Source organism: Rhinolophus sinicus, linkage group LG06 (assembly GCF_036562045.2).
Source record: "Rhinolophus sinicus isolate RSC01 linkage group LG06, ASM3656204v1, whole genome shotgun sequence".
Taxonomy (NCBI): Eukaryota; Metazoa; Chordata; class Mammalia; order Chiroptera; family Rhinolophidae; genus Rhinolophus; species Rhinolophus sinicus.
This window is the reverse complement of record NC_133756.1, coordinates 18430708-18502371: the sequence shown is the minus strand read 5'-3', so window position 1 is coordinate 18502371 and position 71664 is coordinate 18430708. Positions and strand designations below refer to the sequence as shown.

At 48.2% G+C, this 71664-nt stretch overlaps 1 protein-coding gene and 1 long non-coding RNA gene across 3 annotated transcripts in view; one reads left to right on the top strand and one right to left on the bottom strand.

Annotated features, from left to right (window-relative positions):
• The window catches only part of TRABD2B (TraB domain containing 2B), a 227567-nt gene extending 217951 nt beyond the window's left edge, over positions 1-9616 (top strand). Inside the window, exon 7 of one of the 2 annotated variants that reach the window (XM_074334689.1) lies at positions 8995-9616. In XM_074334689.1, the coding sequence (XP_074190790.1) occupies positions 8995-9001 (7 nt within the window). In that variant the 3' untranslated portion in view covers positions 9002-9616. Of the gene's footprint in view, positions 1-3049; positions 3557-8994 lie in introns of those variants that run through there. The other variant, XM_074334688.1, reaches the window with a different exon arrangement.
• A 39575-nt stretch (positions 9617-49191) lies between these two features.
• Positions 49192-59354, bottom strand: LOC141572367 (uncharacterized). The gene is made up of 2 exons (XR_012497725.1): positions 58921-59354; positions 49192-49568 (listed from the first exon to the last, which is right to left on the bottom strand). It is a non-coding gene; the product is annotated as an uncharacterized LOC141572367 (long non-coding RNA).
• Positions 59355-71664: the final 12310 nt, after the last annotated feature.

Sequence of the window (71664 nt, the reverse complement as noted above, 5' to 3'; positions counted from 1 at the left end):
TACAGATAGTAGTCATTTTCCTGGCTGCCATGAGAGCCATTTTCCTGGCTGCCTGGCTGCCTTGCTCCATTTGCTCTGCCAATTGCCAGTAAATCTCCACTGCTTGTGAAGATTTGGGACAGGGGACAACCATGGAAGAAGCTGATTTACACGGGCAAATTGACATGGGGTGAAGCAGAGGTGTCGAGTTCAATGACAGGGAGCTGGATGCCAAGAAGATCACAGCAGTGTAAGTCCCGGGGGATCACGAACTCTCGGAGGGCTTGGACCCCAGCCACAGAGCTGGGTGTCCAGGATGCTCTTTATCAGATATGTTGGATCAGGAATGCCCTGGCCGCACCTGAGTTGCCAGTGGACAGAGATAACAAGCTTGGACCTGCCAGCCTTGGGCTTCCATGAGCTAAGGGCTGCAGGAGCTCCAGAGCTCACTGAGTCTGCAGGAAGCCCTCCCACCTCAGCACTACCTTCTAGGGCGGCCACAGCAGAGAAAACACCCTGGCCTCGCTGAGGGAGCGGCGGATTCAGGCTGGGCCAGGCTGGGTGGGGCAAGGGTGGGGGGCCTCCAGTTGCTGCTCACCCCAGCCAACAAGTCAGCCAGACTAGGCTGGCCACTGTTACAGCATCATAAAAAGAAATTATTTTCAGAAAATATTCATAAAACCCTGTTTTATGTCAGTTCTGGGCTTGCAAAATAGTTCCTGTGTTTTCTTTTTTAGTATTTTCCATTTCTTCCTCCCTAATCAGTCACAAAAAGGGAATGATAAAATTTCCAACCTGAAGACACAAGCCCCTAGGCAAGGATTGGAAACTCCCAGGCTCCCCAGAAGGTGGCTTCCTAATTCTCACCACCTCCTTTTCCCTGAGACTCTGGAAGGGTGGGAGGGGCTGAGCAGGACCTTAACACATGGGCTGAGGAGAGGAATGCAGGAGGAGGTAGGTGGAAGAGAAAGAAAACACACAGAAAGATGGAGTGGAGATCCAGAGAAGGGGAGAGGGATCAACAGAGAGACAAAGACAAAGGAGGGAAAGATACCGTGTTTCCCTGAAAATAAGACCTATCTGGACAGTCAGCTCTAATGCGTCTTTTGGAGCAAAAATTAATATGAGACCCGGTCTTATTTTACTATAATGTAAGACTAGGTCTTAATGTAATATAATAATATAATATATAATATAATATAATAATATAATATATAATACCAGGTCTCATTAATTTTTGCTCCAAAACATGCATTAGAGCTGATTGTCCGTCTAGGTCTTATTTTCGAGGAAACATGGTAGATAGTACTGGAGAGAGATAAAAAGGAGAATAAAAAAGACTAGTTGGAAGACACTTGGGTGGAGAGAAAGTAAAGCACAGATGAGAAGGGTCAAGATGGAGGGACAGGACCAAGTGGAACTGGATCACAGCAGCGACTGTCGAGAGCCAGAAGTCCCCGGTGTGGGTTCACAGAGCAGGCTGGGGCCTGGGACTAGGGACCAAGACATGAGCCTCTACGGACAGCTTCTGGGAGCAAGCAGTCTCCTCCTTCCAATGAAACTTGAAAACACAAATTGTTTCCAAGACCTGCCTGGCTCCTGAAATTCACAGCAGCCCTTCACCCTTCACCCTTCACCCCACCCCCCACAAAGGGTCTCCAGACTCAACCAAGGTCATAGGCTGGTGGTCAGGGGGCCTGGGAGCTGGCCCTAGTCTTGTCCCCAAGTAGTCCCTTCCCCCTCTCAGCCTCATTTTCCTCATCTCTATAATGGGAATAATAAAAATACTTCTGGTACAGGTTGCAATAAGGTTTTAATGAGATAGTGATGAAGATGGTGAAGGGGGAGGGATTTCCTGAGCCCCGCCTCCCTGCACCTGATGCCATGCCTGGTCCCAGCAACGCAATGAAGTCACATGGTCCCAGGGATTTTCCTCTTTTGATGGTTGAGAGTGGGAGGGCATGGGCAGCACGACTGGGAATGCCTTGAAAACTGCCTGCAAAGTCCTCCTGCCTCACTCCCCCTGGAGCCCTACCTGAGCCAGACTCAAAGGCACAGACACAGGAAGCCTCCTTCCACCACCTCAGCAGGAGGGTGCCATCTGCCAGCTGCCACCAGGGGGCAGTGCTGCTTGGGCTGTGACCTAGAGCTCCAAACAGGTGACATGAAGGAGAAAAGACTTGAATGTGGGAGCTGGAGGGGACCTGACTTGCCTTTGGGCTCAGCCGCTCATGGAACAGATAGGGTGCCCCCAAGGGTAAACTGGCCCAAGGCATCTTGGCACGTGCAGGGCAGAGGCAGAGCCCAGGTTTCTCGACTCGCAGGGGCCTCTTCTGTCCTCAGTGCCCTGTGGCTCATCTGAATACAGGGCATTGGGCCAAAGAGTCCAGTTCACCTCAGCTTCCCAAACCTTCCCCTCCCCAAATGTGAGCTTGCGGGGCCAGGCCGTATGCTCAGAACTGGGCATGTGTCTATTTATTTTTAAAAATTCATTCATTCAACAAAGAATTACTGTGCCCTGCGCTTAGAACTGTGTCCTCCCTGCTCTCCCAGAACCTGCAGCAGGGGAGGCTGGACCAAGCAGCAGCAACACAATATGTGACAGTTCCCAGAGGGGCCGAGTGCCTTCCTCAAGGAATTAGAATTTGATATGGAATACACATTTGCTTCCTCCCTCCCTCCCTTCTTTCCTTCCTTTCCCATTAATCCTATTGCCCTGGTTCTCTGCAGTTTGCCCAGCCAATCTCCCAGCCATGAGTCCCCTTCAATTCCCCCAAACCCATGCTCCAGCCACAAAGAACTACTCAGGTTTCCTAAACAGACCCCACCCCCACCAATTTACTTACTCCAGCTATCAGCCTCCACTGTGCCCTCCACAGTTGATCGCCCATTCTCCCTATTTTGAAAATTGTCTTCCAGTTCTCGGATGCCTAGTTTTAATTCTTCCTCCTTGTAGAAGTCGCCCTGGTCCCCCAGCCTCACACTTTACACCTCTTCTGAAGTCCCAGGCCATGCTTCATATGTATACAACCTTACAGTATAGTTTCCTTATGTCTTGTGTGTGTTACAGGCCATTGAGCCAGCTTCGACTCCTGGCGACCCTATGAATGAGTGACGTCCACAGTGTCCTGTCCTCAACAGCCCTGCTCAGTTCCTGGAGACTCACGGTTGTGGCTTCTTGATGGAGTCCACCCATCTCATATTTGGTCTTCCTCTTTCCCTGCTGCCTTCTGTTTTTTCCAGCATTATTGTCTTTTCCAAAGAACCCTGCCTTCTCACAATGTGCCCAAAATAGGACATCTTCAGTTTTGTCATTTTTGCCTTCAGTGATGCTTCAGGTTTAATTTGCTCTAGAATACACTGATTCATGTTTCTGGGGGTCCAGGGTATCTGCAGAGCTCTCCTCCAACTCCATATTTCAAGTAAATCCACTTTTTTTTCCCTATCAGCCTTCTTTACTGTCCAACTTTCAAATTCATACACAGTAATTAGAAATATAAGGGGGTATGTCTTATCATCCTTAAAAATAAAAAAAAGCAAAGCCTGTGTATGCAGAGACCAGGTCTTACTCAACTTTGCATCTCCTCAGTGAACAGAGACTTTAAAATAAAGGATGATGTGACTAATATCTAATTCATTAACTTTATGTCTGAGGAATAAGCACTGTCCAAGATTAGTATTACATTTTGTTTATCAAAAGCAAAACTAGAAGAAATGCAAACCTCTGGGTACAACACAGGTCTGAGTCTTCTATCTTGTATGCATGGTTTCTAAGAGAAAATCTCTAATACCTCCCTGGTGGTGAAGTGGTTAGCACTTGCTCTCACTGCTGTGACCCAGTCTAAGAGAAGACCTCTGAATCCATGTTTTTCAACAAGGATAGTATCATCACCCACGTGGTGTTTTGGAAATCTGGGGTGAGAGAGGGAGTTAGCTTTCACACATTTGTTGGGAGGGGGTTGTGATCGTGGGTCAGGGATATAGAGTCCCACACAAAGAATTATACCCCCATCCTGCACAATTTTTGCACGTCTTGCCAGATATTCATCAGGGGAGAAAAAAACACTTGTAGTTATCTGAGCCTAGAACCATTTTATGTAAACACAAAGATTTTTTCGTTTTGCTTTGTTGTTGTTGTTGTGGGGAGTTTTTGTTTGCTGTTTGTTTGTTTTTGCAAAGTTTCAACGCATCTTACAGGAATGCATTGATAGAAGAATGTGCTTTGTTCTATGTTGAACTTTACCAGTGTTGAACTTTACCAAGAGTTGTTCACCACTTCTGAAATAGCCAACACTGCTTATACATTTAAGGCATCGGAGGAAAACACCTGTTGTACCCTCTGTATTTTCACTATTACATTCGCTTTTGACTACTGCATTATTGTTATGCCCAAGCATTGACATACTAAACTATATAGTTTTTTGTCTGTTTTTTTATTGGGGAATATTGGGGAACAGTGTGTTTCTCCAGAACCCACCAGCTCCAAGTTGTTGCCCTTCAATCTAGTTGTGGAGGGCGCAGCTCAGTTCCAAGTCCAGTCACCATTTTCAATCTTAGTTGCAGGGGGCACAGCCAACAATCCTACGTGGGAATTGAACTGGCAACCTTGTTGTTCAGAGACCGCGCTCTAACCAACTTAACCAACTTAACCAACTGAGCCATCCGGCTGCCCCTCTGGAAGCTCAGCAGCAGCTCATTGTCTTCAATCTAGTTGTGGAGGACGCTGCTCAACGACCAGAGTGGGAATCGAACCAGCAATCCTGTTGTTCAGAGCTCATGCTCTAACGAACTGAGCCATCTGGCCACCCCCATATTGTTTTATCATCAACTCTTTTCCTTGATTTCTTTTTTCTTATAGTTAGAGCATAAAATTAATTTTTTCAATTATATGTATAAGTGTGTTATACTGCCCAGAAATTTAATTTCAGTGTAGAAAGTGGCATTATAAAATATGTGTAATAAAATGGGACGTTGGACCTGAAAGGGTTGAAAGCCTCTGCTCTACATGTTTCTCTCAACTACATATGAGAAAGGAAAAGTCCTTAGGCTCTGGAGAGAAAATCCTTTTGTCCTATTTTCTATCCCAGCCTTTTCTGCGTGGTTTCCTGAAAGAGAGGACTAGCAGCTTTTGAGGGCTAGGGAGGTCATGTGACACTTGCAGAGCTACAGGACTGGGCCCAGTACGTACTGCTTCTCTTTCCTTGGGCATGCCCCTTCCCCCTCAGTCTTATCTGCCTCATCTAGGAAATGGAGATAAGGATAACTTTCTTTGTGGGGTGTCGTGGTAGTTGACTGAGACAACTGATCAGAAGTGCTTCATATCTGTAAAGGCTACATCAGTGCCATTATTATGGTTGTTGGAAGAGAAAGAAGCATGTGCCTTGAGTTTTCGCAATCCCTCAACTTTCACTCAGGGACACCAAGTGGTGTAAGTGGCTAATTCAAGCCCCAAACTGGGTTCCAGTCCTGCTTTGCCACTGACTTCATGACTAACACTAGGCCAATGACAGCTCCTTTCTGAGGGTCAGTTTCCCCAGTTGAAAAAACAAACGTGGAAATTAGAGCAGATGAGCTTTAAAGAGTGTTCTAGCATTGACAGGCTGGAATATCAAGATCTTTCTCTACCCTCCACCCTCTTAACTCAGCTCCCAAGCTTTGCAAATACCTCCTCTAAAAAGTGAGCTCACATTAAATGCTAAAGCTCACTAAATTGCTGCTACATTGAGCCCAGCAGCTTGACTGTCTTTTAAAGGGGCCACTTGACTTCTCCAGCACATGGGGAGAAGCTCCAGCTCCATGTTAGAAGTGTTCCAAACACATTCAAGCAGAGCCTATCTTTAAACAAAGGCCCAAAGGTACATGTATGGTTGTGGACAACAGGCTCAGGGGGTGGTTTGGAATGGGAGACAGGGAGAACCATCACGGGAGTGTGGGATGTAGACAGGATGGGAGCCACCAGGAAGAGTTCCCCAAAAAGGTGGGTATGCACCTCCAGTGGCAATGTAAATGTCAGGGAAGGAGGGCACAGAAAGACGTGCTAGAGGAGGCATGTGGGGCCAGGCAAAGGACATTAGTTAGAAAGTGGTCTTAGGGGACATGGGGCTGAGGGAAGAAAGTAGTCTGGAGCAGGACTTGGAAATCCAGACTGTGGATTTTGGAATTGATCAATGACTGTCACTAAAAGTCTTTTATTCAAGAAGATGGAAAAAATCTTGTCTCTCTGGGACACTGAGGCTCCTAAGGAATGCAGGGGGTGGTAGCTGAGCCAGGGAACTCAGGAGGCATGGAGGGCTGAGCCAACTCTCACAGCGGGCCTGGGCGCGTCTGCCAGAGCAGGAAAGAGCAACAAACACAGGCGGGACAGGTCCGGATCGGGCACGAAGCCCTGGCTGAAGGACCCCTAAATCTCCACACTGGACCTCAGCACCCTTGTGGGCCACCTGCTGGTTGCCAGCTCAGACCCGTGTTAGAATTTCCTCCAGGGAACTAATCATTCACCATCCCTTGAAGCATTCCTGGTCCCATGCTTCACAGGGACTCTGGCCAATGAGAAGAGGTGCTTGCCTGCTGTGGTTTATGCTCCACGAGGCTGCTCCCTCCTTCTCGGAGACAGCTGCCCAGCCTGCTGCTCTGGCTCCAATATAGCATTTCCCTTTCAGCTTTTGAATTTCAAAGCAAACCTGAGGCTGACTGCAAACAGATGGATGGGGTCATAAAAATCCCCCAAGGGGGGAGCAAAGAGACTCAAGGTTGTAAAAGAGAGGCTCTTTGGAAGAACACATTCCTGCACCCATGCTGGGTCCCTGCCTCTCTGGGCACCTGCTCGCTCTTTGCTGAAAACACACCAAACGTTGTCTTCTTCACCGTCACCTATCCCGATTCTACCTTGCTGTCAAGTCTCAGCACCAGCCCTAGATTTTCCAGGCAGCCTTCTGTTACTGCCTCTCCCAGGCTTTACACCTCCTAGCCACCACATTGCTTTTGCATCTGAGATCCTGGGGTACGAACTCCCAGTGTCCCTTCACCAGTGGCTACCACATCCGAGTACAATTGGCATTGCTGGCAACTTCTACATATCTTACTTCTCGATATAGATTTGAGGCTTCAGATCAGAAAACACCTTCCCCCTCAGGACTAGCCCAGTGTTGGACACCAGGTAGATGCTGAAAAAATGCTAACTGGATGCTTTTCATGAAAATGCAACTTTATACGGCTTAAATGATAGTAGACAGAAAGTGGATGGAGTCCATATTACCTCGAAACAGCTGCCATGGGGTTTGGTTATTACGCAACACAGGAAGGGTTATTCTGCTGAGCAGTGGGGGATCCATTTCCAGGGTTCCCACCAAACAGGAAGTGACTTCACTCAAAGGGTTGCTCTATTATGCCCATAGAGGGCAGAGGAACTCTTGGCAGTGGGAACAAAGAGACAGGACAAAGAGCAGGTTAGGAGAGTAAAATGAGTGGTAGAACTTGTGCAGGGGTTGGAATCAGATAGACTGGGGGTCAAATCCAAGTTCTGCTATTTACAAGCCATTTGACCCTGTGCAAAGGACTCAACCTCTCTGAGTCCCAGTTTTGTTATCTGTAAATGGGAATGATAATAATACCTATCCTGCAGGATTGTTGTGAGGTGTGAATAAGATAAGTGATGCTCAAGCTATGCTAAGAATTATTATGAAAGAAAGCCCTGTAGGCCAGACAAGTGTCAGGAGGAAGCCACACCTGGATTAGCGAGAAGAACAGATATCCAGTTTGGGTTGGAGGAAGTGCAGTCTCCTTATGAACGCACATATAATTGCTCCCATTTATTGAGAACTTGCTGTATGCCATCAGGCATATAAAGAACAACTCAATCTTTACAACATCCTTGCGCGTAAAGACCATTGTCCCTGCTTTACGTTGAGGAAACTGAGATTCCGAGAGGTTAGAAGATTTGCCCATGGTCACCAGCCAATGTTCAACTCCAGAACCTGCACACTTAACCACTTTTCTATACTTAAGATAAAAGCTAAACATTTGAGACAAAGAAACTAAAGTATAACACTATGTTACTTGGAACTTTTCCTGGTGTCTGCAAGTCATAGCTGAGGCTCCAAAGCTAAAAACAACGTGTCCTAATTCAGAAGGAAGCCAGACCACCCCTGCAGGACTTGCTGAGGGATAGCAAAACTGGCTCAGCACCCCATATACAGCCCCCCCCCCAACCAACAAACCTGTGGGGAAGACTGAGGTCAGAGGATCCTCAGGGGGGTGGAGGGAGGCAATGAGGAGTGGACAAGCAGAGCAGGAGCTGTGAGGGAGTTAGAAGATTCTAGCTGCGTTTTCTAGATGGCTTTGCCACATCAGGGAGGAACTTGGTGGCTCTGGGGGGGGAAAAACCCACATAAGTTCCTAACCGGAGAAAGAGCCAGCATTTGGACACCTGCCACACTGAACGCACTGATGTCCTATTTTCCTTCATCTCACCTCCCCATCCAGCCTCGCAGGAGCCAGTAGCAGCCTCCAGCAAAGGGAAGAGGTTCTAGGGCTTACCCTGAGCGGGGAAGGGGAAACAAACACTTTGAATTTGATGAGAAATTTAGATTGATTTTGATCATATGAGAGATTTTAATACAGGAAAAGGAGATTCTTTGACTCCCTGATAGTGACAGGGAAAGCCATTGGATCTACATAAGCTGTCATCCAGGGATGGAGAGGCACCATAGCGAGTGGAAGGTAGGGGTTGGGGGAAAAAAAGGAAAGTTCTGTCTTCTTTGTCCCCCACTGAATCCAAGCAGATTAATCAGAAACCAGGCCCGTGTGATGGTCACACAAGCAGCATCAGGCAGGACAAGGTGAAAAAGAATCCAAATCAGAGCACCCGGGGTGTTCTGCCCTCAATAGTTCTTACCAGTTCATTTGTGAGGAGCATGGGGGGCCCATCTCAGAAGTCACTGATATGGCACTTCAGCACCATTCAGTACAATTATGATTGCACTAACTGTATAGTAAACTGTGTCATTTTCATTCTAGGTTATGACTCAAACACTCCCAAACTGAAAGTCCAAGGCATATATATGAGTACGCCTGCAGACTTTGTGTGGCTATGACTGAATGACTGAATACACCATCAGCAGCATCCATATTCCGGAGTCCAGAGAAAACCAAGTCATCCCATGGTAAAGTCCAGTATCAACCGTTCATCGACACCTACTCTCTCAGCACCCTCATTTTCCTGGTGTTCCCAGGCTGCACGTAATTCTCTCACACACTCCGCAATAGCCCTGAGAAGTCAGTGTTACTGGCCCTGTTTTATAGACCCAGACACTAAGGTTTGGAAAGATGAGGAACACTTTTCCCTGGACCTCACAGCTAGGAAGTGAATGCAAGAATCAGAAGTAAGGCCCACGTGACTCCAACTCTCTTTTTCAGCTACTCTAAGCCAGAGCCCCAGCGCCTGTCTTTTAGAGCCTAGAACTCTGCCCTCTACTGATCTAGTCACTCCCAGCGCCCAGCCAAACTCCATATTTCAGAGAAGCCTCTGGGATTCCCCAGCAGAATCCTGCTTCTCCTGAGACCCCCATCACACTACACTACCTGCCCTCATCCAGCTCCTGCCAGTCTGACTTATATAATCACATTTAGAGGGAGCCAGATTCTTTTTATTATTATTGGGAAGTATTGGAGAACAGTGTGTTTTTTTTCCAGGGTGCATCAGCTCCAAGTCATTGTCCTTCAACCTAGTTGTGGAGGGTGCAGCTCACTGGCCCATGTGGGAATCAAACCGGCAACCCTGTTGTTCAGAGCTCGTGCTCTAACCAACTGAGCCATCCGGCCGCCCCAGATTCTGTTTTTTCAAATGGCTCTCTCAGTCCTCTTCTTCATCCTCACCCCCTTGGTGACCTCAGCTGGTGGCATAATTTTAAATACTCTGTGATGAGTCCCAAAGCTACACCCCAGCCCAGCTTCTGCTCTGACATCCAGCCACCACCAGGACCTTTCACTTGTCTGTCAGAAAGCATTTCCAAGTTTCCATATTCAAAACCTGGTCCCTCAGAGCAGACACTGTGAAGTCAGTCTTGATTGTTCTCCTCATCTCCTACATCCTTTCTATCCTGTTACTTCTACCATCAGGGCATATACAGAAATGGACCACTCTCACCTCCACTGCCACTACCCCGGGCTGAACCACCTTCATCTCTCCAGCCTCCCAACTGGTTTCCCTATCGCTACCACCCCCAGCCCGTAATCCATAACATCATGTGGTCCTTTTTAATGTAGATCAGATGGTGGCAGGCCCCTGCTCAGAACCCCTAGTGCTTTCCCATCAGACTTAGAAGGAAATCACCAATGCTGACCATGGCCCATCAGGCCCTCTCTGATCCCAGGGCCGCTCTGACACCATTACCTCTTCTCCTTGCTTACTCTATGCCACTCATTTTGCTCTGCTTATCATTCCTTGGATAACCCTAGCATCTTTAAGTGTTAGGACTTCGCACATTCTGTTCCTTCTTCCCAGAATGCTCTTCCCCTAGATTTGGCTGACTTCCTCTCACCTTCACACCTCTCCTTAAATGTCACCTTCTTAGAGGTCTTCCCTGGCCATCCTGTATAAAATATTGCCCCATGACTCCTGTATCCCTTAACTTATATTAGTGTTCTTCATATCACGATTTACTACCTGATATTATGTGCCTGTGGACCAATCGCCAACTCCACTAGACCTGGAACCTAAGCTCCTTGTGGCTCATGCCTTCTCTGCACATTCACTGACTGCTCCATCTCCACTGTCTGGCTCAGGAACTATTTGTGGCGTGAATGTTGAAAAGTTCTGTTTGCAGTGATATTACGGTTACATATTTTAACGAGATTGTATGATTATAGGTAATTTGGAGGCCTGGTCCCCAGGCCTTAACTCAGGGATTGACCCATTGGGCAGATCTCAGAGTCATGCTGTGTCAGTCCCTGGCTGGACCCACGGATAGGTAACACATGCTCCTCAGGATATGACTGGAATCTGAAGTAAAGAACTTTCTTTCTGGCCCTGTGTGAAGCCCTCACATGAGAGCTCCCTCAACTTCCAGCTACCATACTTACATACCCCCGTACCCCCATCCTATCCTTATTCCCACTTGCTTCACTTGAGGCTCTGCCTTGCCCCCCATCCAAGCCGCTCTTGCACCTGAATTTCAGAGCCTCTCCCCTCCCACCTTCACAGAAATTCACATTTCTTTTCTCTCAATAGTTCCCTCTCATGAGCACCAATATTTAAGTATGTTTAAATCTTTTGCATCTTAAAAATAAAATCCTCTCATTGGCACAACATCCCCTTTCAGCTGCCAGCTGATTTCCCTTCTCCCCTTCTGTTGTCATCAGATTTCTTAGCTATAAGTAACAGAAACCAGCTATTGCTGATTTTCTTAGAAAATGGGACTGATAAAATGGACATTGAAACATGTGTCCACAAAAAGACTTGTACACAACTGTTCGTAGTAGCCTTATTCACAGTCGCCCCAAACTGAACACAACTTGAATATTCAGAATCAGGTGAGTAGATGGATACGTCGTGGTATATCAAGTAGAGTAGAGCACTATTCAGCAGCAACAAGGCATGAACTACTGACAAATACTCTGAATATGAAAAATATTAAGTGGAAGAAAAGAAGCCAGACACAAAAATATTGATGGAATTTATATACAATTCAAGAAGAGGTAAAATTAATCTATAGACATAAAAGCAAGTGGTTCCTTGGGACCAGAGGTGGTGGGGCAACTGACCACAAAGAACACAAGGAAAAGGAGGGGGGGGATGATTAACGTGTGTTACATCGTGATTAGAATAGTGGTTACATGTGCATATACATTTTTCAAAACTCATTGAACTATACCACCAGTTCATTTTGAGTACCTAAACTATACCTAAGTTGATTTTTAAAGTTACACATATGTAGATGAATAGAAAGAGAGAGAGAGAGAGAGAGAGAGAGAGAGAGAGAGAGAGAAATATTTGGTTGGCTTACAAAATTGCCAGTAAGATGGAGAGACTAGTTTCCGTCTGCTTCTATAACCACCACCACTGCTCTTTCTTTTGGTGCCGTGGTGCGCCCCACCTACACACCCATCCCTAGCCTGCTGGCCCTGCTGGCCCGAACACTCTTCCTTTTACAAGCGCCATTGCTCTCAGGAAACATCCCTCCAAGTCCTTCCTCAGTGCTTCACTAACTCCTGATTCAAGTGATGCTTCTGATTGACAAGCCCTGTCCTGTGCTCATCCCAGCTCAAGGCCACCTGGGAAGACAAGTATCTGGCACCTTCCTCGTCCCAGTGGGAGGTAACCTCTGCTTCTTAGCAATATTCATAGGTAGGGAGTTCCCCAAACATAGGGAGGTAAAGCAGTTACTGGGCAACCAAAAGGAATGACAGGTGTCTACGCCTATACCTCCCACAAACTTCTCAAAAGAGTTATCTATACCAGCTACCTCTGTTCCACCTCCCACTCTCTCTTCCTCCACTGCCATCTGGCTTATACAGCCCCCATCACTCTCCCAAACATGGTTTGCTAAGGTCACCAATGGCCTCCCTTTGCTAAAAATAACAGGTATGCATTCCCTCCTTCTTGAAACACTATCTTCTACAAGCTTCGGGGCTACACCTTCCCCCGACTTTCCTCCAATTCTTCCTGTTTTGTCTGCTTTGCAAAATCATCCTCTTTTTCAGCCTTTAAATGTTGGAGTTCCTCAAGGCTCAGACAAAAGGCCTCTTCTCTGCTCCATTCTGATCTCTTGGCTCACATTTATCTCCCTGGCCCAGACATCTTCTCCAAGGTTCAGATCTATTAGATGTCTCTAAGGCAACAAGTCAAGTCACTTTCTTCCATTCTGAACCAACCGAAAGAAAGACCTGTGAATCATATAGGTGCAAATAAAAACAGCAACTTCAGCACTGGTGAATCTGGATTGGAAATTCTGCTGGGACATGTAGCCACAATCCTTCCTGAAACTTATCCCAACTCAAGTCCTCAGGGTGAGCCACCCAGGGGAGAATTTGGGTCAGCTGAGCAAATACAATGCTGTAGAATCACATCTTTACACCCACTGAGCCACAACAGTGGAAGCAAAGAAGGTCTGGCCTCCAGACACCCTCTAGAAGCAGGTGGGCCCTGCCCCATGCGCTTTCCACATGAAAGGGGAAGCAGAGCGGAACACACCATGCCTGTAGACGGGTAGAGTCCAACGAGAAAGAAAAGGCGGCAGGGTCACACCTGGTAACTGCAATCTCAGTCACAAATAAATCACTTTCCATCCTTACAAGGGAGGAAGCAAAGAAGGCAGAAGCTTCTCTTCCTGACTCTTCTGAAAGGGTGGGGGTGCCTGTTCCGAGTAAAGGTGGGAACACCAGGAAGAGAGAATGGCTGTCTCTACAAAAGTGTCCAAAATGAAACACATGATTTCTTCCCCCAAACTTCGTAATCTTCCAAGATTCACAGTCTCGGAGATAGCACCAATATCCCTCCAGGTGCCAGTATCAGGAGTCTAACAATAAGGGTCATCTTACTCACTGACCATGTTTTGTCAACTTTATCCCTCGATATTTTGGACTCATCCATCCCCCTCCATTTGGACTCACCCATCCCTCTCCATTTGGACTCATCCATCCCCCTCCATTTCTACAGTCACTACCTAGCTGAAGCAACTCAATTCGTTACTGTGTAGCCTCTCAACCAGTCTCCCTGTATCTATTTAATCCCTCAACCCATTTTTACACTTGAACCAGAGTAATCTCCAAAAGCAACTCTGAGCATGTCACTTACCTTACATTATACCCTTCAGCCCCTTTCCATGCTCTTGGGATAAAAACCAAAATCTCTGGTGTGAATAAGGTGCTGTACAGACAGGACCTATCCCCTCTCTAGCTTCATCTCCCACCCTCTGTCTCCCTCTCTGGTTTGCCCTTGAGTCTCCTTTCAGTTCCTTAAATATGTCTTATCTTCTCTTGCCACAGGCCTCTGCACCTGTTCTCTCTGCCCAGAATGCCCCCTCTACCTCCTCTCTCCCTTGTTCACTCTTGGCTACCTTCAAATCTCACCTCAAGTACCTTCCACAGGGCAATCACCTCTAACAATTCTCCCCTCCCTCCAAAACCAGGTCACCTCCTTAATCGTGGCCTTCATCGGTCCTCATTCCTTTCTTCAGGGCCCATCTCAACTGTGCCACTATTTATTCATGTGTGGGTTAATCAATGTTGGTCATTCTCACTTTTCATATGCAACATGGTCTCTCCCCTTTCTCTCTGTGTTATTGGTTCCCTCGTCTTCCCTCCCCTCCTGTCCTCCCCTCTCCTTCTCTCCAGTCCACTAGTCCTTTATTTTTTTATTTATTTTTTTTTTTGCTTTTCTCCCTTCCTTTTTCCCTCCCACAGTCCTGACAGCTTTGCCAAAATTCCTCAGCCCCAAACTTTTGCAGCCACAGTGCCACCTAGAGTCCATTAGTGACATGGGCCAACGCAACCCTAGAGCAGTTGACCGCTGTCCAACCCAACCTAACTCGGCCTTGGCCAACTCTGCCGCGTGTTCTGGGCACATCTTTGCATCCTCACATCTCATTCTCCTAGCTTTGAGGCATCACCATTTTCCCAACCCCCTAAGTGCCTAGTGGAGACCTTAAGATAGAAAACTACAGCATGCAGGTCTATGGATGTTATTCAAAGTGGTCGCTTTCTCTAACGTTTGTTTTCACTGTCTTTCCCTTCCTCTCTCCAGCTCTGTTTCTCTCTACTCAATGCTAGCTATAATTTCACTTGATATTACAACACTGCAAAGAGTTCACGAACAACAGCCACATTTAAGGGCCCACGCAGAGCTCTTCTACCAGGGGAACTTGTGGCACCACTGAGGGGACAGTGTGAATGGAAGCAAGTCTTTCACTTATTCTCAACTACCATTTCTCCTTCTTCTCTGAAAATACAGCCTTCAGTCTGGAAGTTTGGACCAGGTCCCTTAAAATTTGTTCCAGTAATTTCACCATGTGTACAGAGCCTTATGTTCAAGGATTCTCGGTGCATCATTGTATATAATGACCAATATGTAGAAACAACCTACTTGCCTGACAATGGAAGGCTGGCTGAGTAAATTGTGGCACATCACCTGGTCTGAACAGAACACAGCCCTAAAAGTAATGCACATCAATACTTATCATGATGTGAACACATACTAATAAGCTATTTGTAGGTTACAGTTTGTATAGGATGTATCACCTCAACTATGTACAATAAAGATACATGTGAGGAAAGATGATGAAAGAACACTCTCAAATATTCTTAGTGGTTGTTCTGGGAGATGTTTTTCCTTTTCTCTGTTTCTTAAATCTTTGCATAAAGCTTGGTTTTTTATTTATCCTGAGGTACTAGCATAAATCCCCAAATTATCAGAATAACATGAAACAAAAGAAAAATGAAAAAAAAGAGTAAATCTGAATAAAAATGTTTCTCTGAATAGTCTATAAAATACCTCATTGAGACTGGGGAGTGTCTGGACTGTTTCTTCTCCACAGAGCAGTCCTCTGGGGTCCTCTGAGAGCCACTGGGTTTGAGGTTGAACAACAAAAACAAGTCTGCCCATTGCCATGGGCTCAGCCAGCATCTCCTGGGTGCTTAGCAACAGGAAACATATCCTGGGTGGTTGGATCTTAGTGTCAGGGAACATATCTCAGCCACCGGGCCTGCCATCGAGCCCCACACCCTATTGGGAAGAACAAAGCAGACACAGGAGACAATAGGGTGGAAGCTGTGACCCCGAGATAAACTCCCAATGGGTCAAAGATCTGAATGTAAAAACTGCAAGTATTATAAGAAGCATAGAAGGAGAATGATTTTATAATCTCAGAATTGGAATGTCCTTGCTAAGTATGATAAAACTGAGAAGCCATAAACGAAGGAAATTGATGAATTAGACGATACAAAAATATAAATTTTATTCATGGCAAAAATACTCAATAGAAGTATCAATAGGATTTTTTGGAACAGCACACACTCCAAAGTGCATATGGAAAAGTAAGATGCAAAAATATTCATAACACAATACTGAAAGGCAAATAATGAACTGGGAAAAATACTTTCAACTCATATCACAGGCAAAAGTAAATATCCTTTAAAATATAAGCTCGGCAAATCAATTACAGAGATCAGCACTTCATCTCACCCTCCAAAATGAGCAAAGGATATAAAACAAATAATTCCCCCAAAAAGGATATACATAGATAGCTCTTAAACATATGAAAAGATACTCACAATTATAGTTAAAGAAATGCAAATTAAGACTTCCCTAAGATCTTTTCTTCATCTACCAGACTGGTCATGATCAAAAAGTTTGATAATGTACTCTGTTGCCAAAGATACAGGGAAGGCAACAGCCCACAGTGCTGGGGTGGGGAGGGGTGGATGTAAACTGGTTGAACTCCCTTAGATGGCCGTTTGGCAACATCAAAGTCCATCTGCGCTTACCCTGTGTCCCAGCAACTCCACCTCTAGGAGTTTATTCTGCAGATGCAATTATACACATGCATGCATGTACAGAGAATCATTGTAGCATCATGTGTCATAGTAAAGATGTAGAAACAAACTAAATGTCAATCAATGGGGGATGGTTAAACATACTGAGATACCTTGATCAATGCTATTCTCTGGGATGGAAAAGAATTAAAATGTTCTTATAAGACACTATGGAATGATCTGCAAGATATATTGTTAAGCAGAAAAGGCGGAGTACAGAACAGTATACAGTGTGCTCTCAACCATGTTTTTAAAAGGAGTGGGGGAAGACCATGTATGCACATTCATTTGCAAATCGTAAAATATCTCGGGAAATAGGCATAAGAAACTGGTGACACTGGATCCTCTGGGCTGGATGGCTGGGTGGCTGGAGACGGGTGGGAAGAAGACTTTTCACTGTATATCCTTTTGTAACTCCTGCAGATGGGAATGCATCATGTTTTTTAAATCTACATATGAGTCTCCCTTTGGGGGAGTATATCCATTTGTTTTGAGAAAACACAAGAACTGGCCATTTAATAACATCTTATACAGCAAGTACCCCCCAGATCGTTTTGGAGGAACGTCTAAGTAGCTTAGAGTAGATATTTGGTCATGTAAATTGTCACATGTTGTGGTGAGTGCAGTGTTTCTATAGATTTTAAAAACAAAAGGAAAAAAGTGATAAATGTTTACTTGCTTTGTATGAGTTACACTTCACTGTGCTTGTGTGTGGGCATATTCTTCTTTAATAATAATTCACTAGGTAGTCTAAGCTAAGAACCTAGAAAGATGTCCAGGCATGATACTTGCAGGACCAGTGGTAACAGTTAACTGGACTGGGTTGGATGGAGCTCACACTGGACCCAGTTATGGATGTCCTTATAGGCTATAAAGGTAAGTGACCCGGACTCTGGCAAATGTGCTGATTGCTGTTCAGCTGTTGCTTTCTGATGTGATGGCCATTGGAGCTCTTAGAACTAGGCTTCATCCTTGAGAGTGAGGATAGGGAAATGGCCATTCCTATTGTCCACCATCCAGGCAGCTGTCGATCCTGATACTGGTAAGAGTGGCCACTATACTGGGAATGAGAGGAAACTCCTTCTCATCAGGCTGTCTGGTGGCTGGTCCAAAATTCTAACACAGATATCCTCACTGGATTCCTGTCCAAGGGCAGGGATGGGTGGGTGTGATCTAGCCTCTCCCTTGCAAAGACAGAGGTCGTCATGGAATGCTTTGAAAGTGATCTGAGAATGAACTAAGACTTTAGGGCTTTAAGAGAAGCCACAAATAGTAGATTGTTATGCTCTAATGAATGCCTCCTCCATTGTTCCTGAAACTTCCCATCAAAAGTTATAGACAACCTCCACTTTGCTTGAGAAATTAAGGGAAGGGTAGGACAGTACGATGGAGGGGAGAGCAGTGTCCAACAGCACATCCTAGTAAAGCCCTGGGGGTCCAAAGCATGACCCCCTCTGGTCCCCATGTGGCCGTATCACATGAGACCCAAACACAAGAGCTGGAGTCACAGCACCAGGGCTAATCTGCCCACTTAGTGCCCTCATCCTGGTCTCTAATACTATTCTCTACTCGAAAGAATCAGTACGTTCTGGAAGACAGGTGATTCTATGCCCTGGAGAGAAAAGGAAGAGTACGGATGGATATGGCGCATGCTGTTCTTGCCAGAAAATGAGATTTCCTTAGAGGATATTAGTGTAGTATTAAAGAGACAAGGGGGCAGCTTGAAGTGCCTTCCACTTTAAGGCAAAGCCGTGATCACTTGAACATCAAAAAGAAGGAAGACAAGGAGAAGGAGAGGAAGAAATATGGTTTATTAGAACAAGGTAAGTTCATAAAGGCTGTGAATTTATGAACCTAAAAAAAGTCAATATGAAGTGTACAGAAAGGAGGTTGTAATTAAAAGGTGAATGTAATAAGAGCTATTCATTTTTATTATTTCAACAAGTTGGAGAATGCTCATGTGTGAATATTTTATTCTTTCTGATAAATTTATGTCTTTAGAAAGCATTGTCATGTATCTGTTTCTAGCTACATAAACAGGAAAGAAAATCACAGGGAACCATGAGTAAGCCAAGAAGTTATAGAAAAGGTAGGAACTGTGTTGAGAACCCAAGCGGCTGGTCTTGTTAACAAACAAGTAGAAGACAAGCCCCATGGTGAGCCAGACCACAGGCATAGTGGACCCAATAGCCAAGCAGATGGATTGGCTAAATGTCTTAGGGAGGAGAGAAAAACATGCACACACAATCCCTCATCTCCTATGAAACCTCGAGATGGCCTCACTAATTATAAGACAATAAAAGGTATCTAGAAGTCCTAAATAATGCTCGCAGATCAGATCCATATGTTACAATGACAGGACAATGGGTTACACGTATGTAACGCCGGCCGAGTAAGACCTGCAATCTATAAAATTTGGGGGAAAGACACCAGGTTGCAATAAAACTGAATACCGTGTTAAAGGCCCGGACTTATACATTTTGCTGATGTCACAAGTAAAGATTAAGCCAAAAAGGAAAAACAAGGGCCGCCCAATCTGTTGACCAGTGAAGCTCTTGCCAGAATCAACCCTGTTCCACGCCCAATCGAGAATCAAATGGTTGGGAACCCAGCTCCTAATTCGAGTCAGTATTACTTTTCTTTTCAATTTGGAAAGTTATTGCAACCCTGACTAGGTATCAAAGTAAATATCTAAGAAACTAAGAAGGTATAAAATTAAGTCTAGAAAGAATGAAGAAATAAATTAACCCATGGAACGGATGCTTTTAGGATAAGTATAAATGTCAACATAATCGTAATTTTAATAATTCTGTTTTGTATACATTTTATCTGTTTCATGAGTTTGGAGGATTCAAAAGTATATTATAAAATTTGTAATTGCACTTTAAACTATGCCAAGTAACGTGCTTAAGTTTATAATATATTTAAATATTTAAGAAAATGTTTCAACATCTTATTATCAGATGTTTAATAATATATTTTTAAATACCAATAGTAGTAGGTCTTTCTCTGCAAGCCCAGAAACCGCTTTGGTCATTGTTTCAGTTACCTAATGCTATGTACAAAATAGTCCCAAATTTAGTGGCTTAAACTAATAATCACTTTGTATCTCCCAATTTCATAACTCAGGAATTCAGGAAGGGCTTGGCAGGGCAATTCTTTTGCTACATAGAGTGTCGACTGGGCTCACACAGTAGTTATCAGCTGGTGACCGGGCTGGGATGAAGACACATTCACTCAGATGCCTAGTGTCTTGGCGGGGATGGCTGCAGAGCTGGACTCAGCTGTGCCCCGTCCATGAGGTCTCAGGGTCTCTCGGGGTGATTTCTCAGGTAGGATAGTCAGACAACACATGGCAGGTCAAGGCTTTGTGGTAACCCTATGCAGAAGGTTCTATTATTATCCCCATTATATAGATTTACAGGTTGAGTAACTCGACCAAGAAGATCCTACTGCCTTAGCACCTGAGGCTAAGGTTCTAATCCAGGGCTACACCCTGGATACAAAGGAACCAAAAGAGAGGGAAGACTAAAGAGGTCCATAGATGCAGAGGAGCCTTTAATCCCGGAAGGGGTCTGGGCAATGCCCACATTTGTGTGTGGAAGATAAAATAGAGGAGAGTCAAGGCTGGGAGACCAATGCCTGAATAGAGTTGTGGTTTTCTAGCACAGCCAACCTTTTTCCTGCCTTCCAGCCCCCACACCCACAGACCCCATTTAGCCTCAAGTCTTAAAGTGACCACTGTGGTCATTTAAGGCCTAGCTCCAAAGTAATGTAACACTGTGATTAAAAGCAAAGGCTAGGTCCAAATCATAGCTCCAGAATTTACTAGCTGTATGACTTTGGGTAAACCACTTAACCTCTCTGAGCCTCAGTTTGCCCATAAATCAACCTCATACAATTATTCTGAGGATTCTTTATGATACTGTACATCACTGTAGTACTGTATCTAGTGCATAGTAATTACTTCATAATTAGTAGGGAAAAAAGTCCCACCTCTGCTTTCACTCTTTCACAGCCCACATTGGCCTCTCCCATATCCCCCACCACATTTTGTATCTAACCATGGAATGACATACCCTGTCACATTTATGTTTCCTGGATTGTCTCAGCACCTCTGCACTCCTCCCCACAAGAGACTTAAGCAGCTCATAGTCTGGAACTGAGGTTTACGTTCCCCTGTCCTTTCTGTGGAGCACAGGCTTATACTGCTTGGGTGCCTGTAGGAGCGCTATAAAGACTGATTGGGCTAAATAGCCAATTTATGGCTTCTCTTTGAACAGGCCTTAGATGATTACCTTTTATGAGGCTTACACTTTAGACTTAAGATGTAAAACAGAAGCTCAGGTTAAGAGGCAAATAATGGGATATTTTATGTGCTGTTCTGGAGCAAAAGTCCACAGCTTTATTGCGGTAGCTATAAAAGAGCATGATTGGAAAAGCCTTGATTGAGAAACCCACAGTGGAAAGAAGGCTGGGTCAGGAGACAGGAAGCCCAGATTTCCCACCCTGCCCTCCACCATCCAGCCAGATGCCTGCCCTGTCTGACCTCATTGCAAAGTGAGGGACTCCCAAGGGCGCCCCCCCAGTCCTAACCATCCATGGCTCCTGAGTCCATAGGTCTAGATGCCCCCTTCTCAGCATTTCAGGATTCCAAAATCTTGAGAATTTCCAATTCTAAGACTCTAATACCCTACAATTTAATATACTAAAACTGAAGTTTTAGATTATACTTTGTGGGGACAGAATCCCAGAGAGCAGTTTCCAGGCTCTTGGCCTCACGTGGAAAGGTGCTGGCTTGGGTAGTAGATGGCCATCAGCTGTTACCAGTTAGCCATTAGCCGCTGATAGAACTGCCGTGGCTACATTGGTTGGTTGGTTGGTTGGTTGGTTGGTTGGTTGGTTGGTTGGTTGGTTGGTTGGTTGGCTGGCAGGCTGGCAGGCAGAGAAGCGGACGGCGAATTGCGGAGCGTGTAGCTCCTGCTTCCTGTGTCTCCAACCTAGCCACCAGGGAGAATATAGTGATATGAACCCCCTATCTATGGCTCTGTTGTTGTTCCTTTTCTGCCTCACCATGTCCTGTGTTCTTGTGCGGGGAACCGGACCAGAGACCCTACATGACAACTGTCTTAAGATTCTATAGTAAAGTATGCTGGTTAACAGCATGGGTCTTGAGTCTAGAGACCTAGGGCTCACATTTCAACCCACTGCTTACCATAGTGTGATTGTAGACAAATTGCTTCACAAGAATCTCAGTTTATTCACCTATACAATGGGATGAAACAGCCGCCATGTGCTGATACTGCAGAGAAGATTAAAGAAACAGCTCCCAAAAAGCATTCACTGTAGTTTCCTGCACAGAGAAAGCTCTCAAGAAATGTTAGCTATTATTACTCTTCTAAAGTTCCATGCATGCACACAATATCTCAAGAATCTAAAATTACCTGATCCTAAGAGCATACTATCTTGTGGTTCTAAGAGTCTGTGATTCTTCAGATGTCAAGCATGAGTCTAAATTCCCAGGAACTGGGACTCTTGGATCCCGTTCTAGGAGCAGGGCTGTCAGCATAGCCATGACCACCAGATGGCGGGCTCGGGTCACCAGTCCCTCTGTATTCCTGCTAGGCAGGAGCTCAGTCGTGGGACCAGCCCCCAACTCTTCTCTGGGGCTCTCATTTAAGATTTCCTTTCTCTGATGGGAACACAGTGAAGGAGGAGAGAGAGGAAATTACAATTACTATGTTTTTCTTATCAATCCGAAGATCAACAATGCAAGAACAAAAGGGGACCCGAGCAGGGAGGTGGTTTATTGTCCAAGGAGGTTAATATGATGCCATATCAGCACTTGATGGCTGCAGCCCAGAAAGGCGTAACTGGAGCCCGGAAGTCATACTCCAGGGCGTGCACATTCGGGACTTCTCATGAAGGTTACCCACACTGCCTGCTGTGCCATCTGAAAGCCAGTGTGATACTCAGCGCCCCCAGTTCAGACAGACACTCATTCTTCTGGGAGGGCAGGAATTACATTGCCACATTTACAGATGAGGAAGCAAAGGATCTAAGGGGTCAAGAACCTCAGATTCTTCCGTGGTGAGGTCAGGATTCAGATGGAGAACTTTCCAGAATCTGTGTTCTGTCCATGATGTGAGCAGATGCTGGCAGCAGATGGCCCAGCAGTGCTGGGAACCAGGCGAGACACACACGCGGGATAAGGGACACAGGTAGGGGAAGACACCGCCCTACCTCACGTTAGAGCAGCGGCTCGCCGAAATGCCCCTGCGTGTCAGGTGGTGCTGGGCACCTGCCCTGCACTGTTTCTACTGTGATCCTTTCAACAACCCTTTGGGGGCTGTGTTTAAAAATGCCAGCCCTGAGGGCTCAGATCTGTGAAGGAACCTGCCCAAATTTACACGGAGCCAGTAGCCAATGCGAGGTATTCCTAGGCCAGACCTCCCGTTCGCTTTTCCCACCGCCTGGAACCCTGGGAGACCTTGGGTGGCCCGCCCGGGTCCAGCCCGCTGGCTCCTCCTCGTGGTCAGGGGCAGTTGGGACACCAAGGACGAGGCCGTGACAGCCCGGATGCGGCCCTAGCAGGAGAGGCCAGCGGGGGCTTTAGATGCCCCGGGCGGGCGCCGCGGCCAATATTGACTTTGGTAAACACTATTTTGCACAGAGCGCGGGGCGAGGGCGGGGGCGCCCTGACCCGGGGGGCGGAGGCAGCGGCTCCGCATTTAGACGAGGCCATTAGCGGCGATCGATGGCTGCGCCTCGCGCTCCGGCCGCTGGGCACTCCCAAATGAAGGTTAAGTTTGCTCTGCGCCCCGGCTCGGCCGGCCATGCGCCCGCATAATGGCCCCGGCCCAGGCGGCCAGCGCACCCAGGTTAGCAAGGCCGCGGGCCCGCCCTGACGGCGGGGGAGGAGCGCGGCAGGGCCAGCAGGCTGGGAGCTGGCGGCTGTAAGGTGTGTTTGGACCCCGTGTGTAGCGCCCTTGTCGGACTCCGTGTCCCCGGGCTGGGCTCCCGTGCGCTTTTGCCTGGATTGTGTAGTGTGTGTGCTGTGCCTGGGCCTTTGCTTCCAGAGCCTCGCTTGATGCATGGTCCAGTCGCGGCGGCATGAGAGTGCCTGGATGTGCACCTACACCCCTTGTACAGCTGGGGGGCCACAGCAGGCAGCCTGGTACGCCGAAGCCAGCCAGTCTGGGAAGCGGGAGCCGGGTACAGTTCCCGTTCTGCTGTTGCCCTGTCTCCTCTCGCCAGTCCCTTCACCCCTCAGCCTCACACTCATCTCTGTACAGGTGGGACAGGAGGAGCCTGGTCCTGGACAGGCACGATGCGTTCATACTGTGTTTGCGGGTAGCCAGGCAGTGTGAGGACACATGTGGGCTGGGTGCATGGACAAGGCTGTGACTGTGCCCAAGATGTGACGACGACATGTATCCAGGTGTCCGCAGCAGCAAATCTGAGGAGTTCCTTGCTGGGAATCCCCTGGGCCTGTGGACAGCTCTTCAGCCCAAGCAGCCACCCACCTCATACCACCCCCAGAAGACCCGCCCTGCCTGGCGGTTTTCATCTGTCAACCCCATCCTTGCAAGGAAAACAGTTGTCAGGCATTCGTATTTAATGAATACCCGACACTGCAATGGGATCGCTTTCATCCTCACACCTATTCTTTTCTCTGCTTGTTACAAATGAGGAAACTGAGGCTCAGAGAGAGGAAGTGATTTGCCTCAAACCACAAATGTCAGTCAGCAAGTGGAGGAACCGAGATTCAAACCGTGCTGTCCACTGCACCCTATTGCTGCTGGTGGTGGGAACTCTGGGGACAGGTGATTTAAAATGCCAGATGTGCACTCATCTGGGGGGTTAGGTAATGTTTTCTGGTCTTTTTCAAGATCCTGTTTATTGCCCATGTTGCAGCTGGGCAAACTGAGGCTCAGGAGGGAAAGGCAGTTGCCTTAACTTGTTCAGCAAATTAGCGTCAGAGCAGGGATTAAACCCCTGATAGGCGGGCCCCTGCAGTGTGCTGCTTGCCCCGTCCTGGCTGCCTGTGGTGTGTCTGCTACAGAGGGGGCTCTGGTTGTGGATGGCAGTCATCAGCGTGAGAGAGACAGGGGCAAGGTGGGGGGAAGAGACCAGTCCATCCCCCACTGGGAAATGCATGCCTTGCTCTCCCCTTGGATAAGACCAGAGCCTTCTTGTGGCTGATCCCTAGTCAGTCCACAGAGGAAGATGGATTCATGAGCTCTGAGCAGAAGAGGAGAGGGATGGGCCAGGGGGTTTGCACACTACCTCCAGGGGCCGTTACGGATTGTGTGTGGACATTTTGTCACAATGGGCAGCCCGGGATGCCAATGTCCTGCACAAAAGAACTGTCTGCCCCAAATGCCAGGTGTGCCCAGAAGGTCCTGACCAAAGGTTCTGCAGAGCCAGGCAAGTAGGTGACCTTCAGGGGAGGGAGGGTTAGCCACCTTCCTTCCACTCCTTCTCTGAGCCCCCCAGCAGCCGATATCTGGATCAGTCCTGATTAGATAAGATTTAAGAGGCCCAGGCCTGTTTCCCTGGTGCCTCTGCCTTTGTAAATGAGTGACAAATGGGTGAGTGCAGAGGAAAGGGCCTTGGCCCTAAGCCCTGTGGGGTTATTGTAGCAAAGCTATGCTACACATAGGGCCCACCATGCCATCTTGGAGCTCTGGAAGCTGAGACCACCATCAACACTCTCACCTGCTATGTCATCTCATCCTGATCCTTCGCTCTTCTTTCATCAGGACCCAGAGAAGCGGGGAGACTTGTCCAGGTCACAGCCCTGAGTCAAAGGATCTGGAACCAGGGCTTCCTGACTCCCTACCCAGGGCTCTGTCCAGTGTACCTTCCCCTGCGCACAGCCTAACCTGGCTTACCCACCAGCATCTTCACGAGCAACAACCTCAGAGGGCTGGTTCTGGTCCCAGCTCTGCCATTCATCAACTGGCTATGTGACCACAGAGGAACAATCCCCTCTCTCTGGGCCTCAGTTTACCCAACTAAAATAAAGATGATAAGTTAGGTCCCTGAGATTAAAAAAAAAAAAAAAGGCACGTGACGCTGTAGTCACCTCTCTGGGAGGCTAAAATCTCCATCCATCACTGCCACTAAACTTTATCAACATAAGATGTGGCATTCTGTACTAACGTCACCTTGGAGATATCTGGGCTGCGCCCCCAAAGTGAATGCCAGCAGTCATGGGCAAGTGGGAGGCGAAAGGTGAGGTTTACTGGTGGTTGCCTCCCCATTTGCAACAGGAACAAGAAAAGGAGCCCCATGGACCCTGAGCCCCCAAATCTTCACAGCCTCAGAATCATTCTACTGTCTCCAGAGGTTTCTACAAATGGGCTCTCAACACCCCTAACGCCTTTTCCACCAGGACCAGAGAACTTATCAGTTTGGGATCTTAGACTGAGCCAGCTGGTCATGAGTCCAATCTCCTGAGTAATTTAAAGCCCAGAGAGGTACAGCATCTTGCCTCAAGTCACACAGTAAGCCCATGGTGAGGTCTGAGTTCATCTCCCTGAGATATAAAGGGTCAGTTCCAGACACAGTGCTGTTCTCAATGCCCTTCAGCACCTCCCCACTGATCTCAGCCTCAGCCTGCACCCACAGCCACCACCCTCAACCCCCTGTACCCACAGCCACCATCCGCCCCCCTAGGTCCTGAAAATGTGCCCTAGCAGACACTGTCTTGAGGGCCTGGGCAGGGCTGAGCACTGCAGGTGGGACAGAGAAGAGCCAGATATGGGCCCTGCCCTGGAGGAGCTCACAGCCTAATGGGTGAAAGAAATGACCAAAAAGGAACGGGACTCCATGAAAGAAATATTTATTGTTGTAGGTACCGGGGCTAGACCCAGTGGTGAGCAACATATAAGGTCTTGCCCTCATGGAGAAACAAGATTATTTTTAATCTAATGGAATTACAAATATATCCGTGCTATGAAGGAAAAGCTCAGGAGACAATGAGCTTACCAACAGGCGAGAATGATCTACTATAGGGGTTGGGAAAGCTTTCCTGAGGAAGTAACATTTGAAGTGAGATTTGACAGAAACAGAGGAATTTCCTAGGCCAGGGGCTGGCCTCTGTCGGGAGTGGCATTCTGAGCAGTGGAATCTGTGCCTTCGAAGGCTCTTGGGTGGGAGGCAGCCTGGAACACTCAAATAACTAGAAAGAGTCCACTGTGGTTGGCATGATGGTTTAGCAGGAATTATGGAGAAAGACAAACCTGGAGAAGTCAGCAGGCCTAGATCATGCAGGTCCTTTAGAGTCATGGGAAGGAACTGGAATCTTATCCGAAAAGCATTAGCAAGCCATAGATGTAAGAAGCAGAATGGATTGTGTTTTCAAAAGATCCCACTGGCAACAGTGTGGAGGATGGATTGGAGTATGAGCAAGAGTGGAAAGGGGAGCCCAGCTGAGGAGGCTGTTGGTACATTCCAGGCTGGGATGATAGCTCAGACGAGGTAGAGAGGTACAAATGGGCAATGTGATGGAGGGTGAACTGCCAGGACTTGGTGATGGCCCAGGTGGGAGTTGAAAGAGGAGGGGGTGTCTGGATGACTCTGTCATGAGGATGGGCTGCTGGCTGGCTGCTGGTGCCAGGTACAGAGACAGGAGCCCTGCAACAGGCATTCTGTTCAGGGCTCGTTTGTATTGCAAGTCCCCTTAAGACCTTGAAATAAAGAGATGGAGGATGCAGTAAAGTATGTGGTTAATAGCTGAGAGGAGAGAAACATGTCTTTGGCAGAGAGATGGTGGCTTATGGTGAGGTTGTGTAGGGAAAGAGAATTAAGTGGAGTAACAAGCAAGATAAAGGTAAAGGCCTGGAAGAAAAGACTGACAGGAAAAGACCCAAGAGAAAGCATCCAGAACAACAAAGCATGATCCAGAAGAGAGGGCAGGCTTGAATTCTCCAGGCCTTTGCACAAACTCCTCTCTCTGTCTGAAATCCCTCCTCTTTCGATCAGCCCGTGCCTCTCTATCAAAGCACAGCCCAGCTACAATCTCTAGGAAGCATTGCTGACCCATTCTCCCCAGAGCCCTATAAGGTTCTCAGGCTTCCCAGAGCCAGTGGTGGAAAGAGCAAAGCTTTGAAGCTGGACAGGCTAGGTTCTTTCATGTGACATGGGCAGACTGCCCTCAAAATACCTCAGTCTCCTCGGCTGACAAATGTTATAATAACTACTGTGCAGGGACTATATTTCTTATAAAAATCAAATGATATAATGTATATAAAACCTGTGGCTCAGAATAAACAATAAATAGAAACTACCATTATATTAGCTTTCATCATGTACTGATGTTATCTGTTCTGTTTCTCCTGCCCATCCCTGACAGGGGGTACCATCTCAGCATCACCAGTGCCTGGCATAGAACCTGATATCTAGTAAGTGTTCATTGAAATTAGAGTGAAGGGAGTGAAGAGTTTGGTGGGGGCAGGAGTGTTCAAGGTAGACTTCCTGTAGGAGGAGGGGCTGGAGCAAGGCCCAGTGGGTCCCAGTTGCCCCTCCTGTAGCAGTGTAGTGGGAGGCATTGGGGAGGGGAGAGGGGGATGAGAACATGCCAGAACTGGGGAACAGCTTGAACACATTTTTCCCAGCTGAGGGGGCTGGGAACAACTTCTTGGCTGAACTGCGACCTACAAGCCACATATCCTCTTTGAACTTCAAGCAGCCCCCAGCCCTGTCACTCCCCATCTGAGCTGGGTGAAAAGTGAAACTCAAGCCCTGCCCTAGAGCCGTCTCCAGTGAACCCCAGGCCCAGCCCTTCGCCTGGGTTTATTTGTGTGGGACCAGCCAAATCTCACAACTGGGGCCCAGGCCTGCCCTCCCTGCCCTGCGCCTGCCTAGCCCAGGCAGAGCTGATGGCCTCCTCCAAACTGAGGTCCCTTGTGGCTTTCCTTCCAGCCTGGACACAGGCCCCACACCGTGGGCAGAACTTGACCTCCAGAGCTGGGCTGGAATTCTTCTTTCATACTACATGCAATGGGGAAGTTTGGGGAACTTGGGAAGTTTCTTCACTTCTCTGGGCCTCAGTTTGTCTGCAAAATAGCAGATAGACCACCGTAAGAATTACATTCTCACATAAAGTCCATAGCTCGTAGAAGGTGTTTAACAAATGTTAGTTTTCTTCCCTTATCTCAGACTGTGGCCCAGAGAAACAAAAAGTGCACACTGGTTGCATTCCATGTACCAGATGCCAGCACCACCTTCTCCCCTTTCACACAGAGACTCAACCCTGGCACAGCAGGTGTTTTATCTGTGTTTTATCTATGAGGAAACCAGGGCTTAGCATGAAGCTGTCCGAGAACAAGCGATGCAGCTCATAAGCCCAGAGCCAAGGTTTAAATAAAGGGCCACCTGACCCTTGGGATCACAGTGCAGGTTGCAGCGGGAACATAGCATAGTTCCAGGAGATGGGAATCCCAACTTACAACCTGGCACCACCCCATCTACCAGCAAGCACAAAGCTCCTGGCCTCTGGTAGGTCACTGCCCCTCAAGCTTCCTCAGTCAACTTCCTCGCAGGACAGCCAGAGGGCTCCGTGATACACAAGCTAAACCCAGAGCCCATTCTTGAGCATCTAGCCGGGGCCTGGCACCAGAAGGTTTGTTGAATGACTAAATGAATGAATTCTCAATGTTTCCTAGAACATCTGTGAGTCTGATAGATAGTGAGTTAATAAGTAAAAGTAAATGGGAAAGACTGAGGTAAGTAAATGTGAAAGAGTCATTGTTATTAACGTACTTTACTCTATCCCCTTTTATGTATCATCCTCTGTTCTTTTCCTACACAAACATTTATTGGACACCTAGTATGGACCAAGCCCATGTGGGCTCTACAGATACAAGGATGATAATATTTAACATTTATTTGGCGCTATTATGTGACTAGCACTATCCTTAGCATTTTACATGGATTTTCTCACTTAATACACCAACTCTAAGTAGATACTGTTATTATTATTCCCATTTTACAGATCAGGAAACAAAGACAGAGAAATTAAATGCCTTGGTCAAAGTAACTTAAAAAGTGGTACAGTGCAGATGTATACCTCATTTTTTAATATTATATTCATTTATATCAAATTTCAGAGCCAAGGGGAAGATGTTTTCCACCCCAATAGCTCATTGGCTGATTGAATAAGGCGTGCACATGGTTTACATAAGACAGAGGACTGAGGGGAAGTACATAGCATGGTAATGACAGCAAAAGTTCTTTCTAAATGTGAGTATTATGAGCACTAATTTTATTATTTGAGCATTACTATGAAAACAGTAATTTTGTTATCAGTACTTCCTCTCTTTCCCTGGGTGTCTAATGTGCTCTTTTTTAAAAAGGAAAAGAAAAAGCCCTTTAGAGGGTAGCTAAGGCAGCCTGAATGTGACTAAGGAGGAAACTGAGGCCCAGAAAGGGGTAGGAATCCCATCCCAGTGGTGCACCAAAGGTAGAAGCATCAGTGTGTTGGTAAATGTTTAACATCAGCTCTCCAGATGGGATGAAGCCTGATTTGTAGCCTTTGCCAATTTCTGCGGTGTAAAGACTCACCATGGCCACCAATTTCAAGCTACCAAAGTGAGATCACGAGTCGTGCAATTGGACAGACATACTTACATCAGTCCCCTTGAGCTGGTGCAAACCAGCTCCAGCACTCCGCAGGCTGGAGCCTGGAGACCTTTACATGGTTACATGGCCCAGGGACAGTGGAGAGAGGGACTGAGGCTGTGGGCGTAGAGAGAAAGGAGGACAGACAAAATGTGGAACCCCAGAGACCTCTCAGAAATTAAACAGTGTCTTTCTTCTCCACATGCTCAGGCAATCACGGTCCTTTGAAAACAGAGTGGGGCTTTGGCGTTGGCCTGTGTATTTGTCTCTGGAGCAAAAGTTGCTCATTCTGTTCATTATCCGATGACTTCTAAAGTTTGGACTTGGTGGGGCGGGGAGGGAAATGGTTTGGTTCCTAATAACCTCCTTGAGTGTTAGCAAGACACTGCAGGGTGAGCATAGCTCTGCTCGCTTTGCAGTTCCTGCGGGAAGAAGGCAGTGGCTGGGCTCTGCTGTTCCCTTGGTCCAGACAGGGAGCCCAGGTTCCTGCATCTATTTATTTAGTTAACATTGGGTCCTTTTCACTGCTTGTTTCCTTTCTCCTGTGGCCTGCCTGGTCTCCTAACGTTTCCAGTTGACTAGATCTCTGTAGATCCCCTTCTACATCAGTGTGCCCTCAATGCTACAATTAACTGAAGTCAGTGGTCTTCTACTCAGGTTATTCCACTGTTTCTGACAGTGGTGAAAAATGACAGCTTCACTGACTCTAATATCTGTGAGTTGGTTACTTAATATGAGCTCATTGTTATCCCAAACAAAAAGTTAAGGCTCTACTCTGTGTCAGGCATGTAATATATATGTTTTATTTAATCTTACAAGCAAATTGACCAGGAAAGTTATCTTCATGTTTTACTGATGAATAAAGTTCTGCTTAGAAAAGTTACAAAACTTGGCTGAAGTCACACGGCTAGTGGGTGAGTGAGCCAGGATGGGAACCCAGGTGTAGCTGTGTCGAATATTCTAATCTCCCTATTCTACAAGAATTAATTCCTCAGCTTGACTGGGGGAAAAAAATCAAGATAATTCTGAGAGAGTAGACATAGGATGGGCATATCAGTTTTCTATTGCTATGTAACACACATTTAGGAACTTAAAGCCATCCCCATTCATTATCTCACAGTCTGCAGACCAGAAATCCAGGTGGGTGCATGTGGGTCCTCTGCTCAGGGTCTCACAAGGCCGAAATCAAGGTGTCAGCCTGCTGGGGTCTCATGGGGAGGCTCTGGAAGAATGCAGCTCCAAGTTCATTCCAGATGTTGACAAAATCCAGTTCCTTGCAGGTATGGCCCAAGGTTTCTGTCTCCTTGCTAACTGTCAGCTCCTGAAGGTCATAAGTATTCCTTTTCACATGGTCTCCCCCATTTCCTAAGCCAGCAACTGTGAAGCAAATCCTTCTCATGCTTTCAATACCTCTAACTTCCCTTCTGCTGCATTTCTCTGACTTCCCCTTCCGCCCTCAGCTAGAGAAAGTTCACTGCCTTTATGGGCTCATGCGACTACAGTGAGGTCACCCAGCTAAACCAGGATAACCTCCCTATCTTAACATCAACTGCCCCACACAACATAGTGTAATCACAGTGATGTCTCATGGTGTTCACAAATTCCAGGATTAGGGCAGGACACCATTGGGAAGCCATTTTAGAAAGTCTGCCTACTACCATGGACAGGCTTTGCAGCAGTAGAAGAAGTTCTAGGGGCGCTCTCCAGGAAGAGGGGATTAGGATGGAGACGGACTTCCTCTGGATGCCTTGAACACCAGAAGAGCACTGTGGGGGGCACTGGGTGGCCAAAGGGGACGGACAGGAACAAGGAGGCAGGGTCTGTGGGGGTGGGGGAGAGGGTGGCAGGAGAAACAGGAAAGAGGAAGACAGAAAAGAAATGCTCACAAAAGAATGCAGGCTTACATCTGTAGAGATGTTCAAGTTCAAGCCTCCCTTGTGGTGGCTCCCAAAAGATACTCAGTAAATATTTGTGGAATTGAATGGGTTGTGCTGCTCAGTTCACATGGATTGGGTTGGGGTGAAAGTCATTGGAATTAGGGCTAGAAAAGACTGAGTTGGGTGGGATCATATAGGTTGAGTTGGAAAGAGATAGGTAGCTTAGACTGAGAGAGTTGGCATAGTCTGGGTTGGGATGGGTCACATGGAGTTTGGATGGGCTGAGGTGGGAAGAGGTAGTTTGGGGGCTGGGTTCAGCTGGACTACACTGATTAGGGTTAGGCTGGATTGAACAGGCTTGGATGAGTTGGCATGGTTTGTAGACGGATGGGTTTGGGGCAGGTCAGACTGAGTTAAAGATAGGTTAGGTTGGGGATTGCTCAGTGTTTAGCTGCAGAGATGAGACAGAATCCACTCTGGATAGTTTATATAGAAATACATGTAGGAATGGGTATTTAATGGCTTACAGAAATATTTGGAAAGCTGAAGAAACAGATTGTAGGCTGCATCTTCAGGACCAATTCCCAAAGCTGTGCTGCAGAACTGGACCACCAAGGCAGCAGCTGCTCCTTTTGCAACCATCAGGGAACCAGCTGCCAAGTCAGGAAGCTGCTAGTGGAGCGTCTAGCTCCAGAAACATGTTCCTCTGTCCACACCAGCTCCACACACACCTTGGTATGAAAGCATAGACAGGCTCTGGCTTCAGAAAAAGAAAATGTGATAAGGAAATTCTTTGGGCAGATAACACAAAAGTGGAAAAATGTTAATAATTGTTGAAGCTGGGCGATGTGGACATAAGGGTACCCCATACTGTTTGTTCTCTCTACTTTTGCATATGTTTGTTTTTGCAAATAATGGCTATCTCATTCCCTGCCTTTCTGTACATTTAATTTGCTTCTGAATGAATCGCCTTGCCTGAGTGCATGGCATTTGGTGAAATCTACATCACATCCCAAACTCTAACTATAGGGCAATCTGGGAAATAGTTTTTAGCTTTTCAGCCTCTGCAGGATAAAAAGGTACATTAGAGGGAGAGAGGATTGATGCTGAATGAGCCAGTCCCAGTGTATCTCATCACTGAGCTCGGAGGGGAGGGTTGGAATGAGTTGGGATGGGCGAGGTTGGCCTGGATTGGGTAAAGAGGGGTTGGGATGGGTTGAACTGGGTTGAGTTGGAAGGTTTGAGACATGTGTGGTTGGGCTGGACTGAGCTGGCCTGAGTGGTGTTGGCAGGATTTGAACTGGGATGGGTGATTGGCGCTGGGAGCAGTTATAGGGCCAATACTTGGACACCAGGGTCAAGTTCTCTGACTCCAGTGGTGTGTGAGGGTTTTACTCAGTCCGAGCAAGGAAAAGAGGACTTGGAGGATTACAATATTGCTGAGAGTGGCACCTCTGTCACTGCTGCCTCATTGGGCTTCCTCTCCACTGCCTGGAACCAGGCCTATGTCCCCTCACCCAAGCCAGTCCTGTCTGCAGGCTTAGGGCATTTCCACTGTTCAGCTCAACCTTCTCTGCCCTCCTTAAAATGAAACCTATTAGAGCAAGAATCTTTGGAAATAAGTTCCAAGCAGAGAAACTTGCAAGATGTGTTGTCTCGGGGCAAAACCAAAGCCAAAGTCAGGATATCAGAGCCATATGGTTTCCTCCCTGCATTTCTAGTGGGAGGAGTTGTGGATTTTATGGTATTTGGGACCAGTTCCGGAGTCCCACAGGTGCTATGTTCACTGAGCCAAGGAAAACGGGTGCTGGCAAGCACACATGTTTACACACACCAGAGTAATGCACATGAGCACGAGGCTTTCCACTTTGCAATATATTTTCAGTTTATATACATTCACTCAGAATTGCACTGTGAAGCAGGAGTCATTATGTAATATCCCAAATGGAGACTCTCATGCTCAGAGAAGCTAAGATGGCTTGCCCAAAGACACACAGAAGAGTTAGGACTCATATTGGGGTTTTCTTTATTTGTTTTGGTCTTTTGGGGTGGAGGGGGTTGGGTTTTTTGTTGTTACATGAATATTATCTATCTCCTTGCCTTGGCTTGGAGAATCCAGCCTCCAGGAGGTTTGCAAATTTTGCCCATCTTGTTCATGGTTATAGACCCAGCATCTAGAACAGTCCTAGTACACAGTCGGTTTTTAAATATACATTTACTCACATAATATATATGTATGCATATATATATATATATCCATAATTTTCTAAATAAATAAGGAAAGAAACCCAAGCCTCAGAAACCCATGTTCTTTCCACAATCACACACACACACACACTCTCGGCCTTTGTGACGTGGGATCCTTGTCCCAAGTCTTTGAAGTCTTGTCCTATGTCTACTCCCTGGGGTTGCCTGGATCAGGTCATAGATTCACGTACTTTCCAACCCATTGGTTCAGTGTCAAGGGAATAGAGGCTTCTGGACTCAGCCCCCAAAACATTCCTGGCACAGTCCTGGCACCAGTAAAAGAAGTCAACCCCTTTCATCATCTGCTGGCACTTCGACTCTCTTTTGGGGTGGAGAGCTGAGGAGACACCAGGCAATTTCGTTCAGAAATCAGCTCACCCTCCCAAGAGAGGGCAGGAAGGTCCGAGACTGTGTCGGTTCAGGGCAGCCAGCTGCGAGTCTTCCTGCTCAGCCGGTGCTCACAACAGCGTTTCACTGAGTTTGCACAGACTACCTCAATGTAAGGGTCATTGTCCCCATTTTGCACATAAGAAAACTGAGACTCCTAGAAGGGAAGTAACTGAACTTCCCAAAGCCACTTAGTAGCTAGTGAGTGCAAAGCCTGGGTCAGAATCTAAGTCTGTATGACTCTAAGGTCTATGGGCATTAGTGACAGTAACCCCCAGCCCACCCCTGAGGGGGTACATCTCTCCTTCATCCCTGGGCTCTGTGAAGGGCAGGGCCATGTCCCTTCTTCCCTGCATCCTGCCTCTGCTCTCAGCCTGGGTCAGCGCGGGTGGGGTAGAGGGGGCAGGGGATACACATTTCTTGCTGCCTCCGACTGATATTGATGGATGGAGTGACTATTGTAAATGCTACGGTGTTGTGTAATCAGTAGGAAAATGTGACTCTGTCCCCAGAGATGCCAATGGCATTTTGGAGAAAATCCTATCCTTGATTTTCTGGGCCTGTTCAGTTGAAATGTCTGGGTGACAGGGACAGTCTGGGGGCTCTGATACATGGAGCCTGGGCAGGTGGATTGCTGCTCCAGCTCCTATCTAGGAGAGGAGGGGCTGGAAGAGTACGCATGGACAGTGCCCAGGCACAGGGGAGGTTGTGACTGGGTGTGAGTGCATGTGGGAGCAGGATAGCACAGGGGCCAGAGCCCTGGGGTCACACCATAGGCTCAGATCTCAACTCTCTCACTTCTTAGTCTCTTTGTCCTCATTTCCTCTGCTGTGAAATGCGGATGGGGAAAGTGCCCAACTCATTAGTCTGTCATGAGGATTAGGTTAGAAGATGTAGCAAAGCAACTAGCACCTCTCACAGAGTCTGGCCCATGGCTAATGCACAATATATATTTGTTGAATGAGTGGATGAATGAATGAACAAATGAATGCACATGAATGCATGGAAGAAGAATAGTACAGCAGAAAGAGGATAGCATTTGGAGCCAGGAGACCCAACTCAGAGCCATGCCTATCACTTACTAGCTGAGTGACCTTGGGCAAGTCACTTAACCTCTCTGAGCCTCAGTTAATAATAGCAATAATCCCTGCCTCTCTGGTTGTTGTGGGGATTAAATGAAAGTGCATGGTGGAACTGCTCTGTCAATGGCAGGGCACTGTGCAAATGTTACTTCTAATTATTCTCCACAATTATGACTACTCTGCGGAAGGCATGTCTGTAAGAGTAGGGGAAGAGCTGTGCGTGAGGCTGGGCCTGTGACCAGGCTGTGTGTACATGTGTATAGTGTGTGGATGTGTTTGGAGAACTGGGGCCATTAGAAAAACCATCATCCCTCTAAGTTGTTCTTTCTTTTGCTAAACTCAACCTGCCAGGCTGACATCGGAAGCAGGAATTAGTGGGAAGTCTGGGGGGACGGGATTAGTGGCTGAACTTTCTATTCCTGGAGACGCTCTTTTCTCAGGAGGTCAAAGCAATTTCCATATATTATCCTGCTGGCAGCTTGGGAAGGTCAGGAAAACAGCAGACACATGACACGCATTCCTCAGATGGAGAAACCAAGGCAGGAAGGGCGGTTGCTGAAGCCACTCCTGCCCTGCCCCTATTGGAACCACTGTCTGAAGGACTCCGCAGCCACCCGGCTTTGCCCCAGCCAGACCAGCTAGCAATGGCTCATTCATCTGGGTGCTTATTGCAGTCCCCTTCCCCCTACAGAGGGAGCATTAGAACAGGACCCCAAGTCCCTGCCATGTTACACACAACCATTGGAGGATCTTATTCTGTCTCAATAGCCACCTTTCAGGCTTTGGCCAGCTGTTGCCCTAACTCCCCTCTAGCAGTGCTTCAAGTTTAGTCCATGTCTTCCAGGAAGCCTGCCTAACTGCCCCATCTGGCAGATGGAGAAGTTATTCTTCTTTGAGCCACTGGGGTGAAGGGAACCAGAACCACTGGGGTGAAGGGAAGAAGCTTGGAGGCCCAGCCACATTGCACCTCTGATGTTAAGGCCAAAGCCAGGAAATGTTCTTTGAAACTGATCAGAATAAGATTTACCCAGGCAGGTGTTCTGTGAATGTGAAGCTGGTGAGCCTCAGAGCTCACCAACGGAAAGTTCTCCGAAGGTCAGAGCAGTGATTCTCAAAGTGTGGTCCCAGGAACAGCAGCTTTAGCAACATCTGGGAACTTGTTAGAACTGTCAATTCTAACACCAGCCCTGCATCAGAAACCCTAGGGGCGGGGCAACAATCTGTGTTTCAGCAAGCCCTCCAGGTGACTCCAGAAGGATGAGGACCACTGGGCTCAAACTGCTCTACCTCCCTGCACCTGCACCCAGGCATCTGTCTTCCCAGCCAGGTCTCAGGAAGCCTCACCTTCTGCACACCATAGGCACACTGGTTTTGATTCCCTTGAGGATTCCCTTGAGGAGGGCTCCTGCCCCACACCCCGTCATCTTGCAAAGGGGGAGAGGTTACAGCTCCACAGTGTTTTCCGTTCTTATCATCCTGCCCCAAATATGTCTCCTGTCCTCAGCCCTTCTATTGTGTTTGTCATGCAGGGTGTCATGCGGGGTCTCAGCTCCCACTTCCCACATAAGAACGCAGTATATGGTAAGGCCAAAAAGGAACAACCACGGAGCCATAGATAGGGGAATCATACCACTATATTCTCACTAGCGGCTGGGTTGGAGACACAGGAAGCAGGAGCCACACAATCCGCAGACTGCCGTCCACTTTTCTGTCCACCAACCTCACTTGCTAGCTGCAATCCGCCGTGCTAACTGCAATCCGCTCTTGCTAGCTCAGCCACCATCTTCTTGCTAGCCCCCATTTGCTGCTAGATTAGCCACAGCAGTTATATTAGTGGCCAGTGGCTCACTGGTTACAGCTGACGGCCAACTAGCCACAGCTGATGGCCATCCAATCACCTAGCTGATGGCCAACTAGCCACAGTTGATGGCCATTTACTACCTGAGCCAGCACCTTTCCACATGAGGCCCAGAGCCTGGAAACTGCACTCCTGGCTCTGTCCCCACAATGTTACCACTAGGTGCCCTTGAGACCCCGGTATACAAAGTGCATCCCTGTGTCACATCGTGTTACCCTTTCCGCAGCTAATCAACCCTCTCCTGCACAATCTCAAGCTGAGGCAGAGGAATCAGGACAGACCGCGGGGACGGCCCAGGCCAAGAGACGGGTGTGCCTCCGGCCACGAGCGCAAGGGGGCGCCATGGGCCCACAGCGAGGCGCGGCCGAAGGACCCACCAGATAGCGACAGCCGGTCATGATCAGCGCTCTGGCTCGAAGCTCCCAGGTTTCCAAGAGCCTCGGGAAGTGTGGAGGAGAGTTGAGCAGAGTCTGAACTTGAAATTTGAAGTCTGGAAGACCAGCTGCCTCTACCCGCTGTGTGACCTCTAATGACATGTTTGACCTCTCTGAGCTTTACCTATAAATATAGAAATATAATTCCCAACCCCACCGCCACTCCAACCCAGCTCTCTAAAGCCTCCTGAAACCACAAAATGAGGTCTCTGATTCAGGCTAACAGTGTAAATTGTAAAGCCCCATTCATACGTGAGAAATTCGAGCCTTTCTCCGTCCCTTTGAACTGCGTATCTCCCAGGAGGCAAGCATCATCTCAGCATTCCCATTTTATGGAAGCGCAGACAAAGACTCAGAGAGGTCATTCTTTCAGCGGTCGTGTGGCCAGTTTGGGCAGACGGACAGGTGTTAGGAAGCCAGCACCAGACTCTGTCCCTTCCTCGTCCCATGGCCTCAGCTCCAGACAGGCACTCCCTGGGAGCGCCGACCTCGAGTGACAGAGTACCAGGAGAACTGCCTCGGATCTTCGACAGAGATGAGGATGCTCAGAAGGCCGAGACAATAGGAGAAACCGAAGGGCCCAAATGCTCGAGCCCACTCAGCACACCGCCAGCCAGCGAGTGTTCGGACCCCAGTTCTGGTCGTAGCTTCTAACCCGACCGCGCAGCGCGCGTGTGTGTAATCGCGAGGGGCGATCTGGAGGCTGAGGGCTCGCTCAGACTCCGGGGTCCCGGGTGACCTCCGCCTGCAATGCCCCCACCCACCCGCCACCCCCGCCATGCCCTGGCTGCGCCAGCAAAGGCCCTCCGCTGGGGCAGGATCGCAGGGGTCAGGCCGGGGGAGGGGTGGCCCGGCTGTGCCCGCGCCCTATGCCGCCGCTGTTTGCACACATGTAATTAGCTCTAATTATCCAGGCCTTTCAATTCGCCGATTGGGGGCCTGAGTGCCGCGCCTGGGGTGAACGAGCCCCGGGAGCCGCTGCTCCTCCGCAGGAGCCCTCTGGGTCCGCGTCCCCAGAACCGCGCATTGTGTATCTGTGTGTGCCCGGTGTCTACACGACCACTACGTGCTGGCATGGGAGCGTTTTTGTGTGTACGTGGCTGTGGGTCTACACTCGAGCATTTGAGGACGCCACTGGGAAAGGTTCGCGAGAACGTGGCGCACATGAGGAGAGAAGGGGTCGCGGGGCGTGGGGAGAACGAAATGGTTCTCAGCTGCGAAGGAAGGAAGCGCTAGCGCCGGACTCTTCTGTCTGCCAGAGCGCTGCATAAACGTGAGCCCTGCATAAACGTCAGGGCAGCGGCCGGCCGGGGCCAAAAATCCCCGGGATTTCTACTGTAACAACAGCCAAGCTGAAGTGTCGTCCACCGACCTCTGTTCCCTTTCCCCAAGCCGTTTCGACCCTCCTCCACCGCATGTTTGAACTGGCCACCAGCGCCCCTGTCCTTCTGCAGGTGGCACAGCCAGGGCTCAGAGACTTCAGGCGCTCTCTCGGGTCGGCGCAGCAGGCCAGAGGCGCCACTCTCCAGAGCCGCAGCACGGCGTTCGGGCTCAACCAGAAAAGAGAAGGTGTTGGGGACTGGGGAGGAAACGCCTCTGGCTCCCGGGTCCCCCTCTCTCTCTGATCTCGGTCCCTAGCCCACGGCTACCCGGGTCCTGCATACTCAGTCGTTGCGCGCCGCGTCCTTCAGCTCTTTCCCTGCGACCAGGTCAGCCTCGTCTGTCTACGCTGAAGGGAACCAGAGAGCCAGAGGAAAGAGAGCTCAGCCCTAGGTGCCTTCGTTGGAAGTGGGGGATCCGCCAGGGTCCCCCGGAGCAGGATTTCTCAGCAGACTCGCCCTGCCCCAGGGCCGTGAGTCCCCTCCCTTTGCCTTCCTGGGTTCTCTCTGTCTCTGTCTCGGCTCCTGTGTATCCCTTTCCCAGCCTGTTTCTTGCTCTCTGACCCTGTTTACTCATTCCCGGGTGTCTCACTGTGCCTTTGTCTCTGTCTCTCATCGGATCTCTGCCGGTGAAGAACACCCCCCACCGACCCGCAAAGGAACACACACCAGCAGAATCTGCCTTTTCAATAAAAAACGACAACTGGAAAACAGAGTGAATTAAAAAGCATTAACTTAAAAACAATCCATGTGTCTGCAAATGCGTTCCAAATGGCAGCCCTTTGGCAGGGATGGGAGGGGGCGGGGGCGTTCGGCCACATGTTCTGGAGCCTCAGACACAAAGTTTAGGGATCTCCGCGCCTCGCGATGGACCCCTCCCACTAGCCACCTGGGACGACAGTGTCTGAGGAGGGGACTTAGTCCATGCCCTCACCCTGATGGGCCCCCGCTGTGTTCCCTGGATCCTCCTGGCGGTTCTGGCATCGCTGGTCCCTCCTACTCCCCTCGGTGCCCCCAAACTTTCCTATGCTGACCCCAACTCTCCCTCTGCACCATCTCTCTCCGCCCCACAGATTCCACCCTTTTCCCTCCACCCCCAGTCTTCAACCCCATACTTCTTCCGGCACCGGAGCCCTGCCCTGCCCCACCCCCATTCTGCCCTCTTGCCCCCTAGACCACCCAGCAGCCCTGGCTGGGGAGAAGTGGTTAGAACAAAGCTTTCCTTGGCCTGAAGAGACTCTCGGGGGAGCTGCATGCAGAAAGCACACTCCTGGCCCTGGTACCTGCAACTGCTCTGTCCTACCATATGCCAATCAGAAGTTGTGTCTCTGAAGGCCACCTCTCCCCCAGGTAGAAGTAGGCTGCTGTCCTTTGAAGCCCCTCACCAAGAGGAAACTCCCCTCCCCCCAAAGTTCATCCTGCTGCCACCCTTACCACTCTCATCAATCCCCTTTCCCTGGCAGTGGAAGGGTACTTCAATCAGGGCATAGTTAGAGAAGATGGGACTGAGCCGGTGCCCAGATTTCTACTGCCCTCTCAGTGTCTTCTCTACTGGGCAGGAAATTGTGAGTCCGTAAACCAGATGGAGGAAGATCTGGATTCTTAGCCTTGCTCTGCTAATGATAATGACTTATAATTAGAAGAACAATATTAACAATAAGCATAATAATATAGCAGCTGATACTTATTGAGCTCCTGTGTGCTCTCCATATTTAGCTCACAGAAATCACTAACAGCTATGTAACTTTGAGCAGTAGCTTGCCCCGGGTGGGTTTCAGTTTCCCTATCTGCAGCAGGAAGGACTGGGGCCTTCCAGTTAGACAGGGAGTCTGAAACATCTGTGTTTGAGTCAAAATCTAGACAAGTTGTATTTGTTGTCCCTGTTCCTAGCTGTTTAATGAAGACATAAAGAAGTCAACCGGTAAAAAGTTGGTTCTGAGTTATTCTACATTCTTGAAACAACAAAACAAAAATAGCCATTACTTTAAAAAGTCCTAAAGGTTTTTACCCAATTAAATTGTTCTTCCTCCTAAATAGTCAGCAGTGAGCCAGTTAATTTTCTTTTAAATGATAAAAGTGTTTTGTGTTCATTATACAAAAGAGCCTTTCAAAATTCACCTGGCTACCACTATATCATAAGCCTCACACAATGGCTTATCAGATTCTGGGAGAGCCCAATATGAGTACTTATACAAAGCTCCCTAGTGATAAGAGAATTCCGTTTTGCATATGTTTCTGAATCTGATAGCAGATAACTGATATCTCTTTCTCATATGATCCACATCTGATTCTGATTGAGAATCACTGAGAATTTCGGTGTCTATAGATTTGTTTAAGCAGCATCTCTGTCTCCGTGTGTGCTTACACACCTGTTCCAGGGAGCCTATGAAGGTGCATGTACTATTTGCATGTAAGTGTCGGTATGTGTCTGTGCATGCGCAGATATGTTTCCTTGTGTGTCTGTGTGTATTGGGCCCGGGGGGCGGGGGAGTGTAGGTCGCAGGCTATCTGGGTATTTGTGTGAGTGGATGAGCTGGGTGAGGGCCTGTACCCCTCTGTGCATATGTATGTCTCTCCGAGGGTGGGTGCCTATGCCTCTGGGCAAATTTGTGTGGCTGTGCCTTTGTGTCATCACCTTTATGTAAGTCTGGAGATATTTGTGCCTATGTGTGAATGTCCTGTGTCCCTGCATTGATGAGCCTGCCATTTTCTGAGGCCTCCAACAGGAGTTTCTACGGAGGAGCTCCATCCAGGCCCCAGAAATGCTGGCTGAGCCATCTCCAGGCTCCAGAGCTAGCAGTCAGAACTCCTCTCCTGGTTGAGAAAGAGGGACGACAGCTTTTGAGCATAAACACAGGTCTCTGTGCTGAGCATTCTAATTCTGCAAGTCAAGTAGAGAGCCCAGGCAGCTGCCTGCTAATTAGCCACCCTGGGGAAAAAATTGCCTGTGTTGGAGTGGATAATGTGTTTGCCTATTTCCGTGGGATCCTTGACCAACTGAATGCCCCCCACCTCCTTCCTACCCACTCCCATGGGCCTGTCTCCCTGTACCCCCAGCTCAGAAAGATGGTACAGCATTTGCATGCCTTGGTTCTAATGCGTTGGCTTTTTCAAACAGGCTAACTGCTAAGCAAATGTCATTTGGGCTGAAGCTTGGAAGGCTCTAAATGAGATAAATGATCCATTTGAATAGAGGAAGATAGGTCCCATGCTGGATGAAGATGAGCTAATAAAGTTACCCACAACATCAAGGACAGTCTCCATGTCCCCTCCCCAGGCAAATTGCACTCTCAGGACTGGAACTCCTCCACAGGAAGAACCCTCAGGTACCTGCAGCTGAGGAGCTCAGGCTTGACAGAGCCCTAGGCCCGGAGAGCCTCTGAGGCCCTCTGCCCAGATGCCTGCAGCAGCTGCTATGGGCTGGTGGGAGCAGGAGAACCGCCAGGTTGGGCTGAGAGACAGCTGCCCCTTGTGTTCCCAGTCATGCCCTTCTCATACTTGTACACACACGTGTACACTTGTGCTAGGCTCTCATGTACACAAAGGTCTAGACACAGAGGCATAGACAAAGTCTATAAGCCCCAGACCATCATTATTCTATATTTTAATTTACAATACGTAAGTAGACTTTGACACAGCACACAGGTTCATAAGCAGATACAGATATGAACTATACAGCTATCCCATATAGATATCCTTATGGACTGAATATTTATGTCCCCCCAAAATTCCTATGTTGAGGCCCTGCCCCCCATGTGTTGGTATTAGGAGGTAGGGCCTTTGGGAGTTGATTAAGTTCAGATGAGGTCATGAGGGTGGAGTCCCCATGGTGGGCTTAGTGTCCTTATAAGGAGAGGAAGAGACAGCAGAGCCCTCTCTCTCTCTCTCTCTCTCTCTCTCTCTCTGTCTGCCTGCCTGCCTGCCTGCCTGCCACATGAGGACACAACGAGAAGGTGGCCCTGTCCAAGCCAGGAAGAGAGCCCTCACCAGGAACCAAATCTGCCAGCACCTTGGTCTTAGACTTCTCAGCTCCCAGACCTCTGAGAAAATAGATGTCTGTGCTTGAAGCCACCCAGTCTATGGTATTTCGTTATAGCAGCCCAAGCAGATGAATACAGACCTGAACTAGGAATTATACTTGCACACATGTGCAAATATTGATTCATATATTAATAAAAATTGATTACTCCTAAAGAGAGAGGAATTCTCATGTGTGCCAGTCTTACCATTACTGCTGGTTATCACTTACTGAACTCTTATACGCTCAGTGTTTCAGACTTTACCTTATTTTATTCTCAAGACAAGCCCCAAGAGGGAGACATTTCTTAGCTCCATTTTATCAGACATTAAATCTTGGATGAGGTACTCAGGGTTGGTTATATAACTGCCAAGTGGTAGAGTAAGGATTTGAACCCAGGTTTCCTGACTCAAATGTGCATGCTCTGTAGGGGTGATAAGGGACCTGGCACTCAGAGCTGGGAGAGAGGAACCTCATCAGGGTTGGACATGAACGATCCTGCTATGCCCACAAGGCCAATGCCTCCATTCCCCAAGGCCACCTGACTTGTTCAGCCTCGCACCTTATAACTCAATTACTGTAATTGGGGACAGCTGTCTCCCAGAGTGTGTCCGGTCTTCCCAGGCTACAAATCCACAGGCATCCCTGAAAACGTTAAAGAATTGGCTTGCAACTTATGTTCAAAATAATGAACAGGATAAGAGTAATGACATAAACTGATTTTAATATATGCCCAGCTTAAATGACAGGCTCAGCTCTAGTGCCGGCATTCTCTGACAATACAAGATTATGTTATTCTCAGTACAAAGTCATTTCTCAGATTAATACAGCTATGTGTTTTTAATTAATAATGAGATCATTTAATGGTGCATTTGGATCCACATGTAGATTCTCTCATTTACAGTTTAATAGGGCTGGGGAATGTTCTGGTTGCACAGGCCCCACCTCTCCTGGGCTCCCACATCCATCCATCCCTCCTGAAGTCCCTCATGCTCAACCAGAACTGTCCTGAGGATATCCTGGAATCTATATCAATCCTGGGCTGAAGAAGGGCCTGGAGCATCCCCACAGACAAGTCACACTCCTTCAGCCCTGGACCAGCACCCTGACTGGCTCCCGCAGAAGAAATATGAAAGTCCTCCTGACAGACAAGCATAAATATTTTCTTTCCCAGTCTGGTTCAGATGGGGATATTTGCTGTTAATAAAGTGGCAGCTGGATATCTGGGAGTGTCTGAACATGGCCTTCCCTGGCAGGGAGCATGTCATCCATCTCTGTCTATACCCTGTCAGATGACAAGACTTCGCTGGCCTTCTTTTTGGAGTGTGCCTCAGAGGGCAGAAAGCAGGCAGGGAGCGTTTGGATCACAGCGGTTTCGTCTTCTATCTCTTGAGGGACTGGGAGGAGCAACCTCAGTTTGCTGCTCTTGGCAAGCACGCCTATCAGGAGTGTGGCCATCGGGTGCCCAGCAAGGCTATTTATTTAAGCCCCACATCAGGCGGTGAGAGTTTATTTATGGGGGGAAGGGAGCGGGGGAGTGTTGGAGCAGGCTGGGTCTTCCCACTTTGAAAGGTGCTCAGACCAGAAAGGGCAACACAACGTAATGGGAAATCGTGCTTTTCTTTGAGGCATGTGGCCTGGAAATGGAGCTGCAAGGCCCGGAAAGGTTTTGAAATAACATTTCAGGCTGGAGCCCTCCCTGCCCCCACCTGGAAATAGGTGTTGGGATGGAAAACAGGGCACCTCTCCTCACCACTCGTCACCAGGCAGGGCTGTTTGAAATGAAAACAAAAAATTCTTCCTTAAAAGAAAATGTGTTTTCCAAAGTACTATGAATTCTCTTCTTGACTTCCAAGTCCACGCAAGGCTGTGTGTAGGCCCGATTCACAGCTTGGAGCCGTGGAGGCTGCTCTGGGAACCAGGGAGGGGCTGCAGTGGGTGTTAAATATCACCAGCCTCTCGGCTGTTGGGGTTGCTCTTGCATTCGATCAACAAACATTTGATGAGTGCTAGGCCTCTGGGTAATAAAAAGATACAAAGGTTTCAGGTCACCTAGGCCTGGGTTCAAATCTCTGGGAAAGTTATTCAAACTTTCTGTGTTTTAGTTTCCCAATACATAAAATAGGGACGATAATACAGATTTCAAAGGATTGTTATAAGAATTCCACTGAAGCCTGCGTATGAAAGGGCCCACTGTAGCACTTGACTCCTACTTAGTGCTTGAAAACGTGTTGAATGTTGTTGAAGGAATTCACAGGGGTTTTGGGTGGCCTGCAGAATGGGGCAAAGAGCCTCAGTTTGGCAGTCAATACCTTCTGGGATCTGAGCCAACCAATTCTGTCACCCAGTGGTCAGGACTCTCCTGCTGAAATCTGTGTGGCCGCAAGCCTGGCCTGGGGAGGGGACTCAGTCTATGCCCTCACCCTTGCGGACCTCCCCCTGGTCCCCTGGGCCCTCCCAGTGGATCTGGCTCCCACTGGTCCCTCCTACTCCCCCAGTGCCTCCAAACCTTCCTACGCTGACCCCAACTTCCTATGTGGTCCCTCAGTTCATGACACGCTGCTGCCATCCCTGTATGCTGGTCCATGCTGTCCCACACATCTCCCCACACCTTGAAATAGTCCCTTCCCTCCTCATTGCGCCTTCCAACTGGATGCCTGTATCTTCAGGGATGACTGCAACTGCCAATTACTGTGTGCCACGTGTCAGACACTTCTTGGCTATCCTTTTGTATCTTTATTTTACAGAGTCAGGAAAGGCAGAATCAAGAGAAAGAAAAGAGGGGACAGTAAAGAGTTTCCAGAAGGGGGATTATATACTAGTTATACTTATCATAAAGGAAAGCTCACTTTGGGCCAAAGAGGAAGCTGGGGTCAAGAAGAGGCTGGGGGTCAGAGAAGAGGCTATTGCAGTGTCCAGGCAAGAAAAGACGGTGGCAGTGGCTTTTGGATGGAGAGGAGAAGCTGGTATTGAATGTGCTATATTTATCCATTCAATACATATTTTGTGGGCAGGCTGTCTTCCAGCTGCTGGGACACAGTAGTGAACAAAGCAATACAGAATCTCTGCCCTCCTAAAGTTTGCATCCTAGTGGGAGAAACAGATAATAAAATAAATAAGAAAAATAGACAGTGTGTACGATAAGGATAAGTGCTATAAAGAAAAATTAAAGCAATGGAAGGAGATACAGAAGGAGGAGTCAGGAATGAAATTATAAACATTGTGGCCACAGAAGGCCTTAGGGCAACTTTTGAGAAAAGCCCTAAAGGCGGTGAAAGGGCCAGCCCTGCAGATGTCCGGGGGCACATCCCCGGCAGAGGGAACTAGGAGGACAGTGCCCAGCACAGGCCAGGAATAGGGAGGAGGCCTGGGGGCTAAAGGAGGACTCGAAGCGGAGAAGATTAGGAGAGGAGGGCAGAGATGAAAAGGCAGCTGGATCATAAGGGGCCTGTCAGTCCCAGCAAAGACTCCTTAAGGCACCTTGAAATCAGGGCACTGGTGCTATGCCCTGGGTGGACCCCCTCTCCCTCTGAGCCTGACTTCTCACTGTGGAAGATACGTAGGTACTGGGTATGACGGTGAAAGCTTTGAGGTTCAGTCTATGTGCTAAGCAAAAATCAGACCCTGAAGGCCTTGAGAGGCTATGCATTAAAGTCTTCATCTCTTTCTAAGACTCCCTTTCGGTTCTGGAGGTGCTAAGCTAGTGGCAGTGGTCCTGACTCGGGGTACAGAGGGCTGGCTCCCTGGACTTGGGAGCCTCTCCTGCCCAGTCTGCTGACCAGTCCTCTGGGAAGCAGGAGAGGGGCTGACTTTGGGCAACTCGGGCTTCTAGGCCTGGTTTCCATAAACACCAGGTCATGGGGCATGGATTCTTTCCCTCGTAACTGATTAATCTCCATCCATCATTCCTTCACCCCGTCATTCATTCTCCCTGATATTCATTTATATATTCACTCCCTCCCTCATTCTGTTTGCTTATTCCTGTCTTCACTCCTTCCTCACTTACTCACTTCTTTACTGACTAATTTTCCTCTCTCATAGCATTTATCACAGCACACGCTAAATAAGTAATGGATTGTGCAACTCTCTGTGTAAGCCTGACTTCTCAACTAAAACATAAGAGCATGTGGGCATAAAGCATGCCTTATTCACAGCTGTAACACCAGCATCTGGCCCTGTAGCTGGCCCATAGTACGTGCCCTGTAAAGGGATTCCGTATCCATTCATTCACTGCACACTCATTCATTCCTTCAGGTATTTGTTGAGCCTCTGCATGTGCCAAAATCTGGACCTGGCACATTTTAGAAGAGAGATAAGAAAGAAGAAAATATACAGCTGAGCCCCTGTCATCCATCCATTCCATTCATCCATTCATTTATTCATTCTTCAATGAACATTTATGATGTCAGGACCCGGAAATTCCTTCATTTAGGATGATCAAGGGAAAGCTGAGGTTGGGCTGGAGCTGGGCCTCAAAAGAATGGGTAAAATTTCAGTAACAGCAGGGATGAAACATAGTCAGGGAGAGGGAACAGCATGAACAGAGGCAGCAAGGAACATCAATGCCAGGTGGGTTCTGGCTTCACAAATACACCTGCCTGGTAGGATGCTAGAGAAAGTCTGCTATCAAGATAGCATGGGGTGGGCAGATGGGTGGCTCAGTTGGTTAGAGTGCGAGCTCTAGGCAACGGGGCTGCAAGTTCGATTCTCACATGGGTCAGCGAGCTGCGCCCTCCGCAACTAGAATGAAGTCAATGAGCTGCCACTCAGCTCCCGGGTGGCCAGATGGCTCAGTTCGTTGGAGCGGGGGCTCTCAACCACAAGGTTGCCAGTTCAATTCCTCAACTCCTGCAAGGGATGGTGGGCCTGCGCCCCCTGCAACTAACAATGGCAACTGGGCTTGGAGCTGAGCTGCGCCCTCCACAACTAAGATTGAAAGGACAACTTGACTTGGAAAAGTCCCGGAAGTGCACACTGTTCCTCAATAAAGTCCTGTTCCCCTTCCCCAATAAAATCTTTAAAAAAAAAAAAAAAAAAGATAGCATGGGGCAAATCATGGAGAGCTTTAATTGCCAGGCATAAGGGTTTGCTGAGCTCCAAGGCAGACTGACTTGGGCCTCTCATTTCCAATTGTGACGAGGTCAGTGGGATAAGCAAATGCGGAAGGTTTTGGGTTGTTTACTCCTGGAGCAGTACGATTTTGTTTTCCCTGAGAGGAGGACAAGGCCTGAGATGGCTAAGATCCCCCAAGAGCACACAAGCACAAATGGCTCTTACAAAGCTTTGTGATGGCTTTAATGCAAATGAATTAAAAGCATGTGGATTACATTTTCGTCCCCAAACTCTTGAGCTGATGGAAATGAGGAGGGTGTTTAGGGATAGGGACCTGGTGTCCAAGACCCACAGAGCCTCGTTTGGCCTCTAGGGCAGAGAGTGGGGAGTTTTGTGGGACCGGGCGGAGGCAGAGCCCAAGCCTGGGTACCCAGGTCCCTTGAGCTCACTCGTGAGCCTGTCTTAGCACCAAATGGTGCACTAAGGAGGTGTCAGCTGTGCAGGTGCCATAGTTCCAGCTAACAGGCTTGGACCTGAAGAAGGACAAAGTGCTCAGCCATCTAACTCTGCAGCTCCCCAAGTCTTCTAGGCCCTGCACGGGCCTCGGCAGGACTCCCAGCCTCCTCTTGGCCCCTTTCCGGGCCGAACTGGCTCCTGGGCCTAGGTCTCCAGAGGACACAAGATCCTCTGGCTAGTCAGGAAGGACAGCAAACATCAAATAATGATAAAAACAACAGGGATGTCGTTACTGCTTATTCTCTCATATGTAAACACATTCTAACACATGCTAACAAAGCACCTTCATAATCAGTATCTCATTTGACCCTCATAAGAAGCTGTGAGGATAGGCAAGGGAGGTATTGCAATTCCCCTTGTAGAGATGAGGAAACTGAAGCCAGAGAAGTAAAGTGACTTTTCCCAAAGTCATACCTCAGCGAAGGTGTTCTAAAGGGCCCCTTGCATCCACCTTCAAACCAGTAAGAGTGCGGCATCCTTGTTCTGTGAAGATGGTATCCTGGGTGTAAATAGTAGTTAGTGGTTCTTGCAGTTGAGATGGGCCATAGGAAGCTGTGATCCTTCCTGCCACCTCCATGGTAACCTATAGGTTAGAAAATAAAGCAACAACCTGTGGCAGGGTCACAGTGTATGACTAGGGTCTGGGCTCAGCCAAGACAAGAACCAGAGTCCAGGTCTCCTGACCTTGCCCACTGTTACTGCCCCTACACCTGCCTTGACATTGACCTGGATAAGGCCCTCCCCTTATTTGCAGCCTCCTTATCTGTTGGGAGAGGGTGTGAGACAGAAGCCCTCTCAGGCCCCTTCAGGATCCAGGCTATTGGGCTGTTGTGATCAGATCTGAGCTCAGTATGTGAAGGCAGGAGAGTGAGAGCAGAAGTCCTGGGGCTCCCAGGGGTGGGGCAGGCCCAGCCTCAGGGGAGGCAGAAGGCACTTAACTGACCCATCCCCACCACCACCACCCTACTTCCTCCTCTCCGCCTAGGGGTCTCCCCTGCTTCCACATCTTGTTGACTTTCAAATTTACAAGGTGTGCTGATTGCCAAAGCCCTGGGACCATTCCACACCTGGACCCACCTTAGGAAAGCATCCTCCTAGCCCAGTCTGCCCAGCAGCCTGGGGGGTAGGGAAGGCAGAGCATCAGATGGATCTCTCAGGGGCTGTGAAACATTTAAAGAGGACACTAATTGAAAGGATGACAGAAGAGACAATCAAAGGCAAGTTCCATTCTGAAAAGGAAAGGGGGAAGACTCATGTTCAACTTGGTCGTGTTCTAAAACCCTTACCTCTTAACTCCAGGTCTGACTCTGACCCTCAAGGCTCAGCCTGGGGTCAGGAGCTTTATGGTATTTGCTTGGTTTATTGGCTCCACGGAAGAGGATATGAGGGCCCGAGCGGGTCTCTGGAGATAGGACTCCTCAAAGAAAAGCCAAGATTTATGGTTTCCGGAACCCCTCAGGTTTACTGCGCTGGACAGAGCTGGCTTTCCTCAGCTCCTGGGTTTAAGAGACGGAGGGCCTGGAGGAAAGGGAACCCCAAACTGTGGTGGGAACCACTTCCCCAAAAGCTTTCTCTTTCATCACCTCCCATGATTCTCGGGATTTCCTCCTTCATTATGACTATGGGGGAACTGAGGCAGAGAGAGCTGGTCAGGAGGAATTCAAACCCAGCTCCCAGCTAGGGGCTCTCCCTCTCTGAGTTATTGCCACTAAAGTGAACTTTAATGCCCAGTTATGAAATAACTGACAAAATGGAAAAGAATATTGTCAGAGTTCTGGCCTTGAGTCACCTGTGTCACCCCATGCAGATCTGGGACAACAGCTTCTGAGACAATAACCACCCGCCGTGGCTTAGCAAGGTGACCCAGTCATCCCGCTACACCAGCAAGTGACCACACCAAGCGTGCTTGACCTTCCAGAGAAAGCCCACCCCCACCCCTCCTGTGGACGCTGGCCCTGGCCAAGTGGCTCTGGACACAAATGTTTCATTGACAACCCTACTCCACAGGAACAAGAGGCTAGTTCCTGACACAGCCTTACAGTCTTCCGTGGCCTCCGTGAGCAGGGTAAATTTTATTTCTGGGCTTAATTAGGGGACATGCCATAAATATTCATGCAGCAAAATGAGCTCTGGCTCACAAGTGCTGCTGCTTTCCGCTTAGGGAAAATTAACATTGTTTTCCAGCCGGTGAGTAATGAGTCCCCGCTGCTGGAGAGAGGAGCCTTTTCAACAGCCTCTCTAGGACAGAAAGAGAGAGCCACACTCAGAGGTACCCACACCCCGGGAGCTGCTCTGGCCATCCCAGGCCCCTCTGCCTCTCCAAAGGGGGGACAGAGCTGGGCTCCCTAGAGACTCAGCCCTGAAGGGAGCCCCCAGCAGGTGCTCAGCAGAGCAGAAGATGCATGAGCTGTGTCTCAAGAACAGCAGTTAACTAACTACAGCCCACAAGCCAAATCCGCTTGCCACCTATGTTTATGAATAAAGTTTTATTGGAAACAGCCATGCCCATTCATTTCGCTATTGGCTACAACAGCAGATTTGGATAGTCCTGACAGAGACATTATGGCCTGTAAAGCCTAAAATATTTACTATCTGGCCCTTCACAGAAAAAGTTTGCCAACTCCTGTTCTAGAACCTTCTCATTCTTTAATAGAAGCCCCATAATGTTAAATTCTCTGGAACCTTAGGAACATGGAGTGGTTTGTGGTCTTAGAATGTGCAGAGACTGGAACCAGAGTCCAGACTCACCTCCACCATTTCTTCAGCTGTGTGACTGGCGGCAGGTTACTTAAACTTTCTCTCTGCCTCAATTTCTTATCCATAAATTGCGGGCAATAACAGTACCAATCTCCTAGGGTTGTTGCAAGGATTAAGTGAGTGAATATTTGTAAAGACCCTAGACAATTATTTGGCACAGGGTAAGCATTATGTAAGTGTTCTGTTAAATAAGTGGACTCAATCTACTATAATTTCAGAAACCTCAAAGTATAGGATCTTAACCCCTACAAATTTTGGCCTGTCAGATCTTAGACTTTCAGCTGCTACAGAGGGAGCCACAGGTTTGACACTGTGCTAAATGCTTTATGTGCATTACCTCCAAAATGACTCTTTGAAGTAGGAATTACTGCCAATTTATATCTGAAGAAACTGGGACTTTACCAAGGTTACGAGACTAACCCAAAGTCACTCAGGGTTGAACTGCAAAGCCAGAACTGAGCCCAGGTGTACCTGACCCCAAAGCCTGGCTCTCAGATCATCCTACCTCTCAGCCAGGACCATAGCCCCTCTTCTGTACCTGTCACAGAGTCCTCCAGCCGCTGCTCGACATCTGTTGTGACAGGGAGCACACTACCTCCGGAGACAGCTCTGTGGCTAGAGAGCTCACCCTGGGATCTACTCTTGTGTTCGCCCACCTCTCAGTCCTACTTCTGTCTCCTTTCAGCAATGAAAAGCCCAAGTGGAAGAACAACGGCACTTCTGGGGGTGTCTCTCAACTTGCTGGGAGCCAGCAGTAGTCTGGCCTTCAAGCATTTGCAGCAAACTGAACCTGGACAGAAAGACTAAGCTCCATAGTATTGGACAGAGCACTCTTCCAGGAAGCCCTCCTTGGTGCCGACAGGCAGCAAGGACCTCCCTTTGTTCTCAAGGCTCCCAGCTTTCCTGCCTGAACCATTTCAGTGAGGCCAGAGCCATGCCTAGTGTGAGACTTGTTATTAATAACCTTGGCATCCCTCCTGCTCACATTCAAAGTGTCTTGGGATCTAGTCTCTCTCCTAGTTCTGTGGCATTGCGGCTCCTCAAGTGCTTGTGGCCCTGCATTTATCCTCATAGCATTCTCTACAGGAGGGTCATTACCATTCCCATGTGTGAGATGATGCACCTGAGACTAAAATGGGAGGGAGAACAGGAAGAAGAGAGAAGGAAACTACTACTAGAGAATCTTCTGTGTGCCAGGAATGTGATAACCCTTTGTCTCATTTAATCCCGACTATGTAAGAAGTAACCCCACTTCACAGAGGAGGGAACTGAGGCTCTGAGAGGAAATAGCAGACTTGCTCTAGGTTCTGTGGATAGTAAGAGAAGGAAGAAGACATTGACAAAGCACCTACTATCTGCTAAGTGCTCTCACATGTATGCCTTATTTCACCATCAAACACACGCAAAAGAAAACTCTAAGGAAAGTATTTTTATTCCTGTTTTCCAGGTGTGTAAACCAAGGCTCAGAGAGCCAAGGTGGCTTATCCCAGGGGAAGTGGGGCTGGAACCAGGCCTCACTGGCTGTGGATAAAACACTCTCGCCCAACCCAGCCTTCCTCACGAGGCTCAACACGCATCCTTTCGGGGAGTGGAAAAGGAAACACTGGGCCCTTTTACAGGGTTTCCATGTGCATGATGGGGAGCCCCTGAGGATGGCCGGCCTGCCACGGATGGCAGGAATGGTTTATTTTTCTGTGGGCCGCTCTGGAGCCTTTCAAAGGTGCGAAATTTCGTGGCCTGCAACGGCTGACTCTACTGGCTGTCCAGAGCAGGGGGGGGCCAGTTGGACCCCAGGCCCCCAGGCCCAGCCTCTTCATTTGCCACCTGCGGGGACTGCCTCGGCCTACCTGGCCTCTCACTAGCTGAAAGGCTGCAGAATGACAGGCCAGCAACTCGACTTCAATGTTTATTCACCAAACACAGAGACGGCCCTCTGGGCTCTCCTCCACCATCCAGACCCTCTGCCACTTCAGGGGAAGAGGGCCCCTCCAGCCCACTCTCAGGCTCTGCATACCGGCAGACTTACCTCCAGAGACTAGCCACAAGGAGGAGCCCTGCAGCAGGAGAGAGTCTGGTTAGACACAAAGAAGAACTTTCTCCCATGAAGGGACATTCAGCTCAGAAAACGGAGAACCTCTTAAACTACTGTGCACTCTTGGTAAGAACTCTGGGCTCCTCTGTCCGAACTTCCTTTCCTCACCACTACAAAGAAGGATGAGACCATATGACTCCCAGCAGTTCTAACAATGTTATAATTCTGAGACTGACAAGGGGCGGGAGACCCAGTCTCAATCCCAGCTCCACCATCAACTGGCTGTGGGCACATGTGCAAAGTAACTTCACTGCTCTGGACCTGGGTGTCCTCATCTTTCAAACTGGCACAATTATCAAAGGATAGTTATGAATTAATGGATACAAAATACGCTGCATAGTATGTTCTAACTGCAAAGCGCTCCACATGTGCAAAGTCCACGATTCCTTCCCGATTCCTTTTTTCTTCTCCTCCTGTATGCTTCTTTCCATGGTTCCTTTCCTTACTTCCCCTAAGAGGGAAAGTTAGCATATCCCCTATTTTACCTAACCTGTTAACAGAGAAATGTTGTTTATAAATTGAGAGGTCTTTGTTTTGCTTTGTTTGAATTCTTTTTGTTTGTTTGTTTTAATGCAGTTAATACAACTAGGACCAGGATGGTAGTGGGGTCACAGGAAAATGCCCATGGAAGCTCCAGGTACCCCTCGGCAGCCCTCTGGAAGAATCTAGAATATTCCTCCCATGGGGGAATAATCACCTGGGTTTCTATGAGGGCAGAACAGTGGGAAATCCATGGTTGTAAACGTCCTGGACTGGAGCAAAGGACCATTCCTCAACGTTTCCACTTCCCAACCTGCTAAGTCATCAACTGTCTGGACAAGACTGAGCAGTTGAGCTGGTGACCTGGTTGGTTCTTTCCTCATATAACAGCCAAGGAAGTTACTTTTTAAAAAACTTAACTGTTATTGTTGTTTTTCTATCACCTTTTTTCCCCAACCATTTTTATAACATTTTTATAATTTTATAACCGAACTGACTATTTTGGTTGGACTCACCCATTGTTTGTGTAAACTGACCTACTGTTGAATGAACTGACTGGCTATTTGTCCATAGTGACCAGCTGTGGGACTCAGGCAGCTGGGTAGTTTGCCAGCTGCCTGGCCCCCTCAGCCCTGCTGGGCAGCCCTGCCTGCCTGGCTCTCCACATGGCCTGAGCCCTGCAGTCCTGTCCGATGTCTGTGTGAGGGGATCACCAGGCCCCGGGCACAACCCCCTCACTTGTTCTTTTAACTCACTTCCTTTCATTGCTGATGGGTCCATGGACTTTCAATGGGGCCGCAACAAGGCAGCTCACTCTCTCTGCCTCATTCACCCTGCCGACCTCCTCCTTGGCCTTTCAAGCTTCCAGTGAAAGGGACTTGTCCACAAATGGGGGTTTTGCCATTGTCCCCTTTGTGAAGGCCCTTCATTTCTCTCGGCCCAACCCCTCCCATCATCATTATCAGCAGGGTGGCCCCAGAGGGGCTGCTGATGCAACAAGGTACAATGTCCCCAACAGCCTTGTTTAGAAGCAGGGCTGGGGCCTCTGAAACTCATGCTTTGCTCCGGAGCAGGAAGATACTATCTAGATTTCTCCCTGCCTCCATCCCCTCCCCATTTTACAGATGAGGAAACTGAGAGCCACACAATGACACCCAGTTTGAGATCCCCTTAACTTATGTCCATGCCATTTCTTTCAGAATTGAGAGGGCAACGGTGTGTGTCACTCATGTTAACCCAACATGCCGCACCACTGAAAATATGTGTTGTACAAAAGCCGCAGTCAGGAGTCAAGGAAGTCTAGGTCAGAGTTTTGTTGTTTAGCATCTGAAATCAAAACCTAGAGCCATGAAAACAGCAATTCTTAGTTGAACTGCCTCAAGAATAAATAGAAACATTGGCCTGACTAATTTGAAATTCAACTCACAAAATGGAAACAAAGCCAAATTGTTTTTTTTCCTGTTTCTAATATTTTTGCTCCCACCTTTAGATTATTTGATCCAACTTCCTATCTATCAGTGGGACTACTATGGCCCAGAGAGGAGGTCTACTTGCCTAAAGGCACACAGCATCACAGAGAGGCCTGGGCTAGTGTGCCTGGAGCCCACCATGCTCTGCCTCTCAGAGAGGCATTGCAGTTTTGGAAAAATCTTGGCTCCATCAAAATGGTGTTGCCAGAACCAGTTGAGCACTGCGATTTAGTTTGGGGGCTTTGTGGTTTCTAAACTAAATTGGCTTTCAAGAAAAGATTTGAAATTGGTGAAAGGGATTGTTTACAGATTTCACCTGTGGGAAGACTTGCACAGTCTCTTAGCATTTCTAACATGAGTGGCCCCATTCCTAAGGAATCTTGGGGCACTTTAGGTGAACACAGGTCTGGGAGGTTCTGTGTGTGAGCTGAGCCAGAGAAAAGATCTTTTGAGGAAGACAGCCTCGTATTTAAGCGGCCACTGCACAGATCCCGTCTTTATGGTGCTTGAATAAAAAGCAGGAGATTCCATATTTAAATTGTTTATATCTGCGTAGTCCTTTTACAGAGTTTGGGATGAATTCACTAGAAAGTGAACGTTTTCTCAAGTACCAGGGTGACTCTGAAGCTGGGTGTTTTGCTGTTGGTTTATTCCAAACGTTGTAATAGAATCCAGAGTGTTACCATCCATCTCCGTGCACTCTGTATACTGTCCCCCTTGGGGATTTATGGTGGGTGATGAACCCCAACGAGGACATGATAACATCATCAACTTATCACTGAACCATCCTCATCAACCCAGCTTCCATCACCCTCAAGACTGATAACAATCAGGGGCTGTTAATTCTCAGGAAATTATCTAATCCACATGTTGTCCGATTTGTGTAAACCCCAGCCCAGGAGAATCATAAAATAAATAAGCATAAAGTGTTTATAGTTTCCAATCTCCCCTTACCTAGATATGCCAGGCTAGGCATATCTCAGCCTCAGATGTGTTTTCCACATCCTTCCAGAAGGAATGGACAGTGTAGGTACATATCTGGGCCCATCTGTTGCTGTTTCTGGGACAGAGACCACAGACACACTCATACACACAGACAGACAAGTCTGTCCTGTTTCTCCTGTGCCTCAAAGGGATCAAAGCTTCATCTAATATGTTAATCATTGAAATAGTCTTGTCCCTCAGGGCACAAGCATGGAGAATTAAGATGCTGGGTGACTTGTAGAAAGAAAAGCAAACGGTCCCTTAGAAAAACAGGGTGGTAGGAAATTGTATTGATGAGAAGGGAACAGAAAAGAAGGTCATCAGCTCCAGGAGATATAGAGAATCATCAAATGAAACCGTGTTGTCTAGACATAAGTGCAGGATTGCCAAGGGACTGTGGAGTGTGCGTGTGTGTGTGTGTGTGTGTGTGTGTGTGTGTGTGTGTGTGAAAAGTCTAAGATGAAGATTTCGGCTGGGCCAGGACTGAGGCCAAATGACCTCTAAATCCCTTTTTGCCTCTGAAATTCTTCAAGGCTATGTTTAAAAGCCTATAATTCCACAATTCTATAATTCGTAGATCCTATACTTCTCTGACAAAACAGACACTCTCTGATTCTAATATTTTGTGATTCTAAGCGTCTGTAATCCAATGAGTCTATAATTATAAACTGCTATGATTGTAGAAGTCTACGGTTCTCTAATTCTACCATTCCATGATACTAATAGTCTGTGATTCTAAGATTATATCATTCAACATTTCCTTAATTTACTATTCTAACATTCTACCATTCTTGTGTTCTATGATTCTAAGAGACCATGATTCTGGATATCTATGAATTTTTCTATATTTCTAATGCTCTACAATTCTTGTATTCAAGAATTCTGATTCCATAACCCTAAAATTCCATAATTCTTCTTTATGCTACTAAGAATTGGAAACATTTCTGTGATTCTCTAAGTCATTTATTCAAGAATTCTAAGAGTCTATGATTTTAATACAGAGGGTGCCAAAAATATATATACACATTTTAAGAAAAAAAAAAAATCCTGTATTATAATTATGCTGATGGTAACCACTTTGAACACCTCTTGTAATTACAGAAGTCAAACATGACTTGTATTCATCTTTTGTTATCAGTATATATTGGGTATTACAATTTTAATATAGTTTTGTTCCTTTCTTAAAATGTGTATACATTTTTTGGCACCCTCTGTATTCTGGGTTTCTAACATCCTACGATGCATGGGTTCTTTTTTATTATTATTCTATATTTTGAAGAGTCTATAATTCTAAGATTCTTCATTCTGCAATTTTTTTCATTCTGTGATTTTAATATTGTATGCTCTCATAATTTCAACTTTTTTTATATTTTATGATTTTGTTATGACAAACAGAACATCACTTCATCTACAAAGCACAGGAATTAAGCGGCAGTTGGCAATGAATCAAGTGACTACCACAGCTGTTCTCTGAATTGGCTGTAGCATATCCCAGGACCGCTGATCTTTCCTCCTTGGTGAGGGAGACCAGAAAACAGCCGACTTATCCAGCCTGGGCTCCAGGAGCTGCCCAGAAACAAAGACGTGGGGAGGTGGGAGCCGGGCCAGGGTCAGGCTGAGGAGCTGGTCCCCACACCTCTGGGAGGCCCCTCCTCAACAGCCAGGTTTCCAAACATCTGCCAGCATTTGGGTCCCGATTGCTGTCCTTTAAAAGTATCCCTCTCCCTTTCTTGTTCTCCATCAAGAGCTCCCGTGACAATCATTTCAAGCAGCTAATGAGTTTCAGATGGCCTTCAGGAGCCAGGAATAGATGGAAGCTGGGGGATGAGAGTTCTTAGGCTGAGTTTCATGGGCGGGGTGGGGGAGGTGGGGGCGGGGGTCAGAAAGAAAAATCTTTTGTAGCTGAAGTGTTACAGGGCCGCCCACCCCTCCTCTTCCAGGCCTGGAGACAGAACCTGGAAGCGAGTCTCGGTCACTCTGCCGCTCCTCGTTGCTCTCTCTCTCTCTCTCTCTCTCTCTCTCTCTCTCTCAATAAACAGACCAGTACCTCCTCTCTAACTCCTCCTCATGGTGTTGAATGTACACAAAATAAAGACCCAGAAGCATTATATGAAAGCATCAGGCCTTCTTGAGGCCAAGATGTCATTACTCACCTACTAATAGAAGCATCTTTGCAAAAGACAGAAATAATCTTCCGTGACTCTGTCACTGTCCTGATGCACGGGGGTAAAAGCTGGAGGCTTCTGGCTCTAATGTGGGCCACGCTGCCTGGTTCAGGTGGGCTTGGCTGTGGGGTCCTGAGGGAGGCTGCCCTGGGGCCCATAGCCCCTGCGCAGGGGCATTGCCCCAAGTCTGCCGCTTCCTCCTGCCGTGGCCTTCTCCCTGTGGAGCTCTCATTCTGCCCCCTCATTTAGCCTGGGACCCCTGCAGGGGCCTCCTGTGGCCCCAAAGGGCTTTTTCCCTTTGGCAGCAGAGGACAAGGGGAGACCAGAGGCACAGGAGGGGGCGTCCAGCCTTCATTTCCATGGCATTTGGAGAGCCCAGGAGGCAGCCTGTGCCCAGACCTGGCCAGGATTACACAGTGGGTTCTGTGGCGTTCTCCCTCCCGGCTGCCTGGGAACTTCCGCTGCTTTCAAGGTCTAATTTAGGGATCGACTTAAGCGAGCAGAACATTGAGAAAGGCACACGAATGCCTTTCAGAGGAACTCACACACTCCCAGACCCACCAAGGTCATTCCCGTCCAGGAATGTAGGGGACATTTGTGCAACAGGATGTGTACAGTTTCAGGTTTGGAGGGGGTCCCTCTGGCAAGGGAGATCCAACCTTATAATTAAGTAACTTGCCATTTCCTTTAAGATATCAACAACAATAACCACGCTTTCCCTGTTGCCTAAACAGGACCAACCCCGGGTTAAGCAGTTCCTGGTGGTCCACTCTCACACATGTGCAGAGAGAGAAAAAAAAACCCCGCCTGGAAGCTGGCCTCCCTGCTTCCCAGCAGCGGCTGCCTCCCTCACCGGCACGGACCCCTCCCCCTTCACAATTAGGGGTAATCTTTTGTTGCCTGCAAAGTGTAAAAATCGCCGGCTTTTCTTTTTGCATGTGTAATATCCATTTCCCCTCCAAGTGCGTTATTTGGTTTGGGAATTACATCTATTTACAAGAGTAGATGCTGCACAAAGGTTGTGTTTATGTGGAAAATTATATCGGTGACACGGGCTGATTGGCGTGTGGAGGCTGGGAGAGCAGGCCGAAGAGGACTTCTCATCAGCTTGGAATAACAAAATGATTGTATTTTCAGCAAAGCTAATTGATCACATACCTCACTGGGCTATCTGTTTACTCAAAGGCCATCCAGGCCCTGGGAAGGTGGAGAGGAGAGGGTTCCGGGGCGGTGGTCACCATTAGACCACGCCAGCTTTCCAAGGCGCTGGGGCTGCCTGCCAAGACTAGGGGATGGGACAGGTCATCTGGCCCTGCAGTGGGTTGGAGGATCCATGAGCTGACTCTCCCTGAAAACCAGGCCCAGACCCGACACTGGTGGATTGTGTCCTTTCTCCAGTACCCCAGAAGTCAGTATGGGACACAGAAGGTGTGGGAAAGGCAAGTTGGAGTAGGATCGGGGACCACAGCAAAGAAAAAATGATTTAATTCCCTTCCCATCTTCTGTTTGAAAAGTTGACCCAAGAATGGACTTTGAAGCTGGTGCTGGGCTGGCTGCACTATGCGCTCTGGGAGTGAAAGCGCTGGAAACCTGGCTCCGTGTGTCTGTCTTGACCAAGTGACTCTGTTTCCAGGCTACCTCTGCCCTTCTCCAGGAGCTCTCAATCAGGGGCCTGGGCTGGGAGGTTCGGTGGGAGAAGAGGACTGTTGGGGGTTTAAGGAAGTGGATGAGCAGTGCATTCGGCTTCCAAATCTGCAAACAGCGAAACCTGAGCCCAACCCTCTCTGACACCCTCCAGGAACAAAAATCCCGCTCCTGGCCTTTGGGATATTCAGAGGCTTATCTTTAGGTTTGTGATCAGCATTCCTGGTCCCCCAAGGTGTGTGAGAGGTCTCCTAAGGAGAAATTAACTCCCCCAAACTGACCCACACAGGCCAGGCCTCAGGGGGCCAAACTGCTCAAGGCACCTAAACAAGCACTGAATTAGAATTATATTTCCTCTCCAGCCTTAAAACTCCACTTGTGTGGGGGCAGAAATAAAACAGTTGGATACAGTTAAACAAGTGTTTGAATTGAAAATGACCAGTTATTCTAAAAACAACTTGTCAGGAATTAGTCAAGGAACTGATTAATTTACCACTCACTTTGCAAACATGAAGTTCCTTTGAAAACCACCCATTAAAAATAATCTGACATCCCTGCCTCCCATATTATGAAGATGGCTGGTTATTTTTGCAAGCTTCCAGTTGGAGTCAGTCAAACTACTAGTTACTCTTTACAAACAATCAGGCACAAGCACCAGCCCTTGGTCTGACAGGTTGCAAGTGTGGTTGGGTCTCCTCACTGCTAATCAATTTCATATTTAGTTAACTTTTCCTAAAGCAAGGATTAAGAAATCTTTGGGGATAATCAGTAAGGCTTCCCCTGGAGAAATCCTGAAATCCTTAGAGGCCACTGAACCCAACAACCTCGTTTTACAAATGGGGAAACTGAGGCCTAGCATACTCCAGCCTTAGCTGACTCCTGGTGATTTGTGAGCCGGGATAGTGTACTATTTGGGGGTTCTTAAGTCAGGTGGTGCTGAATAGACTTCAGGTGCTTTTTCTCCAAGCCTAGCCATGAGGTTTTTCACCTCTCTCCAGGTCTGAGCTATACAAGCCCCAATTCAGAGTATATTAGATGTTGTAATAACCTCCTGGTAGCACTGTGCATGTATGCGTGTGTATTTGTCCACCATTACATTTCAAAATCTCTGGCCCTTCCGAAAGACAAGCAGTTTATTAATGTGGCGCTCTCAGAATTGTTTTTTAATTGGAAACATTTTGCAATGAAAGAACATTAATAAAACCTGAATCTAAATCAAACTTCTCCGTGTATGTTATTTTTACTCTGCAGTCAAATGCTTTTATTACATTTAAAACTTTCACTGTGCTTTTTATCTCTGGCTGTATAATGTTCTACAATAAAAATAAAAAAATCCGAAGTCTGGCAAAATAATATACTTTCTTGGATGTCTCTGTGTGTTGCCAATTAGCTTTGCCGTGAACGCAGGCCCACATCCATCACCCGCCTCTGGGTGGCTGTAACAGAGACCTAATTTGTTTCATATGCCCCGTGCTCTCTGAGCCATTCACCAGCACCTCCAACCTGCTGAGGAGCGGCCGGGCCAAAGAAGAGATGAATGACAAGAAAAACCCCAGACAAGCCAAAGAGACCCCTTATCAGAACCTGCCTCAGCTCTGTTCGCCCAGTGGGAAAATCTCAGCCTCTGTGCTTCCAATTCCTTCCTCCCAGCTCCCCCCACTCACCCTCTCCTGTCTCCTCCACCTCTTCTCCCCTTTCATGACCCAAAAGACCCAGAGCTCACAAGCAGTGAGGCTCGGAGTGGAAAATGGAAGCCTCCTTCTCCTCCAGTTTCCCAGAGCTGGCTGCTGTCCTCTCTCTTCTCCACCCGGTTCCCACCCCCTCCCACCTACTCCTTTTACAAGCCCGACTTTTAAACCTCCAGTTCCCTAGGAATTTTATGAATGCTCAGCACACGCCAAAATAAACTCGTAAAGAAAAAGTTTCTAAAGAAGGTCACAGACCCGTACAGCAAGTGCTAAGCGGTAAATACAAAAGTTCTTCAGGTCGCTGGGAGCTGAGGTCTGGCTGGTGGAAGGTTGGGGTCAATGGAAGGAAAGGGGGGTAAGGAGGCTTAGGAGCGAAGCCTCCTTTTTCTCTCCTAAAAGGATAAAAGAGGAATCTTCAAATCCCAGACCCACCAAGTCTTTATGTAAAAATACAACAACCAAAAAAATGCCCTCTTATAGTTTGACTTCTCATTTTATTGAAGCTGTAGCCCAGAGAGGTAAGTGATTTATCCAAAGTCACACAGCAAGGCGGCCTGTCCAGTGCTGAAGCCAGGTGCTCTGACTCCCAGCCTGGAGCCTTCCTTCAGTGTTACTGACACGATGTGGGAAGGAAAAGAAGGGTCCTCAAGGGCAGAGGCCTCTTCTGGGCCTCAGGGTCATGGTGCTACCGTTGTAACTCTCTGAAGCAGCATCGTCCAATAGAACTTTCTGCAATGATGGAAATATTCTATATCTGTGCTGCCCATGACAGTAGGCACTCACCACACATGGCTATTAAAATTAAATTTAAAACTCAGTCTCCTAGACACATTTCAGAGGCTACCATAGTGGATAGCCCAGATATAAAACATTTTCATCACTGTAGAAATTTCCATTGGACAGCATTGCTCTCCAGGTCAACATCTTTGGCCTTTGAAGACATAATTGTGGTCATGGTGCGAAATGGTTCCTTCCTCTGGGCTGTCATAGCCCCTAGAACCTCCACTACCCCCCATAATGACACACGCACCTTGACGACTTGGGGCCCCATCTCTCTTCTCTTTTCACCCCCACGATATCCAGCACAAGATAGATTCTCACTGAAGATTTAGTCTCAGAAGCTTACGGTTGGAAGGACCTTACCGGGAGTCTAACCAAACCACTCCCAGGGCACGAACCTGCCCCACAGTCTCCCCGAGGGGGGGCCATCCAGCCACTGCACATCTGTAGGCACAGAGACCCCACTGTCTCCCCAAGCAGCCTAGTCCGTTGTTGAAGAGCTGGGATTATTAGAACACACTTTCTAAAATCTGGCTGAAGTCTCCCTACTCACACCCCCCACCCTGGCTCTGCCCTCTGGGGTCTCACAAAATTAATTTTGTTTTTCTTTCCATGTAATGACCCTTCTAATAGCTAAACATATTCCAGCTCCTCCCTGTTCTTCTTCAAACATGGAACTCCTCGCTGAACACCTAATTCTAAATGTGGACTGCTAAACAGAAAATAGCAGATACTGACCTCCCTAGATCTAAAGACTATTCTTCTGTTAATACCACCCACGCTTTAATCAACTTCATTACTTCATAGACTTATACAGGGTTTGGGGTTGTATAAACCACCTAGGCCATATGAATGGCCCAATATCTAAATTGTCCCAGTGGTGAGCAGGATGGATATGCTCTCTAACAGCATTGATTTTTTTTGATTTTTTTTTTTTGGGGGGAAGAGTGTGTTTCTGCAGGGCCCATCAACTCCAAGTCGTTGTCCTTCAATCTAGTTGTGGAGGGCGCAGCTCAGCTCCAAGTCCACTCACCGTTTTCAATCTTTAATTGCGGGGACGCAGCCCACCATCCATGCAGGAATCAAACCGGCAACCCTGTTGTTCAGAGCTTGCGCTCTAACCAACTGAGCCATCTGGCCACCCTAACAGTATTCATTTTTGACCTGGACAAGCAACGCTCCTGCTCCTGCCCCACTCCCAGGCAGCCCCACATTTTGGAGTACCGTCCACAAAATTTTTCAAGTCCTCTCCAATGCATGTGACTGCTTACTGCTGGCATTATCATACATGTGGGATGCTCTGAGCCCGGACTGAGACCTGTGTAGGCTCTGGTCAATTTCTCCCCTTCAGTGCTCTTTCTACCTCTAGTTCATGGCATGAGGTCGACCAGATGCCCTGAAGAACTCCAGATTCATTTCTATGGGGTTGTCCTGGGGCTCCACAGCCAGGCCCTGCTTCCTAGAGAGCAATGTAACAAATGGATCACTTCCATTAGCTGATGTGATATTTCTTTTGTAGGCGCTCATGAAATTGGGTCTCCAGAATAATGCTGACATACTAGTTTTGGATGACTCAAATTGTGTCTATAGACAAGGGCCCCAAGCCCCCTAGAGGCAGCCCTGGTCCCTATGTTCACAATCCGAAGGGGAGAAACAGTCTACAGTTTTATGAGAGAAGCAGAGCTGGGTGAGCCCAAAATAAAGAGCCTGGAGGGCTTCCTATAGACAGTGTTATCTAAGTTGGGTCTGAAGAATGAGCCAGGAAAGAGAGTGAAGGGAAAAAATTCCAGGCAGGGGGAACTGTGTATAAAAAGGGCTTTGAATATGGCTGAGCCTGGTTATGTAAGCTTGGGCAGATTGTTTAGCTTTTTTGAACTCCAGTTTACTTGTCTGTAAAACAAAGAAAACAATGTCTACCTCACAGGGTCAGGCCTTCATTCAATGACTCAAAGAATGTCCTGGGAACCTACCAGGCTCTGTGTAGGTGCCAGGGACATCCCAAAGGGCAAGGCAAGTTCCTGCTCTCCAGGCACTCATGACAGCAACGCAGCGGGGTGGGGCTGACTCCCCAGGAGCCACAAGGGGGGATGGGAGGATAGTTGACTTTGGCCAGGGCAAGGCTTCCTGACCCTTGAGTTCAGTCTTGAAGGAAGGTTTGTAAGAGCTGTCAGGGCAGAGAAGATGGGAAAGGCCTTCCAAGTAGAGGGAAAGTATGCAATGACACAGTAAGAGCAAGCCTGAGAGATTTGGGACCTGGGAAGTAGTCCCATATGCCAGTGGGGTCTGGTGCATGTTGACCATGGCTGGAATTTGAGGCCAGAGCCAAAAGATCTTTGAGTGCCCTCTATCATGTGGGTGGGTCTGAGCTCTGGAGGATTATAAGCCTGAAAGTCATGCAATCAGATTTGCAGTTGAGAGAGTTTCTTTGGAGGCTATTGTAGAGGCTGGACTGGTAAGTGAGAAGCTGGAGGCTGGGAAGTCAAGGGGAGAGGTTGGTGGGATGTCCAGGTGAGAGGTGATGAGGCTGTCACCAAGGGGATTGGAGGAGAACCGTATACAAGATGGAACTTAGTGGTTGGTGAATGTGTGTGGTAAGGGACAGGTGGGGCCAACAGGTATGAGGGTATGTGTTTTCCAGAAGGAATACCAACAATTGCAGCAATATTAGCTAGCATTTATTATGCACCAGTTATGGGCTAGGCAATGTGCTAAGCATTTTACATGCATGATCTCATTTAATCCTCTCAGCAACTGGGTGAGGTAGCTACCACTTTATTTCCTATTTTACAGATGAGGAAACTGGCTCAGAAAGGGTAGGTAACTTGCCCAAAGTCACACAACAGATCCAGGGATGGCATTCAGGGCAACCCTCAGCATCTCTGTCCTTTCCTCCCTCCTGCTTTTCCCTCAGGCTGAGGCTCTGGGTTCTTGCCAGGCTATCCATGCTCTTTTGACCACCCAGACACTCAGGCATGGGATGTTTTCTTGCCTGCCTCTCCTTCAGCGCTTTCCTACACAAGAGCTGGGTCTCTTGAACTGAAGGAACACCACACTTACTCATCTACTCACCCATCTGTCTACCCCCAGAACACTTGCTGAGCTACACTCCAGGCCAGGCCCTGTGTGGGGCCTGGAATCAGAGGTGAACAGACTTGGCCCTGCCAAGTGCACTCAGCCCAGGACAGGGTGGGCGGCCTGTGCTCTGCAGACTCCTCCCCAACCGCCCTGTCTAAAGGTTCCATTCCACTCTTCCCTGTTCTCTCCCACAGTCCCTTTCTGTTTGTTCATAGCCCTTATCAGAGTTGAATATTTTATATTTCTGTTGGTTGGGTCTATCTTCCCCGTTAGAGGTAAGCTCCCTGTTATGGGCTGATTTGTGTCCCCTCAAAAATCATTGTTGAAGACCTAACCCCTAGTACCTCATACTGTGACTATACTTGGAGATGGAGTTCTCTCTAAGGAGATAATTAAGTTAGAATGAAGTCATTAGGGTGGGCCCTAACCTGATATGACTTACGTCTTTATAAGAAGAGGAGACACGCACCAAGGGAAAACCACGGGAAGACACAGAGGAGGAGACGGCCATGTCCACGCCAAGGAGAGAGGCCTCAGAGGAAACCAGCCCTACCAACACCTTGATTTTGGACTTTCCGCCTCCAGCGTGAGAGAAAATACATTTCTGTTGTTTAAGCCTCCATGGTGTTTTGTTATGGCCGTCGAGCAAACTAATATACTCCCTGAAAGACACTCTCTGTCTGGTTCTCCAGGCCTAGTATCATACGTCACCCATCTTTAGGCTCTCAGTGAATAGATGTGGATTGATTATATGTGAGTGTGTATAACTCTTATATGCCTGTGCATGCAGGGATCTGTGGGTGCACATGTCTGTGTATGGATGAACTCAATGTGTGTGTCTGCATGTGTGTACTTCGACATTTATATCTGGATTCAATGTGAATGTGCTGATGAGTGCATTTGTATGTAAGAGAGCAGGTTGTGAGTGGACACGTGTTTGAATGTTTGTGAACACAGTTGTAGTGGACGTGGGAGTGTGTGAGGGTGCTGTGTGTGTCTGTGAGCTCTCCACCCACATGTGCATCTGGACATATCAATATACACACGTGGTATGAGGGTGTGCCTGTTCTTGTGCATCTGAGTGTGTGGACCCAAGTCTGGGTCTCTGTGTGTCTGAGTGTGCCCTAGTACTCACATGTGTCTGTCCTACTCTTCGGGGAATGTCCCATGGCTGGAGCAGCGACAGAGTCTCTGCTCTAGCTGAGTGCTGGGGAGAGGTCTTAACTGCTGGTTCTCCATGAGGCAGACTGGCTTACAGGAAAAGTTTCCTGAAGGGGGCTAGGTGGGGTGAGCAATCCCAGCCCAGCTCGCATAGGCCAAGCCATGAGGGATGGTGGGGGTGAGGGGGTACCTGAGCCAGCAACAGTTCCCCTTGGCCCCGTCCCTATTCCCCCAGAATGGGTTGCTTCTCCACCCTCATCTCTGCCCCTATGCAGACTGTTCAGTTCAGCCATTAGACCTATGCTTAGGTAATGTGGCCCCTCCTCCCGGGTGCTTGTTCCCTGCTTCCTGCTTTGTTACTCTCATTGAGATTGAGATGATGATGAGGAGGATGAGGAGGATGAGGATACTGGACAGTATGTTAAAATAATAATAATGTTTTATTCCTCCCCATATAGTTTCTTCTTGCCTCGCCCTTACTCCTGCAGGAAATGGCTTCTGCACTTCTTGCCCCAGAGGAAGTGTGTGGTAGGGTAGAAAAAAATGTGGCCAGATGATGTAATACAGAATTGTACACCTGAAATCTATGTAATTTTACTAACAATTGTCACCCCAATAAATTTAAAAAATAAATTAAAAAAAAAAAATGTGGCCAGCAAGTGTTCCTGACTTTTCTTTTCAAAAGAGAACTAGGGCTGTGCAGAAAAGCTGACAGAGGAATAAGAAAGACTGGTTTGGAAGACACGGGAAGGAGCAGGATTTCCGCAGCCGTGCAGAGGAACAGAGCAAAATCTGTGACTCCCTCAGGCAGAGAGAACTTAGGACTTGTCAGGTAAGAAAGCACCTGTGGGAGGCATATCCGGGCAGAAGCACCCCAATATGAGCGGGAGCCTCCTTCCGCTGCCAGGCCAGAAGGAGCCGTGCGGCAGGGGAAGGGGACAGCTCTGATACAGCTGACCGACAGCCACCATCGCACAGTGCAAGATCCTAGAGTTGAGCCCAAAAGTCACTAAGGTCACATTTCCTTCCAGCTCAGTGAGGAGGGAACTTACACCCTAAATTCCTGTTTAGACAACACAGGGACTTGCTCCGTCGTGCATCCTTGAATCGTGGACTAAGAGACACACCCACCACAATGTTATAGCCACCGTCAGCCTTTGTGTGATTACATCTAACGTTACGCTGGCTCTCAGAGGTAGGCAGTACTGTGATTTAGCTCCTTTGAATGATCAGAAACTGAGGCATAGACAAGTTAATTTGTCCCACAGCTGCTTTATGGCCGAGGCAGGAGTCTAAGCCACCTTAATCACTACCCCACGTCACGAAATATTCTTACCAGCATCTCTGCCAGACCTTTCCGTATATCCCAAATCTAACATGCAAACCTGAGACCATCACTCTTGCACCATGCTTCAACTTCTTTATGACATCCTTGTCCTGAGGAGAAGGCCACCCTCCTCTCCTCAGGGCCTTCCCCAGGACCCAGACCCTCACCACACATTCCTGTCCTCTGATTCTCACTCTTCCCCTCTCTCCAGCTAAGCTGGTCAGCCCCGTTTTCTAAACATACCCTGCTTTCATGCCTCTGCATGTCCATTGTCACCTTGCCATTTCCATGTGCCTATAATACCCTTTCTCCAAGTGCAGCTCACAGGCCACTTTCTTTAGGAAGTTGTCCCTAACTGCCCTCCTCCCACCTACAAGGGGTCTTAGATCGCCCCAGATTTTCCTTTAGGTTTCCACAGTGCCCACTGGTACTTCCCATGCAGTTCTGTTCAATTTTTACCTTACGTGTGTCCACCCTCAGACCATGAGCTCCTGGCAGGTGGAAAATATGTAAAATGTTTCCCCGTGGCCCCTGAACACCCAGCACAAAGTGGAGACCTAGCAAATGGTGAATGAATGGTGTTGCTCCCTATTCAGGCCCAACCTAATGCCCTTCTCCTCCAAGAATCTTCTCTGACAATAAATAGGAGATGGGAGGGGGAAAGAGATGGGATTTCGAGTCAGACATTCTCAATTCTGTCTCTAATTTGCTGTGGACCATTCTCAGTCATTTCCCCTCTTTGAATCTTAATGCCTCTTTACCTAAAATGGAGATAAGAAGCACCCCCACCCCACACCGCCTTGATTCAAGAACAAACAGATGCTGGCTATGAACATACTTTGTAACATGAAGGCCCCAGGAACCCCCCAAGTATTGGCCTAATTCCCTGTGCCTGGCCCACCCTGATCTCTGCCCTCTGTCGAGAGGTCTCGGCCTGCCTGTTGGCTGCAGGCTGGAAGCTTCACTTGCACCCAGGCCTCCTGGCCTCCCTTCTCCGGGCACCAAGTCCAACTGTGCCAACCTGGCTTGGCCCAGCAGGAGAATCTCAACTTGTGGGCCGCGGGGCCCTGCGGGGGAGGTCAGGCTGGCAATTTATGGCGTGTGGAACCAGCTCCCTCCCAACACATGATCTATCAAGGCGATGTTTTCCTTGGAAAGCTGCTCCCTCATGGAACCCTCTTCCCGGCAGGCAAGCAGCTCTCCCTCAGGTGCTCACAGAGTTCATCGGGCAGGCGAGGGGGTGCAGAGCGGGGGGCAGAGGCCTCCTGGGAAGGGGCCCTTTCCATCAGAAATGACAAATGGATTTCCTCAGCTCCAGACCTCAGCCCGAGCACATTCCTGTGTGCAGAGGCCTTGCGGGTTCCAAGAAGACGATGGAGCTCTTGTGTACTGGGAGGGAGGCCTGGCCTGGCTCCCCTCCGATCCCACCCTGACCCTCCAGTTCCAGGGGCTGAGAGAGGCACAAAGACAGGAACTGAGCCATGGAAGCAGAGACACAGAGGTGCAGAGACAGATGGAGAAAGGCAGGCATGTATGGCCACAGAGGCAGAGACAAACCAAGAGTCAGACGGAAAAGCTGAGGGAGACATGCAGACGGAGGCAGAAAGGGGACAGAGGTAGCACTTCAGAGCCAAAACACTTGGAGGGAGGGGTCGAGAGTCTCAGAAACAGCAAGACAGAGAGAAAGGACACCAGCCACAATGAAGGCCATGGGATGGAGATAGGGATAGTACAGAGGCAGAAAGTCAAGGAGAGAGAACAAGAGATCGCTTGAAACAGACACAGAGCAGAGGGAAGACAATTAGAGAGAGGCCAGGAGGGAGGAAGAAGTGAAGGAGAGAGATCCAGGGGAGAGAGCAGCAGAGCAATGGAGGAGGGAGGGCAGGATAGGTGGGAGCCCTTGCAGTGCAGGCAGGAAAAGTGCAGTGAAACACAAACAAATTGCCATGACCCCAAATGAAAGATGTGGGTTGGTTCTATATTGATTTAGAACAAATGTGTGCACTATTCAAATCCCAGGGCCTGCTCACCCCCTTCCTGGACAGCAGTGGATCCTGGGATCTCCGGCTGGTGGGTAGGGGCATTGGTCAATGGGGCCCCCTCAGGACAAGGGACCATGTGGAAGGCCTGGGGTTAGATGGGCATGAGGTGGGTCCTGGACTGGTAGAGGAAAGAGCCCTTGGGGGGAGGGGAGCTACAGTGGCGGTGGCGATGGAGAGACAGTGAGGAGAGAGAGGCATTGAGAAGTGTGCCTGGGCGAAAGAGAAGGATAAATGGAACCCCACTGTCTCTGGGGCCGAAGGCTACTGCATTTGTTTTTCACAGAATCAGAGTTGAAAGCTAGGCAGTGCAGCCTCCATCTAGGACAACATTCCCTGGCTCAGGACCTATTTATTGTGCCCTTGTTTTGGCTGCTGGGGCTACCACACAGCCAGAGGTGTGCCCTCATGGCGCTTACTTTCCAGTGGGAGGAGGAAGACAACAAAGAAAATATAGATGCTTGTATTGATGGCTTGTCAGATGGAGGTATGTGCTATGAATAAAAGTAGAGCAGGAAGGAGGATGGGTGTGAGAGGAGCCTGTGACTTTGAACGGAGTGGTCAGGGAAGATCCACAGAAAAGTCTTGAACGAGGCAGAGGCCTGACCTGTGAGAAGGTCTAGAGGAAATGAGGCCAGTACATCTGTGGAACAACAGGCAGAACAGTGGGGACCAAGTGGAGGAGACACAGGAGAAACAGGTGATGAGGGCAGGGTGGGAAGCGGGGTCAGGCCTGGCAAGCTCCATAGTAGGCCCTTGTAGGTGTTGGCTTTGCGCTGAGTGAATAGAGAGTCAGTGGAGAGTTTGAGCAGAGGAATGACTGAAATGACTTGCTTAGGAGATGACTGCCTGCCATAGTCTCAGCAAGAGTTGATGGTGACCTGGACCAGGCTGTGGTGAGAAAGGGTCACATTCTAGGCCATTGAAGACAGAGCTGACAGTACTCACAGATGGACTGGATGTGGGTGTGGGATGAGAAGAAAGCAGGAGTCACAGCCTCCCTGCAGGGGCTCTTCAC